The sequence below is a fragment of the Vigna umbellata genome, chromosome 2, assembly GCF_029865625.1.
Source record: "Vigna umbellata cultivar VRB3 chromosome 2, Vumbellata_1.0, whole genome shotgun sequence".
Lineage (NCBI taxonomy): Eukaryota > Viridiplantae > Streptophyta > Magnoliopsida > Fabales > Fabaceae > Vigna > Vigna umbellata.
In genome coordinates, this window is record NC_142166.1 from 31030881 (window position 1) to 31102969 (window position 72089).

General features: G+C 38.3%; 1 protein-coding gene, 1 non-coding gene and 2 pseudogenes across 2 annotated transcripts; 1 reads left to right on the plus strand and 3 right to left on the minus strand.

Moving 5' to 3' along the window:
• Positions 1-14952: 14952 nt before the first annotated feature.
• LOC148203800 (uncharacterized) lies at positions 14953-51172 on the minus strand (annotated as a pseudogene).
• LOC148203801 (small nucleolar RNA R71) lies at positions 50454-50561 on the plus strand. Its single transcript, XR_015784576.1, has one exon. It is a non-coding gene; the product is annotated as a small nucleolar RNA R71 (small nucleolar RNA).
• A 15555-nt stretch (positions 51173-66727) lies between the features above and the next one.
• LOC148203802 (uncharacterized) lies at positions 66728-67847 on the minus strand. The gene is made up of 5 exons (XM_088107540.1): positions 67762-67847; positions 67559-67669; positions 67378-67459; positions 66903-67001; positions 66728-66823 (listed from the first exon to the last, which is right to left on the minus strand). Exons 1-5 carry the CDS (start codon positions 67845-67847, stop codon positions 66728-66730), a joined length of 474 nt encoding a protein of 157 aa, XP_087963666.1.
• Positions 67848-71482: 3635 nt separating this feature from the next.
• Positions 71483-72089, minus strand: part of LOC148203803 (uncharacterized) — a 4351-nt pseudogene continuing 3744 nt past the window's right edge.

Genomic DNA, 72089 nt, shown 5'->3' on the forward strand with positions numbered 1-72089 from the left:
GCAACATCAAACATTCTTTTAGAAGACCACACGGTGATAGGAAGTAGTCCAGCAGCTCACGGGATTCAAAGAAGGGCAGTGGTGTTACGTTTTGGAAGCAACAACACGTTGGTGTGTGAGGTGCTTGTCACAGCTGGAAAGAGGCACAAGTTGTCACGGCCTGGCTGGCGGAAAAAGAGGATTCATTCATCTTTCATTTGGAGGAAGTTTGGGTTAATGGAGGAGAAAGCTGATTTGAATGCTACACTACTTTCATTTTGTGATCAAATGCTTTGGAGATTTTTTTTTTTCTTTGAGAAATGAAGAAGTGATTAGAAGAAGCGTGCATTCATTATAGCTGGCTGCTGTCACGTCTGCTGAATGGTGTTGGAATCCGTTGAGCTGGAAAGGAAGCACAATGCTAATTCCATTTGAAAAGAAGTGCGCACTCGGTGATGAAATTTTGGAGAGAAGCAGGCAGCTCAACTTTGCTTGTCACGCTGATTCATGGAAGAGGAGAGAATAGGTGGCTGCCACGTCTAGCACTTGTGATTTCATCATTCAAGCACACAAACTTACTTCCTTTTCCCAGCTTTCCCTTGTATTGAGCTTTTCTTTTCATTTTTCTTTTTCTTTTGCTTTTGCTTTTTCTTTTCAAATACTCACTGCTTAGCTCAAGGCTTTTTCTTTTTCCTTAACCAGTCTTTCTAGCAACCCCAAACTTGAACCTTTATCAATACCTCACAAATGTTCTCAACTTACTCAAGGTAAAGACTTTCACAAAGGGTTTTCCAAACATACATAGGGTTCAAGGTTCAAAGGTTAGAACAAGTTATTCTCTTTTCAGTTGACAAAATCATGTCAAGGCTAAAAAGAATGAGGGACAACAAAAGATGGCCTTGATCATATGAAACCTGCAAGCAAGTAATTTAATCACAGAAAATTTTGGCAAAATCAATCATGCTTCCAAAGCAATAGCAATTATTCACAAAAACTCTGTAGCCCAAATCTCACACAGGTAAACTCAAAGTCCCATAATTCAAAAAAACACCCTGCTCAATATCTCAATCACATTTTATCTCAAGCACCTGTTTCATACACTGTGAGTCATCACCTGTATATTTGAAAATCATGCATCATCTCAACATCAATCAACACACTAAAGCATCACAAAGCAGTACTTATCACAAAACACAGTAGTTGAACCAAAGCAGTGTAATTTATCCGAGCAGAGTACAATAACAAAACCAATAATTGAAAGGAGAAACAATAAAAACAGAAACAAAATAAAGTCTAACAATTGACGAAATAAAAACAGAAAAATAAAAGAAATCCTAGTCTATAATAGAGGTGGCACCCATCAATAGATGCCTAGTACAACTCATCACTCATCATCAGAGTCCTCATCCCCCTCAGCATCATCATCCTCATCCTCAGCATCCTTATCCATGGCTGAAGCTTCAACTACTTCAGCTCTACCACCCTCCTGTGCTGGGTTGATAAAAGTTGAAAAAAATTTATTTTTATAATTAAAATTTACTTCAATTACAACCTTTATGACTTAGAAATTAGCTTGAACTCATGATTTTGTTGAATTGTTCGAAATAATAGAGTTGGACAGGTTTTATGCTTGATTTCCTTATTTTTGAAGGTTTTTAGATGAAATTGATGAAAGAAGTGAAAAGGGATAGAGATGGAATCAGAAAAGGACACAAAAAGTACAAAAGAAGAGAAAACGCAAGTACCGCTCAACACAAATTACTATTGAGTGGCACTCTCAAAGACCCGTTGGCACTGTGATGACAAATTTATGAACACCGAAAAACGGCGCCACAAACTTGTTTAACAATCGGCAAGTGTGACCGAATCGTATCAAGTAATAAAACAAGGTAAGACCAAGTATCGTTTTCCCAAAGGACTCACGGCCTAGTTTAGCTATGTGATTTGTTGATTATTTAAGACTTAAGAACAAATTAATTGTAGGTTTCAATGCAAGAGACAGTAATTAAATATGTATGCATGAATTTGATCAATGGAGAAAAACAGAATACAAACACTTCAATGAATTAGATGGATGAGTATGTTGTTGGGGTTATCAATTTCATCTTATCCACTCTGATATACTTTTAGGAATTCATCATTCTTATCATCAATGCTAATGCCACTCTCTAAATCACCTTGCAAGAAGGCCTATCCTTAATTACGAGTTCATACAATTCCTAGCATTCCTAGTAATTAGTTCTTAAAGTGCAGGAGCTTAAAGGCAACCAATATGCTATTGGGAGAAATTCCCTGGATCTAGACTTCCCCGTACGTTCCCGTATCGACAAAATCAATAATCATGGCAATGAATGAGTTAAACAAAGCAAGCAATAAGCAAAGAGGAAAAACCCTAGCTAAAGATGAAAGAAAGCATATATCTTAATATAAGACTTTAAAACACAAATTCCATATATGAGAGTTTCACAAGACTACATTGATTCCCCAACAACAATACAAGGTTTAGTTCACCATATTCATGGTGAAACTAGATGAACAATAATGAAAGAATGAAAGATAGAACCCTAGAAAGAGAAGAAGGTAGCCTGATCATCCAAGATCTTCCTTCAAGGGGTGGAAAAGAGAGTGTTTGCTTCGTCTCTGCCAAAGATACAAACCCTAGGACGTCCTAAAGCTTATATACTATTCTAAAATTACAGAAAATTAGGCCCAAGCCCAAAAATAGTGCCGCTCAGCGGTAAACTACCGCTCAGCGGTAAACTACCGCTCAGCGGTAAGTGCGTGAGTTGTTTTCTCCCCTCAGCGGCCTTTTCACCCCTCAACGGAGCCAACGTGACTGCCTGACTGCCTGAGTGCCACTGAGCGGCAGGTCCGGCTTCTCCTTTTGCACTTTTTGATGTCTTTTCTAATTCCATCTTTCTCCTTCTTCACTTCTTTCACCAAATTCACCTTAAAACCTGCACAAAAACACTGAAATGAAGCATAAACCTGTCCAACTCTCTTATTTCTGAAAATATGAACAAAAGCATGATTTCAAGCTAGTTTCTAAGTGTTAAAGGTTGCTTTTAGTATCAATTTTAAGCATAAAAATAACAGTTTTTCAACTGTTATCACACTGCTGAGGGGAGAAAAGCCGTTGAGGGGAAGAAGTGGTCATGCATTATTACCGTTGAGCAGTATTTACTACTGAGCGGCCCTTTTCTAGGCTTGGGCCTACTTTTCTGTATTTTTTTTAGAATAATATATAAGGTTTTAGTTAACCTAGGTCAATCATCTCTGGCTAGGACGAAGCAAAAACGCACTCTTTCACCCCTTGGAGGAGGATTTTGGATGCTATGGCTCCTTTCTCAACTTTCTAGGGTTCTATCTTTCACTTTTCCATTGTATTTCATCTAGTTTCACTATGAATATGGTGAATGATACGTTGTCGTTGAAGCTATCAAATTAATACAACTTTTCAAGGCAACTTCAATATGACCAAGTAGTATCCACGAAAGTAGATAGGGATAAAGTAACCCTAAGTCGTCTCCCTACGAACACAGAATTGCTTTCGAATATCTAACTCTTATGAATGTTATGCAATGCTTATGAATAAAAGTGAGAATGTTTAAAGAAAGAGAAAACTTAGAAATAATTATGAAGAAATAGGCTAATTCCACTGCTTTCCAAGATAGATACCTCATCGGTTATTCACAAATCATTGTTCAATTGATTATTGTTCAAGTTTCAAATTAATTAAAGTACATTCTTAATTAATTTGAGGGTGATCATGCAATTAACCAAAGTAAATTCTCAATCAAATGCCAAACCTTTCTAGATTATTCACAGTAAATTCAACCAAAGTACATTTTCAATCAAATTCTATTGTGTTTAATCATGTCTATTCTTAAATCTCCTAACCAAGTGAAAAGCTAATCAATCAAAGTAAATTCTCAATTGATTATAGTTGAAATTATTACTACCAATCAAAGTACATTCTCAATTGATAGTAAAAACCATTTAATCATATGAAAGTTCCTAAATTAAATCAAAGTAGATTCTCAATTAAACCTAGAAACCTTAGAACTCATATAATCAATATGCATATAGATTTAAACACATTATGATGCAAAAATCTTTGCTTTTAATTTGATAGAGAGATGAAAGACATAGAGAGAGAACAACTTAAATCAATAATCAAAATAAACAATTGCATTAACTCAACCTAACCTGAGATTCCATAATGAAATTACAGCAGAATAGACCTAGATGCTTAGCTCTCCATGAATGGAGTTGAATATATGATGAAATAAGAGAGAGGGAAGTGGTGAATGAATGAATGAAGTGAAGTCCCTTTTCTGCCTCCCCTGGGTCTCTTTCTATAGGTCTTAATTGGGTTTGGACTCCGAATATTCAGTGGACAAAATCTTTTGTCTTATATCTTCCAAATAACTAAAAGATTTAGATAATTATAACATTATTTGGAAGATATTTTCTATTGATATTCCCAAATTAAATTAATTCAACAACTGAATTTTATCTTTTAGCTTTTTTGACTTTCCAAAATTGCACAAATGTCATAAAATTTCCTCTATCTGGACTTTAGCCCCAACTGAATTTCCCAAAATTGCAGGAAAGCCCCTCAATTGACCACCCTTTGACCAGATTCAAACAACATTGACTATTTTTTTCTCAAGACGATGCGCCAATAAGTGCCCGCCATGTGTTAATCCCCTTCCACCCAAAATTAGTGTTTGCTGGGAAAGGCTTCCCCCTACGTTTCTGCCTGCGCCGTGAATTGGTGATTGGAGAAAATTTTTTCTCCCGCTTCCACCGCTGTGGAGAAGAAGCTCGTGGTGGTGATGGAGTTTTGTTTTTTTCTACAAGTGCGCTAATAGGGGCAAGATTGGATGCGATGGAGAGGTTGCTCGCGGTGCTCCGGTGATGGGAAGGATGATGCTATTGTTTTTGGTTTTCTTGAGTGCAGGTGGTGGCCATTTTGGATGCTGGCTTGGAGGAGGTGCTCGCGGACGATGGAAGCGTTGTGTTGGTGTTGATGGTTACGTCAATGGAGGAGATAGGGTTGGATTTGGGAATTAGGGTTTCTGGGGAGAAGATGATTATGTGGCAATATGTGGTTGGTCTATTTGGTGTGCAGAGGATTAATGACGTGGCAGCTTCTTAATGGTTAGATCTGTGTGTGGAGGATTTGGATACGTGGCAGAATCTGGTGGAGTTTGACTTAGGAGGGGTAGGAATAGGAAACTTAGAGAGGTGTAGTAGAAAAGGCTTAGTGTTTGGGCTTGGTTGTTGGCCTGTTTCAGAAATAGGAGTTTATGTAGGGATTTTAGGGGGTGCAAGGGTAAAGTCTGTCTATTTGGCCCATTTGTATATTATTTTGCAAACAAAATCTGATTTTGGGCCTTCAATTGCCATTTGGACTAATAAAACTTATAATTTTAGCTGCAAAAATAAATGTAAGAATATCCAGGAATAATTTATGCAACTAAAAATCACCTTTTAAGTTCCTTTTATTTCCAAACACAATATATCCAATCATAATAAATACTCTTTAAATCACTCATTCAAGCACATGAATTCATCAAAAATTTGAATTTTAAAGTATAAATGTGGACATAAATATGCACTCATCACACCCCCACACTTATCCTTTTGCACTCCTGGGCAAAATTGATTAATTTCAAAACTTCGTTCTGGGTCATTTTATTCCATATGCGCATTCTTATTCACAAAACTAAAGCAAAAATATGAGTTCAAGCTAGTTTCTAAGTCTTAAAGGTTGCTTTTGGTATCAATTTTAAGCATAAAAATAACGGTTTTTCAACCGTTATCAGATAGCATTTACTGATGAATGCTATCATAACTAGAGCAAGACTTATGCTTTCATTTGGTTTTGTGTTCTGAACTTAATTACTGTTGTTTTAGAATAGGGTTTGATGTACTCAATTAAAAACTTTGTCTGGTATGATGGTTTGCTTATGATTGTGATTGTTTGATAAGTGATGCTTGATGATACTTTGATATGGATTGATGTTGAGATGTACATTATATGCTTATACAGATGATTCACAAGCTTTGTGAACAAATGCAAGATGTTGTGATTGTGATTATGATTCTAAGTAGGATGTTATATGTGGAATGTGAATGAGCTTATATGTGAGGTTTTGAGCTCCAGAGTTGTTATTGTTGAGTACTATTACTGTGAAAGCATGAATGACTTTGCCCAGGTTTTCTATGATTGAATTACTTGCTTGTTTGCATCATATGATCAAGGCCATTTGTTGGTAACCCTTATATTAGCCAATTTCATGATTAGCCACTAAAAGAGAACACTATGTGATTGAAAAAGTCCTTGTGATGATGCATGCTTGTGAATTTATTTGATTGTAGTTAAATGAAGGTTTAATTGCTTCCTTTGTCCCCAGTTTGGTTGAATTGTGTCAAATTCATCCTCATTTTTAAAAAAGTTTCATTGTCATCCTCACGTGGTGTAAAAGTTTCATTGTCGTCCTCACGTGGTGTAAAAGTGTCAATTGAATCCAAACATAGAAAAAATTTGTGTCAAAGTAGTCATTTTTCCTATATATCTGTGTCTTCCTTTCATACAATCAAGTACAGATATTCATTTTACCTTATCCAATTTAAGGCTTTTCATAGCTCCAGAGAAGTGACATATGAAAGGAAGACACAGAGATATAGGAAAAATGACTACTTTGACACAAATTTTTTCTATGTTTGGATTCAATTGACACTTTTATACCACGTGAGGACGACAATGAAACTTTTTTAAAAATGAGGATGAATTTGACACAATTCAACCAAACTGGGGACAAAGGAAGCAATTAAACCTTAAATGAAAGGCAAAGACAATTCATGTGACATTGTGATAGTAGAGTGAATGAGTGATTACCTCTTATACACTTGTGTTTGAGTGAAACACTTTACCTAATGAGGAAATATTCATTGAGCACATGAACATCCATGTTTAGTTGATTGATCATTCATGAAAAATAGCATTTGTTGGATATTAAGTAACTTTGTGAACACTAAGGCATGTGCACATCTTAATTGAAATCTTTGTCATGAGTTTGATTGAAGTCTTTACTTATCTTGAAAAGAAGATTTTTGAATGAGTGAACCATTATAAGAATTGGTAGAAGATTGAGTTACATCTTGTTTGCTTGGCCATTCTCAAAGTAATAGCACTAGCTTGAACTCATATTTTTGCTTTAGTTTTATGAATAAGAGAGTTGAAAGTGAATTTAATGGTTTTGTGCAAGATTCCCTTGATTTTGTAGGCTAATTGAATGATTTGAAAGAAGAATTGAAGTACCGAATGATTGGAATGCTGAAAAGTCAACCAGAAACCAGAAAAGTCAACCAGTCAACCAAAAAAGTCAACCAGTCAACCAAAATGCTGAAAAACCATCCAGAACGCAGAAAAAGTGTGACCGAGTGGCGCTGAGCGGTAAAATACTGCTGAGCGGCACTTTTCAGGTGCCAAAATCACCGCTGAGGGGCAAAAACAGCAGCTGGGGGCAAAATGGATCATGTGGTATTACCGCTCAGCGGTAAAATACCGCTGAGCGCCATTCTAAGTGGGCTTGGACCGGTTTTCTTTTGTTTTTATGGGCTTGGACTTGTTTTATGTTATTTGTATGCCCTATTTAAGGACTTGCACGTCCTAGGGTTTGTATCTTTGGCTGGGAGGAAGTAGAAACACACTTTTCACCCCTTGGGGGTAGATTGGGAGATGGTGACAGCTCTCCTCTTCTCTTTCTAGGGTTTTTCTATCTCTTTCGTTCTTCCATTATTGTTCATCTAGTTTCACCATTAATATGGTGAACTAAACCTTGTATTGTTGTTGGGGAATCAATGTAGTCTTGTGAAACTCTCATATATGGAATTTGTGTTTTAACATCTTATTTTAAGATATATGCTTTCTTTCATCTTTAGTTAGGGATTTTCCTCCTTGCTTAATGCTTGCTTTGTTTAACTCATTCATTGCCATGATTATTGATTTTGTCGATATGGGAACGTACGGGGAAATCTAGATCCGGGGAATTTCTCCCAATAGCATATTGGTTGCCTTTAAGCTTTTGCGCTTCAGAATTAATTACTAGGAATGCTAGGAATTATATGAACTCGTAATTAAGGATAGGCCTTCTTGCAAGGTGATTTTGAGAGTGGCATTAGCATTGATGAAAAGAATGATGAATTCCTAAAGTATATGAGAGTGAACAAGATGAAATTGATAACCCCAACAACATACTCATCCATTTAATTCATTAAAGTATTTGTTTTCCTCTTTTCCATTGATCAAATTCATGCATACATGTTTAATTACTGTCTTTTGCATTTAAAACCTATAATCAATTGTTCACAAGTCTTAAATAATCAACAAATCATATAGCTAACTAGGCCGTGAGTCCTTTGGGAAAACGATACTTGGTCTTACCTAATTTTATTACTTGATACGATTCAGTCACACTTGCCGATTGTTAAACAAGTTTGTGACGCCGTTTTTCGGTGTTCATAAATTTGTCATCACTATCTCAGCTCCTCATCAATCTGAGCTATCATTTGTATCCTCCTCTTCTTCCTCATCTTCCGCATCCTGAAATGCATCATCATCATCATCAGCAGCAGCATCTTCTTCATCCATCTCCATAGCTGAAGCTTCAGCTGCTCCAGCTCTACTGCCTTGTACCTGCTCTTCTGGCCAAGCTACCACATTATAAAACTCCTCCATAGTCCACCTGTGTGCTGGAGGTGTATCATACATTCCAACAATCATCTCAGCAGTGGCCACCTACCCTCTGTGGATAGATTGTAACTGTGCACCTATAAGAGACATGTCCATGTCCCTCATTTGGAAAGGTTCTGCTTCATGTGTCTCAGCAGATGCCTGATTCTGTGCTTGCCCTCTTTCCTTGGCCTTTTAAATGGTGGAGCAGAAGTATCCACCCCATCTATCTTGCAGAGGTGTGTGATTAAAGAAGGATGTCCTAAGGGTGCTTTGTTGTTTGTTGTGTTAGCGCATACCCTTATCTCATCAGCTATTACCTGTCCAATATTGACATTCAAGTTCCTGATTGCATAGTAAAGGAGGAGTGCCCTGCTAAGAGTGATGTCTGACACATGAGAACATGGGTGAATGTTGGCATGAGAGAACGCCATTCAATACTTTGCAAGAGGAGTCAAGTCAGTCCTCCTAATGTTCACAATAGAACCAGTTCTATTCCTTTGAAAATGTCCTCCAGGTACACATAGAACTCTCTCCACATCATCAAAATCAGCGCCTTCTTCCATACAAAGAGCGAACTGGCACTGTTCACCAGCCCACACAGTATCCAAGAAGTTGTTGATGGAATCAGGATCATACCTAATAGCATGGCCTCTGACATAGCCTAGGTAATTCTCAGCTGGATAATCACCAATCTTTCTTGCATTACTGTAGAATTCTTTTACCACAGCTATATTGGCAGGTGTAGGGTATGTGGCTAGCTTTCCCCAATCATTCCCTAACAATTTCTCTCCAAATTGAGGAGCAAAGTTAGGTATCATTCCAACCTTTCTTTCCATTAGGAGCCTCCTATCTTGAACCACCTTGAAATGCTTCTCATGTTTGCGAGATAGGAACCTACTAGAATGGGGTTGTTCTGGTTCCTTTTCTTTTCTTTTGGATGCCATGGTCTTAAATCTTTTGCCTGAAGAGGATGTCATTCCTACACAGATACCAAACCACAAAACATGTTAATAATTAGTAAAACACAGAAAACACCTTATTTCGAGGCTAAACCACCGCTGAGGGTCAAAAATCACCCCTCAGCGCCACCAGTGCAGCAATCCAGAACAATTTACCCCTGAGCGGTGACTCTGCAGATTTTGGAAAACTTCATTTTTACCTGTCCTAACTCCACCCACATGCAATTTTCAGTTTTTCAGATCAAAATCATTCAGTTTAATCGGTTCAAACTTCAATTAAATCATCAAATCATGCATAGAAATCAAAACCCCTAAAGATTCATGGTTTAACAATCAAATTTACATCCAAGAACCCTAGAATGAAAAATGCTTGACTTACTTGGGTGGAGATGCTAGATGAACTGAGAATGCTTTCAAGCTATGATGATCTCTTCCTACCCCAAACTTAGATGGAAAGCTAATGATAAGATGAGTGAAAGAGAGATTTTCTCAAAAGGGATGAGGGAAAAGTTGTAGAGAACCTTTGAACAAGTATGTAGGAGTGTGTGTGCAGAGAAAAATCTGAAAAGAGAAACTAAGGCGCAACTTAGGGTATAAAAATACCCTAATGGGCTCGGGTTCCGCTTAGGGGAAGCCTAAGCCCAATCTGCGACACTACCGCTCAGCGGTAGTTTGCCGCTCAGCGGCACTTTTGGGAAGTGCTCTTCTCCTTCCTAGCTTAACCTAGGTGCCTCCTACCCATGCCTCTCACTTACTCCCTGCAATAACATGTTCAGATTACTCATGCAAAATCCTATTATGCAACTACAGCAGAACAAACAAAAATATAATCAATCAATTGGGTTGCCTCCCAGGTAGCGCTTGTTTAACGTCACGAGATGGAGGTTGTGCCATATTGTACTCAGTAGATGCAGTATGCACAAAGTACTCAGCAGTGGGATGCACAGTATCCAATGGAACAGACTCAAAAACAGACTCTAAAGATAAATTTCTAAAATGCCTAGCTAACCTATGAAAAGTTCTATCAATCTCAGGATCAAAGGGTGGTATAGGCCCAGGATTTCCCCTAGTCATGCACTAAGTCCAACACCCTAAAATCATGAAACGATAGCACAAAAAATTCGAACACACAAAACAACCTAAGCAAACAAATCACACATACTCAAACATACAAGACAAAACAGATACAAACACTCAAACAACACATTAACAACACAAAAGACCTAAGACCGAACTGTTGATCCCCGACAATGGCGCCATTTTGTTGAGAGGGTCGCACCTCACACAAAAGTTGATTGCAAAATGAATGCAGTATAAACTAGGAAGTGACTCCTAGGTTGTCTCTCAAGGACCAAATTGTGGTTCGAGTCTGAAGTCAAACACGTAGTGGGGGTGGGGTTTTGAAAGTGTTTTTGTGAATGCAAGTCAACTAAATTAAAACTGAAAATTAAATATAACCAAACATAAATAAAAGCATTATAGTGAATGAAAACAGTAAACCGAACCGTCCTAAATCAAGATGATATGCTATTCAAACGAAACACTTAAGCTAAAACATTAAATGAACAATGCAGCTTGAAAACACCGTGCAGCTGGAATAATAAATTGCATCCTAGACCTAATAAATGAAGTGTTGAAGTCTTCTAGCAATACACCTCCATCACGAAACAAAAGCACAAAGTAAAGACGCGTGAACAGTAAAGACACTAGAATTTCTTTTGGGCTATCCATGTCAATTCCAATTGATTGAGACTTCAGTCGGCGTGCTTTCCAGCAAAATGAATCACGCCTCCATCAAATCACCATACTTCAAGAAAAAGACATTGAAATGCTTTTGCACACACACTGCTCCCTCCTCCGTGACAGCAGCTGAAACAAATAAAAGGAACCGAGCGCTCCTTTATTGTGACGTGACCGAGCGCTCTCTCCACGTGACCGAGCGTTCTCTCCACTCGCTCTTTGCTTCCAGCCGTGGTGGTGTGTGTCTTCATGTGAACATCACACGGTGTGTGCTTCCAGCTACCATTCTCCCAAGCGAGCCATCATATCATCTCAACTCATTCCAGCAAAATCAAAAAGACCCCTGTGCACCGCTTCTCCAGCAAAGAAAAGGAACCAGCTTGCTTCTCTTCTCAAATTGAAAGAAAACATGAATCACCAAGAAGTAAATAGCTATGTGCGTCTAGCTTATGGAACAAGTAAAAGTGCTTCTCCATTTCATCCAGCATCCCGTGTGTGCCACTTCTTAATGGAATCAGCGTTCAAGACAAAACCAGCATGATGTGAATAAATTTTTGTAACAACGTGCACAAGACAAAAGCTAAAAATAAAATTTAATCAGAGCTTCATTCTCCGAGACAGCAAACGTGCCTTTCCCTTCTCCCAATTCAAAACAGTTTACAAGGTAAAAGAAAAACGAATCAATGTGGCAAGTGGCGGCTGACCTAAAGGCCGTGTATCTCCCCTTTAATGAGGGTGGGGTCCACACAAAAGAAAAACCCTAGGGTCCAAGTCACTCATCTCTACTTTTGGGTCTAATCTAGTTTACCAAAAATTGACCCAAAATGTAAGAGTTGATTTAAAAATTCTAAACTACTGAATTACAATTTAATTAGTTCTAAAATGTCTGTGTGGAGAGTCTTGAATTTAGTTGCATTCTTCTTGATGTCCCAAAATGTATCTCCAAAATTTTTCCTGCAATCAATGATGAAAATAATTAACTCAGATAATTCAAATTAATTAAAATAAGAATTTCTGGTCAAATTAGGCACAATTAGCAAAAACGGAAAAATATCGGACATTTAAGCACAATTCCCTGATTAATTCTAGCACAATAAACTAGGTGAAGTCAAGAAAATATTGACTCATCAAAATAGACCACACTTAGTCTTTTGCACTCCTGGGCAAAATCAAGACGCGAATCAAGGAATAGTTCACAGAACATCAGGGAAGTGACACAACTCAGCACACAGAAAACAAAGACTAACAAGGACAGAAACAAAATTACACAGTTCTCAAGGAATCTGGACCAAGAAAGGAAGTAGACATTATTCAACAGAAAATCAAAGAGAAGCAGATACTCATAAAATCATCCAAGCAATTCCAAACATGACAAAATGATCAATCAGCTCAAGAGGTGAATCAAAAGTAACAAAACCTCACAGATGCACTATCAGTGTTTCTCTCAAGTGTTTAAGGTAAATCAATGTCACTCAATGCACTCAAGAAAGCAAACACAAATAGATTTGGCAAGCCTCTAATATCAACACTCAAGCACATACGCATGTTCAAATCAAAAGGTCTTTTCATGGTTGTAATGGGGCCAAGGATAAGGGAGGATATATCTGGATAAGAAGCTACAAACCATAAGGAACAGAGGAGCAATGGGGAACAAGTGTAAACACATTCAAACACACCCACAACCTCTAATTCCATGCTCTTCTTGACTCCATTATTCACAATTATTCACAATTTTTTTTTTCATTTTTTTTTTCTGTTTTTCTGCCCTCTCTTTTTTTCCATCCTGTCTCTTTTCTTTACTTCAAGAGACAAGATACCCCACATATTTACAAAAAACACGATAAGAAGAGGACTCACTAGCCAGATCCTCTGAAACTCCCAGGAGAACACACTTATTTCCAAAACAATTCCAAAGCTCCAAAATTCCCTAAGGCTAAGGTGATAATGGTTTTTCACTTAGGGCTGGTGTATGAGCTTCAAAATAAAGAAATGGGGAAAAGCATAGGCTCAAAAGGGTTATCAATGGATCAAAACAGGGTAGGCTCATCTGGCTCTAGAGGCTCAACAACAAAATGCCTTCAAACATGCGTATCAATCAAGAATCATCAAAAAGAGTCAAGGCAAGACATATGTGCAAGCAATCAAGAGACATATCACACACAAGAAAGATCATCAAATGGCTCAAATCTCACACAGGTAATATGGTCACCATCAATTCAACTCCCAAACATCATGATCATCTTCCAAGCTAAGAAAAGCAAGGAATCCAACAAATCAGAGTATCAATGAAGTGAAGGAAAAACTGACAACCTAATCGCAATCCAGAATTCACGAAAAGCATGCAAAACTGTACACAAGACACAACAAACTACATAAAAACCGAAACATGAACAAAGAAACAACCTCCCCTAATAGACCACACTTAAACGACACAATGTCCTCAGTGTGTCACAATCAGCAGATCAAACAATCAGAACAGTCATCGGATATCGACAAAGTGCAATAAAAGTGAGGAGGGAAGGAGAAAAGAAACTCCCTGAGTCAGATGGGAGGGTAGGTGGGGTGGACCAAAGACGTCTCCTCCACCACTGCATCCAACGAAGAAGGATTGCTGAGGAAAGGCTTCAGTCTATGCCCGTTCACCTTGAAGCTTTTAGCTGCAGATGGACCTTGGATCTCTACTGCACCATAAGGATAAACATTAGTCACAACAAAAGGTCCAGTCCACTTTGATCTCAACTTACCACCCATGAGGCCGAGTCTAGAGTTATACAACAAAACCTGTTGGCCAACCTCGAAGTCCTTTCTAACAATGGAGCTATCATGGAACCTCTTGGTCCTTTCCTTGTAGAACTTCGAGTTCTCATAGGCCTCTAATCGGATCTCATCCAATTCATTCAGTTGCAACTTCCTTTCCTCTCCAGCTTGGTCATTGGAGAAGATGCAAGTCTTCACAACTCAATATGCCCGATGCTCAATCTCAACTGGTAAATGACATGCCTTTCCAAAGACAACCCGATAGGGAGACATCCCAATGGGTGCTTTGTAGGCAGTCCTATGGGCCCAAAGAGCATCGTCCAACCTATTACTCCAATCTTTCCTGTTGGGCTGGACAATCTTCTCCAAAATCCTCTTAATCTCCCTGTTGGAGATTTCAGCCTGCCCATTTGTTTGGGGGTGGTAAGGTGTAGAAACTCTGTGCGTCACCCCATATTTCTTGAGCAAATCTTGCATGGATCTGTTGAAAAAATGGGTTCCCTGATCACTAACAATTGCTCGGGGTACTCCAAACCTGCAAAAGAGGTGAGATCTAACAAAATCTACAACAACCCGAGCATCGTTAGTTCTGGTGGCTCTAGCTTCCACCCATTTTGAAACATAATCCACAGCCAGGAGAATATAAGAGAAACCAAAAGAAACAGGAAAGGGACCCATGAAATCTATACCCCAGACATCAAATACCTCACAGAACAACATGGGCTGTTGAGGCATCTGTTGTTTCCATGAAAGTGATCCTCCTGCTCTCTAACATGGCTCGCAGGTGCTGCAAATCCTCTCAGCATCTTTAAAGGTGGAGGGCCAATAGAAACCACAATCTAACACCCTACGAGCCGTTCTTTGAATTCCCAAATGACCACCAGGTGAGGAAGCGTGACAAAACTGTAGGACCGAGTCAATCTCATGGTCCAGAATGCATCTTCTTGTAACCTGATCACTGCACAACTTCCACAGATATGGGTCATCCCAAATGTAATACTTAGCATCGCTCTTAATTTTAGCAATTTGAGCACGTGATGCTAAGGGAGGAAAAACAGAAGCAACCAAGTAATTAACAATATTTGCAAACCAAGGGGTAGGGTAAGAAAGTGAAACCGTCCATAAGCTTTCATCAGGAAAGTTATCCTGGATAGGCAAAACATTGGTTTCATCCTCAGCTCTCTCAATTCTGCTGAGGTAGTCAGCAACCAGATTTTGTGCTCCACTCCTGTCTTGGATTTGTAGATCAAACTCTTGGAGTAAGAGCATCCACCTAATCAATCTAGGCTTCGACTCAGCCTTCTTCAATAGAAACTTAAGAGCTGCATGGTCGGTGAAAACAGTGACAGGAGAACCAAGCAAATAAGATCTAAACTTGTCAAGAGCGAACACAATGGCTAAGAGCTCTTTCTCAGTGGTGGTGTAGTTAGCTTGGGCAGCATCCAAAGTCCTGGAAGCGTAGTAGATCACTCGAGGCAACTTATCAATCTTTTGTGTCAAGACAGCCCCCAATGCATAATTGGATGCATCACACATAAGCTCAAAAGGGGTTGTCCAATCTGGTGCCTGGATGATCGGAGTGGTGGTCAAAGCTTCCATCAGGCGGTCAAAAGCCTGTTTGCATCTGTCATCGGAGTCAAACTCAATGTCTTTCTGCAACAGTTTGGACAAGGGAAGCGCTTTCTTGCTGAAGTCCTTGATGAAGCGCCTATAAAACCCTGCATGCCAAAGAAAAGATCGAACCTCTCGCACGCAAGAGGGGTAAGGCAATTGCGAAATCACAGATATTTTTGCAGGATCTACCTCTATTCCCTTCCTTGAAATGATATGCCCTAACACTAGACCTTGTTCAACCATGAAATGGAATTTCTCAAAATTTAGAACAAGGTTGTTATCGATGCATCTTTTCAAAACCTTTTCCCAACTGTCTAAACATGTATCAAATGAGGATCCATATACAGTAAAATCATCCATGAACACCTCTATGCAATTTTCAAGAAAATCGCTAAAAATGCTAAGCATGCACCGTTGGAAGGTACCAGGGGCATTGCACAAGCCAAATGGCATCCTCCTATAGGCAAAAGTGCCAAAGGGGCAGGTGAACGTGGTTTTCTCTTGGTCCTCAGGAGCAATATTGATTTGAAAATAGCCAGAAAACCCATCAAGAAAGCAATAATGAGATTTACCTGCCAGGCGCTCGAGCATCTGATCAATGAATGACAGGGGGAAATGATCTTTCCTGGTTGCCTGATTGAGCCTCCTGTAATCAATGCAGACTCTCCAGCTGTTCGGCACTCTGGTAGGAATCAACTCATCTCTCTCATTCTTTATCACAGTGAGGCCAGTCTTCTTGGGCACAACATGGATCGGGCTCACCCATTGACTATCTGATATGGGGTAGATGATCCCAGCTTGCAGAAGCTTGGTCACCTCCTTCTTGATAACATCCATAATCACGGGGTTTTGCCTCCGTTGTGGTTGCCTAATCGGCTTTGCCCCCTCTTCTAGAAGAATTTTGTGCATACAAGTAGATGGGCTAATGCCAGGTATGTCAGCCAATGTCAAACCAATGGCCCTCTTGTGCTTCCTTAACACACTCAACAACTTCTCCTCTTGAACAACATCAAGGGAAGTGGAAATGATCACAGGTTTTTTTCTCATCATCCTCCAAGTAAGCATACTTGAGGTTATCTGGAAGCTATTTCAACTCAAGAGTAGGTGCCTGCAAGTCAGATTCATTTGTACTTCCTACAAAATGGTTAATGCATTCTGACTCCAAGGAATTCACAGGTAAAGGTGGAATACCTATCTCATCAGGCTCCAAATCCATATCCATGACAATTACATTATTAACATCATCAATATCAAGAACATCATCAACATCATTCTCAAATTCAGATTCAATGCATGTATGTAGAGAAGATAGAAAAGAATGCTCTTTCTCATGCAAAGAATCAAACTCAACAACAGTATATTTATCAATAATGTCATCCAACATGTCAATCTTAAAAACAGAATGGTCCTCAACTGGGAACTTCATTGCATCAAGAATATTAAAGTGAACCATAATATCAGCAAATTCCATGGATAAAGTTCCAGCATACACATCAATCTTGGTTCGGGCAGTTTTCAAAAAGGGTCTGCCTAAGATTATGGGAGCGGATCCATGAGAGAATCCCTCCTCCATTTCCAAAACATAAAAGTCGGCAGGAAAAATCAGCTCACCAACCCTAACCAAGACATCCTCTATGTAACCTGTTGGATGGGTGACACTCCTGTTTGCCAACTGAATGACCACACCCGTAGGTTGTAAAGGGTCAAGAGACAAGGATTTAAAAATTGAAAGAGGCATGACATTTATGGAAGCACCCAAATCAAGCATGGCATTCTCAAATTTACTATTTCCAATCATACAAGGAATGCAAAACGTACTTGGGTCCTTGCACTTTTCAGGAACGTGCGGGATCGACTTACCAATAAGCGCGGATACATTCCTGCCCATGCTGATTCTTTCATCTCCTTTCATTTTCCTCTTATGCGTGCACAGGTCCTTCAGGAATTTTGCATATCTAGGAATCTGCTTTATGGCATCAAGTAGAGGTATGTTCACCTCTACCTTCCTGAAGGTCTCCAATATTTCTTTGTCCACCTCTTCCATCTTTTTGCTAGGCATCACCTTTGGAGGGAATGGAAGAGGAATCTGGTGGGGCAAGGTGGGAGATGCACTGGTGGTGGTAGAAGAAGAAGAACCACCGGAAGAAGATGAAGGTCCACCTGCCTCGAATGTCTTGCTTGGACCAGCTTGGTCCTCTTTTATGTGGGAAGTAGCAGGTTTAAGTTTAGGAGGTTCAGGTGTCGAAGATGGCATGGTGGGCACAACAATTTGCTTCCCAGATCTGAGGGTGATGGTGATGAGTCAACATTTTCTCAATTTCACTTAGCTTATTGTGCTAGATTTAATCAGGGAATTGTGCTTAAATGTCCAGTATTTTTTCGTTTTTGATAATTGTGCTTAATTGAACTAGAAATTCTTATTTTGATTAATTTGAATTATCTGAGACTAATTATTTGCATTATTAATTGTAGGGAAATTGTTGGATAACAATTTGGGACATTTGGAAGGTTGTCACTTAATTCAAGACTCTCCATAAAAGAAGTGTGTACAAGAAAGAGGACACTATGGTGATTTTACTCTTTGGTCCTTTGAAAAGGGGGTGCATCCAGCAGCAGCACTCACGCATTTGGGCTGGAAAGAAGCACCAGGAACAACAACTTCCGTTCTTCATTCATCACGGTTTGCACCCATTTATTTCTTCATCCAACAATCTAGCACGTGGAGAAAGAAGTAGCAGCCCAGTAGCACACTCACGCTCACGGCCCAAGGGAAGGAACAACATCTTAGGAGGTGTGTGCTTGGAGAGAAAGAGGTGCACACGGTCCAGCAGCAATTGGACAACACACGGGTTTTGGGGGCCGCCACACTCATTCTGTTCTTGGCTTGGAACATGGTTTTGGGGGCTTCTATGTTTTTGAACATTTTCTTCACGCTAAGGAGGAAAAAAAGTGGGTTGGTCCACGTGAAGTCCAGCAGCTTGGGAGAAAAAGCCTTCACGCTGAGAATGGAAGCAGAGGGGGTGTCTCGGTTTTGGGGGGGGCATCCAACCGCCACTCTCTGAGTTTTGGTTTTTTAGGCTTTTGGCTTTGAACGTTTCAGGGAATGTAGGAGAAAGGGAGTCTTAGCTTGGTGCTGGAAGATGGTCTCGGCCTGGAGCAGGAGAGCAGCCGCCACTTTAGAAAAGGAGATTTTTCTTTCTTGGTTTTTTTTGGGGTTGAACCATGTTTATGCTGTTGGATTTTGGATGAATGAGAATGGAAAGTGATGGACAAATTTATGAACACCAAAATATGATGTCACAAACTTGTTTTTCAATCGGCAAGTGTGACCGAATCGTTCAAGTAATAAACTTGGTAAGACCAAGTATCGTTCTTCCCAAAGGACTCACGGCCTAGTTTAGTTGTGTGGTTTCTTGATTAGCTAAGACTTAAAGACGAAATATTTGGATTTTATATGCAAAAGACGAAAATAAACATGTATGCATGAGGTTGATCAATGGCTAAAACAAAAGACAAGCACTTTCAATGAAATATATTGATGAATATGTTGTTGGGGGTCAATTTCATCTTATCCACTCTCATATATTTTAGGAATTCAACATTCAACTCATCATTGTTAATGCCACTCTCTAAAGTACCTTTCAAGAAGGCTTCTCCCTAATCACGAGTTCATACTGATGAGAGGGTCGCACCTCTCACAAAAGTTGTGCATAAAAGAATGCAGTATAGACTAGGAAGTGACTCCTAGGTCGTCTCTCAAGGACCAAATGTGGTTCGAGTCTTAGGTCAAACACGTAGTGGGGGGGGTTTTGTGAAAATTTTGTGAATGCGAGTAAACTAAATTAAAATGCGAATGTAAACACGGAAGGAACCGAAGAATTAAAATGGTTGGTCACTAATTCAATTACGTACTTCCAATCACCGATTAATGACAATTACACACTACTCTTATCCAAATCCAAGACGAGTCACCCAACTAACTTAAATTAACATTACAACTAAAATATCACAACCGACCAAACTAGACAAAATTAAAATGAAAATTGCTTGAACCAAATTAAATTGCAACATGGAATTAAAAAGTGAAAAGCACACCGAGAATGAAGACACCAATTTAAAATGCTAATTGCACCGCTCCAAATTAAAATACTGAATGCACCGCTCCAAAGCTAAATGAATGCAAAGAAAAAGGAAATTAATCACCATGGTTTCCTCTTTTATACCCTCGGACTGCTCCCTGCCGTGCACCACTTTCCTTCACCTAATCTACTTCTCGGTGCGCTACTTGCTCCACGTTCCTGCCATCCGTAATATCCCTGCCTCCAAAGCTAATTAAAGCACCGTCCCTATTCTAAGAAAGAAAAGGAATTGAAAACATTGCTGCTGAAAAAAAAAATAAACCGAGAGCTCCCCTCCTAAATAATTCACACATGCTGCACCTCCAAAACAAATCAACTTTTCCCTTTTCTCAATGAATCATCACCGTCACCTCCAATGCACCATGTGCCTCCAAAATCAATCACCTCATGGGCCCTTATGCCTGACATATTAAAAGAAAGAAATAAAAAAAAAAAAAGCTCCCAAAGTTGAATCACCGTTCTCCCCTCTGGACGTGCTTCTGGAATGCTTCCGTGACCCTATCCCATTTCTCTAATTACCGTGCACACCATTATCTCCCAGCTCCTGTACGCCACCTTCTTCCAGCCCTTTTCCTCCATTTTTCAAAGCCTTCCAGCCGTAACACCCCAAAGCTTCCACCACATTCCAGCAGCTTGCAGGTTGCACCATTCAACACCGCTTCATTCTATGCACACCACTATTTCACCTACTTCCCTCCCTGCAAAAGATTCCATCTAACAATCACTTTAGGCCTCTCATCCAAAACAATATGTGATAACAGTTGAAAAACTGTTATTTTCATGATTAAAATTGACACTAAAAGCAACCTTCACACTTAGAAATTAGCTTGAAATCATGTTTTTCTGTATATTTTTAGAAATAAGAGAGTTGGACAGGTTTATGCTTGATTTCAGTGTTTTTGTGCAGGTTTTAAGGTGAATTTGGTAAAAGAAGTGAAGAAGGAGAGAGATGAAATCAGAAAAGACAACAAAAAGTGCAAAAGGAGAAGCCGAAGTCACCGCTCAGCGGCAGTTTACCGCTGAGCGGCACTCAGGAGTTTGCGGGAGGTCCGCTAAGGGGCAAATTGGCCGCTGAGGGGAGAAAACAAGTCACGCAATCACCGCTGAGCGGTAGTTTACCGCTGAGCGGCACTTTAATGGGCTTGGACTTGACTTTTTGTAATTTACGAATGATACATAAGCTTTAGGGTTTCCTAGGGTTAGGTATCTCTGGCTGGAACGAGGCAAACACTCTCTCTACCACCCCTTTGAAGGAGGATCTTGGATGCTGAGGCTTCCACTTCATCTTTTTAGGGTTTATTCTTTCATTCTTTCATTGTAATTCATTTAGGTTCACCATGAATATGGTGAACTAACCTCTTTATGTTTGTTGGGGAATCAATGTAGTCTTGTGAAACTCTCATATATGGAATCTGTTCTTACATCTTTTATTTAAGATCTATGCTTTCTTTCATCATTAGTTAGGGTTTTTCCTCTTTGTTTAATGCTTGCATGGTTTAACTCATTCGATGCATGATTATTGGTTTTGTCGATACGGGAACGTACGGGGAAGTCTAGATCCGGGGAATTTCTCCCAATTTTATATTGGTTGTCGTTAAGCTCCTGAACTTATGAACTAATCATTAGGAATGCTAGGAATTGTATGAACTCGTGATTAGGGAGAAGCCTTCTGGAAAGGTACATTAGAGAGTGGCATTAACAATGGTGATTTGATCGTTGAATTCCTAAAATATATGAGAGTGGATAAGATGAAATTGAACCCCAACAACATATCCATACATAAATTTCATTGAAAGTGTTTATCCTTTGCTTTTTTGCCATTGATCACAATTCATGCATACATGTTTATTTTCTGTCTTGCATTTTAAACCCCAATTAATTCGTTTGTAAGTCTTAGTTAATTAAGAAATCACATAACTAAACTAGGCCGTGAGTCCTTTGGGAAGAACGATACTTGGTCTTACCAAGTTTTATTACTTGAACGATTCGGTCATACTTGTCGATTGAAAACAAGTTTGTGACATCATAATTTGGTGTTCATAAATTTGTCCATCAAGTTTTTGGCGCCGTTGCCGGGGACTCGTGGTTTAACTGGTTAATTTGTGTGATTATTAATTATCTTTGACTTATTTTTTTATTTTATTTTTAAATTTCGAATTTTTATTTTATTTTATTTTTTCTGTTTTCTGTCTTTATTTTCTGAATCTTATATTCTTTTATATTTTTTTGTGCTAACCAAATCTTCTAGGGTTTTGTGTTCTTGTGTATGCAGGAGGCAATTCGAACTAGGAGCAAGAAGACAACAGAACCGTTGCTTGAAGGATTAGAAGACAGTAGACGGAGGAGAAGAATCAGAACATCTAGAGAATTGTTTCCTCCTCCGGAAACTCTGTTGCAACCATCACCACAAGGTTCTGACAATAGCACAGAAAACATGGAGAATAATCATATCAGAAGAACTCTTGCTGATTACACTAATGTAGCTGGACCTCAACATTTTAACAGTATAGCTAGACCTAGGGTCAATGCAGCCAATATGGAGGTCAAACCAGCATTGATCCAACTGGTGAAGAGTAATCAATTCAATGGGTTATCTCATGAAAGCCCATATGAGCACCTGACTACATTTAATGAAATTTGCAACACAGTGAAAATCAACGGGGTGCCAAACGAAGCAATCAAACTTAGTTTGTTTCCTTTCTCATTGGGAGGCAATGCTAAGCTTTGGTTGAACTCTTTTCCAGAAGGAAGTTTCACAGAGTGGGAAGCAGTGGTAACAAAGTTTTTGAACAAGTACTTTCCACAATCAAAAGTGACAAAAGGCAAGCAAGAGATATCTTCATTTAAGCAGGGCATGGAAGAATCACTGGGGCATGCATGGGATAGATACAAAAGTCTGCTAAGAAAAACACCCACGCATGGCTTTGAAGAACAGGAAGTAGTCTTAACTTTCCTTGGAGGGCTTGGTTCACAAACCAAGATGATGCTTGATGCCTCAGCAGGAGGCAATATTAAATGGAAAACTCCAGAGGAAGCTATAGAAATTATTGACAACATGGCTACTAGTGATAATGAGCTCAACAGCGAAAGAGGAGTTCCTATGCAACAAAAAGGGGTTCTCCAATTACAGACACATGATGCCTTGCTAGCTCAAAATAAAATTCTAACTCAACAGCTGGAGACTCTGACTAAAACTCTTGCACAATTACCTAAAGAGTTGAAAACTGCTGCACAGGTGCAAACTCAGTTGTGCGAATTATGTGGAGGTGATCATATCAATGGTCAATGTGCTTTTCCAGTGGAGGCCTTGGAGGATGTTAATTTCATGGCTAATCAATTTCCATACCGTCAAGGGAATTACAATCAAGGGTGGAAACCACATCCAAGCATTGGTCAAGGACAAACTGGGCAAGCAAATCAATATAATAAGCAGCAGCAACCAACCTTTTGGCAACAGTTATCTATGCTTAATGAAAAATCAACAAGGTTGGAAGAAACTCTTCAGCAATTCATACAGAAAACCGAATCTTCTCAAAAGAGCACTGAAGCTGCTATAAAGAATTTGGAGATTCAAATGGGTCAGATTACCAGGCAATTGGAAGAAAGGCCAAATAGAAATTTTGGGGCTAATACTGAGGTTAACCCTAGAGAAGAGTGCAAAGTGGTAAAGAGTGTGAATGAAGAGATAATTGAGTTAGAAGAAGAAGAAACAGAAGAAAGAAGAGAAATAGAGAGCAAAAATAATTTTCCTTTTCCAATAACTCAAGAGAAACAAATGGATTTCACAGAATTATTCAGAATGGTGGATAATAAAGCACCTTGGGAACAGATTTTACAGAAAATTGCAGTTTACACAAAATCTGATGAAGAAATTTCTACAAAGAAGAGACGTAGAGATGATGAGGCAAAAGAGTGTATAACTGTTAAGAAAGAGTCATTCCCTCCTAAAGCGTCAGATCCAGGTAGTTTTTCTATCCCTTGTACTATAGGGAAGAAAAAGGTAAAGAAAGCTCTCCTTGATTTAGGTTCAAGTGTTAACTTAATACCTTATTCTTTACTGGAGCAAATCGGCAAAGTTAAAATGAAACATGCAAAGATTAAAATAGTAATGGCCGATGGATCTTCAAAGGAGCCATGTGGGATTGTAGAGGACATTATAGTTTGTGTTGGCAAACTTCAGTTCTTGGCAGACTTTGTAGTGATGAAGATGGAGACTGAGAAGATACCTATCATACTTGGAAGACCGTTTATGAAAACGGCCAGGGCTATCATAGATGTAAATGAAGGTATAGTGGTGCTCCAGGATAGAGAGGAGAGAGTGGTGGTAGATGTTTTCAAAGATGAGATGCAAGCAAAGGAGGAAGAAGCTAGTTATAAAGCTGCATTTCGAGATGCACCCATGACTAGCTGTAAAGATGAAAATCTTGAGGTTTCAGGTAACCATTGTTTGTTGTTTCAGGTACCCAAGGTAGAAGAGATTGGAAGAGGAGAAGAAAGTCATAGAGACTGGAAGAGAAGAAGACTCCAACTTGGCACACCTGTTAGAATCAAGAACAAGTTGTGGGTTGTGAAGGGCTTTAAAGAGAAGGAGATGATAGAGATAGAGTCTCCATGTTCTAGAAGAACCAAAACAGTTCAAAGGAAACAGCTGAGGAATTGGTGGAATAACAACATCAATTACAAAGAAGATGGAACTTGAACTTTATTGGGTCAAGCTAATGACATTAAAAGAGCGCTTGCTGGGAGGCAACCCAGTGAATTTAAAAACTTTTAATTTGGTTTTGTAATTTGTAATTTTTGAACATTATTTCTGTATTTATTTTGTTGGATATAGCATCTACTGAAGGATGCTAGGTGGTTAAGTATCTACTGAAGGATACAATGGCTGTAACACCTACTAATGGGTGTTGGTGGATTTTGGGTCAGGCTCGTGACGTTAAACAAGCGCTACCTGGGAGGCAACCCAGTTGATTGAATATTTCTGTTTGTTTGTTTTAGTTAGGGTTTGCATAAGCATTTTGAACATTGAATTGCAGGGAGCCAGTGAGGGGCATGTCTAGGAGGCACGTAGGTTAAGAAAAGAAGGAGAAGAGCACTTCACGAAAGTGCCGCTGAGCGGTACTTTACCGCTGAGCGGTACTCTCGCAGAATAGGGTTTTTGTTCCCCTTAGCGGGACCCGAGCCCATTAGGGTATTTTTAAACCCTAAGCTGCGCATTCTTTCATATTTTCAGACTTTTCTTTGCACAAACACTCCCACATACCTTCTCCAAGGTTTTCCACATCTTTTCACTCTTCCCTCTTAAGAAAATTTCTCTTCCACTCACTTTTTCACTAGTGTGCCATCAAAGTTTGGGGTTGGGAGAGAGCATTCTAGCTTGGAAGCATTCTCATTGCATCTAGTATCTCCACCCAAGTAAGTAAAATGCATTTTGTTCATTCTAGGGTTTTTGATTTTGAATATGATTGTCAAAGCATGAAGATTTAGGGGTTTTGATTTCTTTGCATGATTTGATGATATATTTGATGTTTGAACCGATTAAACTGCATGATTATGAACTGGAAAACTGAAAATTGCATTTGGGTGGAGTTAGGAAAGCTTTAAAATAGATTTTTCAAAAATCTGCAGAGTTACCGCTGAGGGGTAAACTGCCGCTGAGCGGCACTCTGCCAGATTTGATTTTTTTGGTTTTGTGTGATCTGGAATGTGGTACTGGTGGCGCTGAGGGGAAATTCTGGCCCTCAGCGGTGGTTTAGCTTCGAAAGGAGTTGTGTTCTGTGTTTTACTAATGATTAACATCATGTTCTGTGGTTTGGTTTTGTGTTTTGAATGTAGGAATGGCATCCTCATCCGGAAAAAGATTGAAAACCATGGCAAACAAGAGAAAGGAAAAGGAACCAGAGCAACCCCATTCTAGCAGGTTCCTCTCTAGGAAACATGAGAAGCACTTTAAAGTGGTTCAGGACAGGAGACTTCTGATGGAGAGAAAGGTTGGAATGATACCTAACCTTGCTCCTCAATTTGGAGAGCAAGTTTTAGGGAATGACTGGGGAAAGCTAGCCACTTATCCTGCACCTGCCAACATAGCTGTGGTTAAGGAATTTTACACCAATGCAAAGAAGATTGGTGATTATCCAGCTGAGAATTATTTGGGCTATGTTAGAGGCCATGCTATCAGGTATGATCCTGATTCAATTAATAACTTTCTGGACACTGTATGGGCTGGTGAGCAGTGCCAGTTTGCTCTTTGCATGGAGGAAGGTGCTGATTATGAGGATGTGGAGAGAGTACTGTGTATACCTGGAGGACACTTCCAAAGGAATAGATCTGGCTCAGTGGTTAACATTAGGAGGACGGATTTGACTCCTCTTGCAAAGTATTGGATGGCGTTTTCTCATGCCAACATTCAGCCATGTTCACATGTGTCAGATATTACTCTCAGCAGGGCATTCTTCATCTACTGTGCTATCAGAAACTTGAATGTTAATGTTAGGCAGGTGATAGCTGATGAGATTAGTGTGTGCGCTAATACATCAAACAACAAAGCACCACTAGGACATCCTTCTTTGATCACGCACCTTTGCAAGATAGCTGGGGTGGACACTTCTGCTCCACCTTTTGAGAGGCCAAGAAAAGCTATTGATGAGGCCTACTATAGACAGTACTGTGGAGGTGATGATGAAGCTCAGCCAGTTCCATCACGCCGTGCTCGTAGAGAGAGAGGGCCAGCACAGAGCCAGACATCTGCTGAGACGCATGAAGCAGAGCCATTCCAGATGAGGGACATGTATATGTCTCTTATAGGGGCTCAGTTGCAGTCCATTCACAGAGGGCAGGTGGCCACTGCTGAGATGATTGTGGGGATGTATGATACACCTCCAGCCCACAGGTGGACTATGGATGAATTCCATAATGTGGTAGCTTGGCCAGAGGAGCCAGTGCATGGAGGAGGAGCTGGAGCAGCTGAAGCTTCAGCTAGAGATATGGAAGAAGATGAAGCTGATGAGGATGATGCATTTGAAGATGATGCGGATGAGGAGGAAGAGGAAGATACAGAGGATAGCTCAGATTGATGAGGAGCTGAGATAGCATTTACTGATGAATGCTATCATGTGTTTATGCTTTGTGGTTTAAGTTTTCTGAACTTATTTATTTTCTGTTTTTAGATTAGGGCTGATGTACTCTATTTGAAACCTGGTTTCTTGTGATGGTTTGCTATTAACTGTGATGTTGTGATAAGTAATTATGAATGATGCTTATGATTAACTGATGTTGAGATGATGTGCACATTAAAATGCTTATACAGGTGATTCACAAGCTTTGTGAACAAATGCATGATATCATGATTGTGATTGTGAAATTAAGCAGGATGTGTATGTCAAATGTGAATGAGCTTATATGTGAGGTTTTGAGCTCCAGAGTTATTATTGTTGAATGCTATTACTTTGAAAGCATGAATGATTTTGCCCAGGTTTTCTATGATTGAATCAATTGCTTGTTTTGCATCACATGATCAAGGCCATTTGTTGAAAACCTTTTTATTGGCCAAATTTGTAAAAAATTAGCCCACTAAAAGAGAACACTTTGTGTTCAATCCTTTTGAACCCTTAGCCTTGAATATACACTAAAAACCCTTGATTGAAAATCTTTACCTTGAGTTAAGTAGAAGATCTTGTGTGGTATTGTTAAATGTGCAAGTTTGGGGTTGTTGGGAAAACATGAAAAGCATTGAGCTAAGAGCTAAAAAGTAAGAATATGCAAAGAAAAAGAAAAGAAAAGAAAAAGAAGCAAAGCTCAATGCAAAGGCAAAAGAAAGTTGGGAATGAATAAGATGATTGTGTTGTTATGATTCTATTAACTCAAGGATTTTGTGATCCAGGAAAACCAATTTTCTTGTTAGCCCAGCCACATTATAAGCCATTGAAAAGTCCTTGTGATGGTGCATGCTTGTGAATGTTTTTGATTGTGGTAAAATGAAAGGCAAAGTTGATTCATGTAACATTGTGATAGTAGAGTGAATGAGTGATCATCTCTTATACACTTGAGTGTGAGTGAAACACTTGACTTAGTGAGGAAATATCACATGAACACATGAACATCCATGTTTAATTGATTGATCATTCATGAAAATAGCATTTGTTGGAATTTAAATGACTTTGTGAACACTAAAGCATGTGCACATCTTGATTGAACTCTTGGTCATAAGTTTGAGTGAAGTTTTTGCTTATCTTGAAAAGAAGATTTTTGAATGAAGTGAATCATCATATGAATTGGTTGAAGATAGAGTTACATCTTATTTTCTTGAGGACAAGCAAAGTTTTAAGTTTGGGGTTGTGATAACAGTTGAAAAACTGTTATTTTCATGATTAAAATTGACACTAAAAGCAACCTTCACACTTAGAAATTAGCTTGAAATCATGTTTTTCTGTATATTTTTAGAAATAAGAGAGTTGGACAGGTTTATGCTTGATTTCAGTGTTTTTGTGCAGGTTTTAAGGTGAATTTGGTAAAAGAAGTGAAGAAGGAGAGAGATGAAATCAGAAAAGACAACAAAAAGTGCAAAAGGAGAAGCCGAAGTCACCGCTCAGCGGCAGTTTACCGCTGAGCGGCACTCAGGAGTTTGCGGGAGGTCCGCTGAGGGGCAAATTGGCCGCTGAGGGGAGAAAACAAGTCACGCACTCACCGCTGAGCGGTATTTTACCGCTGAGCGGTACTCTGGAAGTCACGGGAGATCCGCTGAGGGGCAAAATGGCCGCTGAGGGGAGAAAACAAGTCACGCAATCACCGCTGAGCGGTAGTTTACCGCTGAGCGGCACTTTAATGGGCTTGGACTTGACTTTTTGTAATTTACGAATGATACATAAGCTTTAGGGTTTCCTAGGGTTAGGTATCTCTGGCTGGAACGAGGCAAACACTCTCTCTACCACCCCTTTGAAGGAGGATCTTGGATGCTGAGGCTTCCACTTCATCTTTTTAGGGTTTATTCTTTCATTCTTTCATTGTAATTCATTTAGGTTCACCATGAATATGGTGAACTAACCTCTTTATGTTTGTTGGGGAATCAATGTAGTCTTGTGAAACTCTCATATATGGAATCTGTTCTTACATCTTTTATTTAAGATCTATGCTTTCTTTCATCATTAGTTAGGGTTTTTCCTCTTTGTTTAATGCTTGCATGGTTTAACTCATTCGATGCATGATTATTGGTTTTGTCGATACGGGAACGTACGGGGAAGTCTAGATCCGGGGAATTTCTCCCAATTTTATATTGGTTGTCGTTAAGCTCCTGAACTTATGAACTAATCATTAGGAATGCTAGGAATTGTATGAACTCGTGATTAGGGAGAAGCCTTCTGGAAAGGTACATTAGAGAGTGGCATTAACAATGGTGATTTGATCGTTGAATTCCTAAAATATATGAGAGTGGATAAGATGAAATTGAACCCCAACAACATATCCATACATAAATTTCATTGAAAGTGTTTATCCTTTGCTTTTTTGCCATTGATCACAATTCATGCATACATGTTTATTTTCTGTCTTGCATTTTAAACCCCAATTAATTCGTTTGTAAGTCTTAGTTAATTAAGAAATCACATAACTAAACTAGGCCGTGAGTCCTTTGGGAAGAACGATACTTGGTCTTACCAAGTTTTATTACTTGAACGATTCGGTCATACTTGCCGATTGAAAACAAGTTTGTGACATCATAATTTGGTGTTCATAAATTTGTCCATCAATATGCAACAGTGCAAGTAACCGAATCGAAGTTGCCAGTTCCAGTGGAAGAAGAGATGTGAGCGTTAGAGTTTTCGGTGACAAAGTCGTGATTCTTCGCCGGAAGAGTACCCTTTTTCCTTGCCATTCTTCATGACGAAAATCAAATAAACATTCTCATGAATCCAGGGCTTGCAAAAAGGAAATGGAAAAAATTCAAAATGTGCTTTTCATTCATGATTCGTAAATAGTGTTTCCAGCTAAAGAAAAATTCCAAAGCAAAATCCTAAAATCCTCTGACAAAAACCGGGAGACCAAAACCAAAAAAAAACCTCAAGTGGCGGCTAGGTTCTTTTCTTAAGGGCCGTGTATCCTCCATTTTTTTAGGGTAGGGCCCACACAATAAAACCCTAGGGTGCCAAGTCACTAACTTCTAATTTTGGGTCTAATCTAATTTACCAAAATTTGTCCCAAAATATAAAAGTTGATACAGAAATTCTAAACTACTGAGTTACAATTTAATTAATTCAAAAATGTCTGTCCGGAGAGTCTTGGATTTGTTTGGCACTCTTCCTGATGTCCCAAAATGTATTTTTGAAATTTTCCTGCACTTCAAAAATGCACTTAATCAGCTCAGAAAACCCAAATTAGCACAATTACAATTTTTCGACCGAATTAAGCAGAATTCGGAAAACGGGGAAATAACACAAAACTAGAAACAAAGACAGAGACAGAGACGCGAATCAAACACAAGAACAGAATAAAATCAAACAACTCAAAAATGGAAGAAAACTCAGAACAGACGAACCGAGATACTTACCTTCGAAGCGTGTTCGACCTTGCTCTGTGATGAGTCAATATTTTCTCAATTTCACTTAGCTTATTGTACCGAATTTAATTAGAGAATTGTGCTTAAATGTCCAGTATTTTCCCATTTTTCCTAATTGTGCTTAATTTGATCAGAAATTCTTATTTTAATTAATTTGAATTATTTGAGCTAATTATTTGCATTATTAATTGTAGGGAAATTGTTGGATAAATTTTGGAACATTTGGAGGTCAAAAGAAAATACCACATCAAATATACTTTAAACTAAAATGAGTGAGGAGGTGTGGATTTAAATTATGGGAGTGCACATGGAGATGGGCTTGATTGGAGAAGCTAAGAAGTGGTGCTGGAAGAAAAAAAAGAAGTATCACGGCCAACACAATTTTCGGTCCAGCGTTCCAGTGGCTTGGGAGTCAGCACGTTGGGCTTCATTTTCCTGCAGCCTCCTTGGCTTTTGGTCCAGCAGCATGGATTTGAGCAGGTGTGTTTGGAGAGAATGGGAGGTGCAGCAAAAGGAGACAGCAGGCCTTCCAGTGGAGTCCAGCAAAGCAGCAGCAGGCTTGGAAGCTCTCGGTTTTTCCAGCTTGAGCAAAGGACTTCACGTGGCATCCAGCAAGAAGCAGCTGGCCCAACTATCTTCATTCTGGAAACAGCTGCCACGTCCACACAGCACATCCAGCGGGTGTGCATGAAGTAGTCCACGCGTCCACTAAGTCCAGGAGGAGTAGGGCAGCAAGTGAAGGGGGACACGGCCTTAAAGATTGGAGGACAGCCGTCACTTGGGGGGAGCACTTTTTACTCTCTCGGTTTTTGGCTTGGACATTTTTTTTTTAAGGGGAGGAATTTAAGGGAAGCACACGTCGTGCAGCAGAACCATAGAAGGAGAAGTTTTTATTTTTTTTGGTTTGAGAGAATGTAGACGCCACACTCTTTTGAGTGAGTTGCATGCTGCTGGAATGAAGCTGGAGGTGGTACACAAGCATATCTAGCTGGAACCGTGAGGAGGACACATTGAATTTCTTGTGAAGAAAAAGGCGGACACACACATGGCGAGAAGAGAGATGCACGGTGACGTTCAACTATGAGTGGGAGAATGGTAGCAAGAAGCACACAGTGATTGTCATTTTGGGTTCTTGGCTTTTAATTTTTTGAAGTTGCACACGGTCTAGGGAAGATGTGTGCACGGGATTAAGTGGAAGCATGATTTACCTTGGAAGCAGGCTGGATGGTGAAGAAGGGCTGTCACGGCTGCAGTCAAGACTTTGCTGGAGTGGAAAGAGTATGATATTTTTATTTATTGCTTTTAGGAGGAATTTTGCTAGAATGAATATTAGCACGGTGACGTGATGGATGGAGAGAAAGCCACGGTCACATCCAGCTGCAACATGCCTTCTTTCTTTATTAGTTTAAGTATTGGATTTCATGTTATCCTATTATTTTGTTATTTATTTTTAGTATTACAATTTGCACTCACTTTGAGCATTTAATTTTAATTCCAAGCCACATTGGGTATTTAATGTTTTAGTTTAAGTGTTAGGTTTGATTGGCATATCATGTGTTTTTTTTATTTTCTACATTCTAATTAGTTCACACATTTTGTTTTAGGACAATTTACTGTTTCCATTCACTATGTTGTCCATTCGATTTTGTTCGGCTTCTTTATTTTTTTTTTTTTTTGCATTTCCAATTTCCTCACTTGTTTTAGAAATCGTTCGGTTACAATGTAGGATCGTTTGGTCATCATGCTTTGTTCATTTATTTCAGTGTTTTCAATTATGTTCGGTTGAATTTAATTTCCAGTTTTAATTTAGTTTATTTACAATCACAAAAACACTTTCAAAACCCCCCCCACTACGTGTTTGATCTGAGACTGAACCTAAATTGGTCCTTGAGAGACGACCTAGGAGTCACTTCCTAGCTCTATACTGCATTAATTTTATGCACAACTTTTGTTGGGAGGTGCGACCCTCCCATCAAAATGGCGCCGCTGCCGGGGACCAACGGTTCGGTCTTAGGTCTTTTGTTGTGTTAGTGTGTGTTGTGTTTTGTCTTGTCTTGTGATGTGATGTTTTGTTTTGTGTGTACGTGTCGCATGTTCAATTGTGTTGTGTTTTGTTTGTTTCGTAATTTTTAGCATTCCCTTTCTACCTTTCCCCTTCTCTTTCCATGTCTACCTATTTTGATTTTGTGAATACTGCTTATTCTGCCAGTGCCTCTGATTATGATTCTCCTTCTGCATGTTACTTTGATTGTGATTCATATTCTGCTGATTTGTATGTTGAGAGCAATATGGCTCATCCTCCGACTTCTGAGAGTTCTCTTTGGGAACCGGTTCCACCTACTGAGGATGATGTTCATTGCGTTCTCAAGACTGGACTGATACATTTGTTGCCTAAGTTTCATGGTTTTGCAGGTGAATGCCCACTCAGACATTTGGAGGAATTCCACAGCATTTGCTCTTCAATGAAGCCTCCACATGTACCGGTTGATCACATGTTCTTAAGGGCATTCCCACATTCATTACAAGAAGCAGCAAGGGATTGGCTATATTGTCTTCCTCCAGGATCTATCACTTCTTGGGAAGATCTTAAGCATATGTTCTTGGATGAATTCTTCCCCGCTCAGTATGGTTACAGCAACGATCCTGGATGGAATGACCCTAGTTTGGGATGGTATGATGCTCCACAGCAATATCAGGAAGCACCATCTCAGAATGCTTGTATGCCTCCGCTAGTCCAGCAACAACAACAGCTGCAACTTTATGAGTCTGCCCAGATAGCTCCTCAACCTTCTACTTCTGAGCTTACATTGCAGGAATTGTTGGAGTAGATGACCATGCAGAACCTTCAGTTTCAGCAAGAGAACAGAGCACACCTTCAATGTTTGAGCAATCAGATAGGGCAGATGACCACTCAACTCAATCAGGAACAGTCTCAAGATTTAGAGGAATCACCATTTCAGACTATTCTAATTCCTGATGATGATAGTGGCATCAACATAGAAGATGGGGAGAAGAGTCATGAGCTTGTTGTTGCGCCATCTACTTTCCCATCATCCTATGTCCCTACCCTTGCACCTGAGGAGAGTGATGAATATTTTGAGGAGCAGGCAGAAATAAGCAGTAATCCTGAACCAGGTAGACCACCTTCATCTTCCCACACTTTAGCAATCTTCAAGGAAGAGGAGGTAAGCATACCTCAATTTGATTATGTTGATGATTATGTGGTTGAGAGGTATGCTGATGATTATATTGTTGTTGAGTCTGATTTTAATTTTCCCTCTCTGCATGATGAGAAACCACTTTTGCCATCATATCTGAATACTTCTTATCCATGCACCGAACATGAATCTAAGTCTGTGGTTGATAATGTTTCTGAAATTGAAATTGATTCATGTTCTGAGGATGTATCTAAGGTTCAGCCAGTTACAATAGGATTGGGTGTTATACGCCTGCATGAAATTTCTGTAGAGACACATTGCACTAACCATGATGCAGGAGGTACACATGTATTTAATCAACAAGCACCCACAATTGATGACAAAGGTGCTAGCCTGAAAAACGGTTTGAAGATCAATTGGCACCTGCTGAGCCCGCTCATCAACAATTACTACTTAGATCCAGCTGTGGAAGACATTTCCCTGCTAGATCAAATCTGGAGGATGAAGCAATTCTTCCTCACAACTTCCTTGCTGGATCCAATGGTGGAAGATATCTCCCTTCAAGTCCAAAATTGGCAACTGCCACCATGATAAGGGGAGTTTTCTTTCTCTCTTCTCCCCCTTTCCCTACTTTTGTTGCACTTGTCCATGATCTGTTCATTGTTTTGATTTATGATCTTATGCTTAGAACACATTGAGGACACTGTGTAGTTTAAGTGTGGTCTATTGGGGGAGATTTTTATTTTTCTTCGTTAGTTTTTGTTTTCTTGGTTAAATTTTTTTTTTCTTTTCTAGGTAGTTTTTGTTTTGTCTTGTATACAATTTTACATGTTTCTCTTGATTTCTGGACTTTGTTTGGGTTGTAGACTTATCATTTCCTTCACTTGATTGATACTTATTTGTTTGAAATCCTTGCTTTTCTCTGCTTGGAAGATGATTATGATTTTTGAGAGTTGAATTGATTGTGACAGAATTACCCTGTGTGAGATTTGAGCCACTTTATGTTCTTTCTTGTGTGTGATATGTCTCCTGATTGCTTGCACATATGCCTTGGCTTGACTCTTGTTGATAATTCTTGATTGATATGCATGTTTGGAAGTGATAAAGGCACTTTTGTTTTTGAGCCTCTCTAGCCAAATAAGCTTACCTTGTTCTGATTCTTTGAAAACCCTTTTGAGCCTATACTTTCCTCATTTCTTTGTTTTGAAGCTCATACACTAGCTCTAAGTGAAAAACCATGATTACCTTAACCTTAGGAAATTTTGGAGCTTTGGAAGTGTTTTGGGAACAAGTGTGGTCTCCTTAGGGATTTTTATGAGTTGGCTAGTTGGTTCCTCTTCTTGTTTTGTGTTCAGAAATATGATTTATATCTCATCTCTTATAGAATGTGTTTTGAAAAGAGAAGAAAAGAAAAGAGACAGGAAAAAAAAAAAAAAAAAAGAGAGCAGAAAAATAGAAAAAAAATGTGAATAATTGTGAATAATGGAGTCAAGAAGAGGATGGAATTAGAGGTTGTGGGTGTGTTTGAATGTGTTTACACTTGTTCCCCATTGCTCCTCTGTTCCTTATGGTTTGTAGCTTCTTATCCAGATATATCCTCCCTTGTCCTTGGCCCCATTACAACCATGAAAAGACCTTTTGATTTGAACATGCGTATGTGCTGGAGTGTTGATATTAGAGGCTTGCCAAGTCTATTTGTGATTGCTTTCTTGAGTGCATTGAGTGACATTGATTTACCTTATACACTTGAGAGAAACACTGATAGTGCATCTGTGAGGTTTTGTTTCTTTTGATTCACCTCTTGAACTGATTGATCATTTTGCCATGTTTTGAATTGCTTGGATGAATTTCATGAGTATCTGCTTTCTCTGATTCATTCTGTGTTGGAATTGTCTACTTCTTTTCTCTGTCCAGATTTCTTGAGGACTGTGTAAATTCTGTTTGTTTCCTTGTGAGTCTTTGTTTTCTGTGTGCTAAGTTTGTGTCACTTCCTGATTTCCTTTGAACTATTCCTTGAGCTGCGTCTTGATTTTGCCCAGGAGTGCAAAAGACTAAGTGTGGTCTATTTTGATGAGTCAATATTTTCTCAATTTCACTTAGCTTATTGTACCGAATTTAATTAGAGAATTGTGCTTAAATGTCCAGTATTTTCCCATTTTTCCTAATTGTGCTTAATTTGATCAGAAATTCTTATTTTAATTAATTTGAATTATTTGAGCTAATTATTTGCATTATTAATTGTAGGGAAATTGTTGGATAAATTTTGGAACATTTGGAGGTCAAAAGAAAATACCACATCAAATATACTTTAAACTAAAATGAGTGAGGAGGTGTGGATTTAAATTATGGGAGTGCACATGGAGATGGGCTTGATTGGAGAAGCTAAGAAGTGGTGCTGGAAGAAAAAAAAGAAGTATCACGGCCAACACAATTTTCGGTCCAGCGTTCCAGCAGCTTGGGAGTCAGCACGTTGGGCTTCATTTTCCTGCAGCCTCCTTGGCTTTTGGTCCAGCAGCATGGATTTGAGCAGGTGTGTTTGGAGAGAATGGGAGGTGCAGCAAAAGGAGACAGCAGGCCTTCCAGTGGAGTCCAGCAAAGCAGCAGCAGGCTTGGAAGCTCTCGGTTTTTCCAGCTTGAGCAAAGGACTTCACGTGGCATCCAGCAAGAAGCAGCTGGCCCAACTATCTTCATTCTGGAAACAGCTGCCACGTCCACACAGCACATCCAGCGGGTGTGCATGAAGTAGTCCACGCGTCCACTAAGTCCAGGAGGAGTAGGGCAGCAAGTGAAGGGGGACACGGCCTTAAAGATTGGAGGACAGCCGTCACTTGGGGGGAGCACTTTTTACTCTCTCGGTTTTTGGCTTGGACATTTTTTTTTTAAGGGGAGGAATTTAAGGGAAGCACACGTCGTGCAGCAGAACCATAGAAGGAGAAGTTTTTATTTTTTTTGGTTTGAGAGAATGTAGACGCCACACTCTTTTGAGTGAGTTGCATGCTGCTGGAATGAAGCTGGAGGTGGTACACAAGCATATCTAGCTGGAACCGTGAGGAGGACACATTGAATTTCTTGTGAAGAAAAAGGCGGACACACACATGGCGAGAAGAGAGATGCACGGTGACGTTCAACTATGAGTGGGAGAATGGTAGCAAGAAGCACACAGTGATTGTCATTTTGGGTTCTTGGCTTTTAATTTTTTGAAGTTGCACACGGTCTAGGGAAGATGTGTGCACGGGATTAAGTGGAAGCATGATTTACCTTGGAAGCAGGCTGGATGGTGAAGAAGGGCTGTCACGGCTGCAGTCAAGACTTTGCTGGAGTGGAAAGAGTATGATATTTTTATTTATTGCTTTTAGGAGGAATTTTGCTAGAATGAATATTAGCACGGTGACGTGATGGATGGAGAGAAAGCCACGGTCACATCCAGCTGCAACATGCCTTCTTTCTTTATTAGTTTAAGTATTGGATTTCATGTTATCCTATTATTTTGTTATTTATTTTTAGTATTACAATTTGCACTCACTTTGAGCATTTAATTTTAATTCCAAGCCACATTGGGTATTTAATGTTTTAGTTTAAGTGTTAGGTTTGATTGGCATATCATGTGTTTTTTTTATTTTCTACATTCTAATTAGTTCACACATTTTGTTTTAGGACAATTTACTGTTTCCATTCACTATGTTGTCCATTCGATTTTGTTCGGCTTCTTTATTTTTTTTTTTTTTTGCATTTCCAATTTCCTCACTTGTTTTAGAAATCGTTCGGTTACAATGTAGGATCGTTTGGTCATCATGCTTTGTTCATTTATTTCAGTGTTTTCAATTATGTTCGGTTGAATTTAATTTCCAGTTTTAATTTAGTTTATTTACAATCACAAAAACACTTTCAAAACCCCCCCCCCACTACGTGTTTGATCTGAGACTGAACCTAAATTGGTCCTTGAGAGACGACCTAGGAGTCACTTCCTAGCTCTATACTGCATTAATTTTATGCACAACTTTTGTTGGGAGGTGCGACCCTCCCATCACTCTGAATACCACTTGATGGACGAGTGACTCCGAGAAGTGACCAAAGGCGCGACGCGGACTCCTCGAAGCTTCTCCGACGAGTGAAGACGCAGCGGAATGGAGAGGGAGCTCTAAATCGAAGAATGACTCTCAGGAAATCTAAGGAAACTGAGAGTGCACACAACGAAACTCTAGACCTAGGTTTAAACGGTGGAAAATGAATTTTAAACGGTGACAAAAGGTGTTTAATCGGTGGAACATGATAAACAAGGTGAGGAGAGGTTTTTAATCGATCCAGAAGCTAGATCAAACGGTGAAAATGAAGAAATGGTGAAAAGGATGTGAATCTGTGAAGAGAATAAGGTTTATAGTTGATGAAGAGGTGAATCTGTGAAGAGAGAAATGGAACCCTAGCAGATGCGTTTCAGAGGAAGAAACCCTAGCAGATGCGTGAGTGGAAAAATGGAAAATGATGCGTTGAAGATGATCTGACATAAAATGCGTGGCTGAAGGAACTTTGACGCGTGCCGGCAGCAGATTGGAGGAGAAGTGATTATGCGTGGATGATGAGAGAGAAACACCGTGAAAGTTGGAAAATGAAAGTGAGAGAGGTGCTTGGAAGGTGGCTAGAGGGAGTCTTTGGACTCTCTAGCCTATGACTTTCAAGAGAGAATTATTCTGATTTCAGAAATATAATTCTCATTCAGCTCAAAAGTCCCAATACAAGAGAGGAGTTGGGTATTTATAGTAACCCATACTCCTTAAGAGCTAAGCTAGGAAAAGTAAAAATACAAAAGGAAGACTAAGCCAAGTAGGATTCCATCATGCCCTCCCTCTTAAGAAAAGATTTGTCCTCAAATCTGGCAATCGCCTTATGAATAAGCTCCACACAATCTTTGGGAGCATGGCCATCTTGGAGTGGCCTTATTCTTTTAGATCTAGTTTTCTTCCTCCTGGATCAAACACGAATCTGCAATACATATCAAATATATCTTCGGTTAATATCAATCCAAGAAAGAATTTTTCTTTAAAAACAAGAGAATAAGAACTTCTAATACTTTGATTAGTAATCTTTGAAAATCTTAGAAGTCCAAATTCAATTTTATCTTGAGTTAATTGTTTTCTTAAAGATAACAATAACTCAAGATTTGAATTGTCATATTTTGAAAATGTTTTCATGACAATTGGTTTGAAAGAGAAGTCAAAAATTGAAAAGTAATCAATTATTGGAAAAGAAGTAAAGATTTGGAACACATTCTTTGAAAGAATAGGATTTGTCATCAGTAACAATTTCTCCTTTTCTTTCTTCTCTTCTTCTTGCCTTTCTTTCTTTTCTTCTTCTTTTCTCTCTTCTCTTCTTAATTCCTCTCTTTTTCTCTTTTCTCTTTTCTCTATTTCTTCTCTCTCTCTCTTCTCTTCTTTTTTTCTTTCTTCCTTTTCTTTTCTCTCAATCTCTCTTTCTCTTTTCTTATCCTTGATCTCCTTTAGTCTTGCCCCAAATTCTAATTCTCTACGAAGAAACCCATGATCCTTTGAACTCTCAAGAAAAAGTTTTCCATCATCAATGCAATCCTTAATTAATTCTAGGTTTCTTTTAATGCTTGAAGGCACAAACTTTCTTCTCATGCAAGCTTTTAAATCATGCCAATCACGTATGGAAGACTTCCTACCTTTCCTAACATGATATTGTCTTTCATCCCACCACTCACTTGCATTTTCTTCTAACTTAGAGAGATATATGCTAAGGACATAAGATTCACTCTCTTCATAAAACCAAGGATTTATTTTATCAATTTCTTTCTCCCAAGCTAGGTATGTTAATGCACCTATGTCTTTACCAAATGATGGAAGATTCCTAGCTTGTTTAAACATTTCATCAACTTTATCTAACCTAGAAGACCTATATGAACCATAAGAAGACATCTTTGTTTTTAAAAGTTTTCTTAATCTAAAGGGTTCAAAACTTTCACTTAGACAAGTCCCAGGTAAGAGAGGTGAGCTAAAGAGCTGCTTAAGTACCAAGTCTTGCCTTGCCAGAAATGTCTTAGGCTACTAACTAATTACCCCTTAAACTAAAATCACCTTTAGAAACAAAGTACAAAACTCAAACAATTAAGCACAAATAAAAGACTAGACTCTCGAACTCTAATGTGAAAAGGCTTAGAGTTTAATCCCTTTTAGCCTAAATCAACCCTAAACGTAAAACTCAAAACAAATCAATATAAACAAAACACTAAGAATCCAGCGGACTCTAATGACCCCTACGATAAACACAATTCAAATCAATATTAAAGTCTACCCCTATGGTGAAGCTTGTAGCTTTGGCTAACAAGACACATTCACCTGTCTAGCTATGCTAAAAATAAAAGCAAATAAAGTTGCCAAGAGTTTGAAAGAGCACCAAGGACTCTTCCAAAGAACTTGGACTTTATAAAAGGCCCTTTTACACAACAAAAATGAAACTAACAGTAGGCTAACACAAGCCTATTACAAACAAATTAAAGGAAAACAATTACAAAAGAAAATAACTATACTAGGCTGCTACGGTCTTGGTACTGGTCCACTTCATGCTCAACTTTGTTGTTCCACTTTGTGCTTCGGCTATCAATTCTCTTGGTCTTTCCTGATCAGTTTCCTACAAAGTAAATGCACGGATCTTCAATCAAAATTTGCTTATCCAAAACAGATTACACAAGGTAATGTGTATGGCAGTAAGCACTTCCCTTTTCTCGGTCTTGTGCCCTTGATGCAGTTACAAAGAAATTGTCTTTTGCTCTCTAGGAATAAACTGCAAGAAAATCACACCCAATTCAGCAAGATGATGTAATTCACAATGAGCAATTTAAATCCAAAACAGTTTAAACATTCAGAAGCAATTAAACTAGATAACTCCCTTTAGTTCAGATAGCTTTCACATGAAGTGCTTAGGTTGCTGTTTTCTCAGTAATTTCCTGCTCAAACTAAACTATCAACAAATCAGTTCCAGTCTAATCAAAATCAGATTAATCCAATGCAATGCAGAACAATTCCAATTCAGAATTCAGATGGGCTAATCCTAGTGTACAAAAACTGTCATACCAGATTCAACATTATAGCAAGAATATTTCAACCAAAACAAAAGCAATTTAAGGTGAAAGAAACTCCCTTCAGTTCAACACTCCCACGTGAATTGCTTCTGCTTCTGGTTGCTCATTCTAAACTAATATCAACTCCTATTGGACACCCTGCACTGGTTCATTTCTGCATACAAAATCAAACCCCAATCCAGCAAATACAAATAGGAATGGACATTAACCAGATGCAATGGATGTAATTCAATCAATCTGAACAAAACTGAAATCTGCATGTGATTAATACCAGAAAAATATTTTCTATATGCATTTGGAAAAATGATCTCAACAAAGAAAGAATGATGGTGCTAATAAGAACTCAACAGATTTCAACAATTGTAAGCAAACCATGAAATCAGTAATCACAGTTTATAAGCCAAAATGAATGCAATGTCAGTTTAAGCAAATCACAACTGCTCCAATCTACTTGATCCAATTTCTTTTCAAAAACTCACAACACTCAGGCTTCTTTTTAAAAGCTTAAAGCACTCAAAATGGAAAGGTTTGGAAGGAAATTCTCCCTTGGCAGTACACAGCTGGAGAGTATTCCAGACCACCACCACCTAAAATGCTACCAAGCACACAAACCTCCTTTCAAATTCCAGAAATCCAGAGTGAAAAAGCTTCTCAAATAATAAAGAAATGGCTAGGCAAAGATCAAAGTAATGGACAGAGAGGTATAACAGAACAGGACAGCCACAAATAAGGACAACACAACAGATCTATTGCTTAAGATAACTCTAGATCAGATTATGAAAGCAAGAAAAGCTCAATTATGAACAGCAGATCAGAGTTTACACTTGCATTGAGACAAAACCAGGAAAGTCAATCAAGACAAACAAGAAACAAGGTAATGAATAATGTGAGCACTCAAACAGGATCCTAAGATCAGTTCTAAAGTAGATGTTAAAAGCAATAAAAAAACACCAAACAAGTTGCATTTGCACCAAATTCAAATTCAGTTCAGAATTGGTTGAAACTGTTCCATAAAATGCCTAAGAGAAAAGGCTTTTCTAATGCATCAGCTTTCATAAAAGTCAATTGCACTGGTCTGTCAGCTTTTTAGAACTATATAAATTTTTCTTTTGAATTGTTTTACATGTAAACAGAATGACCATGCTTTTTGCTGCAATGACAACTCAATTTGAAATGCACCAGTTCCACAAATTTCAGAAAAGGCAAACACTTAGCAACTTGTGAATGAAAAATGCCAAAAATTTGGTGGTTTAAAGAGTGAAAATGCTTAGGGCAGCTATAACTCGTGGTTTCTTTGCATCATCAATTTCAAATATCTTAAACAAACTTGTTTGTAAAGCAACTGGATGCAGAAACACACTATCTCAAAATTTGACTTAGTCAGCCCCCAAATTGTTCAATGTAAGCAACTTAACCACTCAAATTTTGACTCAAAGATTCAAATAGCTTTTTATCAACTAGCTAAAGTCAAAGACATCAATTAAAATTCAAACAAGACACTAAGAAGTTAATGCAAGATGTCCAGCAAGGATCTAATGCTAAACCAGATTAAGAAACGCAAAGGACATAGACACAAACAAAGTTATGCAGATCGGCCAACTGCAAGTGAGACTCTATTGGAGTTTTCTCAGTGCAACCAAGCTTTGCCAAAGCAATTCATTGCTTATATGGTATGCACATGGTACTGGCTCAATCAATTAGATGCATCTCAATGTTAAATTCAAAACAGCTTATACTTCAATCAGCCAGTCAGATCTGAGATTAATATCACTTTTGCATGCACCCGAGCTCACAATGACTGTATCATAGCTCATATGGTGTACAGCCACTGATCATATAATCCAGAATCTCAGGAAAAAAAATCAAATACAGCTTTGAACACATAATTTATGACATTTTAAGCAATTAAACATAACTGTAAACATGACAGAATATGATTCATCAATGAAAATGACTCAAATGAACAAATGGACCGATTAAAATGAGGAAAAGACTCAAAAATAATGACTCAAGCACAGGATACACAACCTTATCAGAATTTGGAAACCTAAACACATAAATTGAACAAACGCGAAATCAACACAAGACATTCAATGAAGATAATGAACAATGCGAAAAATTGAAGCACAAACTCAGAATCAAGACAGAATCAAAACACAAAACTAGAAACAAAGACAGAGACAGAGACGCGAATCAAACACAAGAACAGAATAAAATCAAACAACTCAAAAATGGAAGAAAACTCAGAACAGACGAACCGAGATACTTACCTTCGAAGCGTGTTCGACCTTGCTCTGAATACCACTTGATGGACGAGTGACTCCGAGAAGTGACCAAAGGCGCGACGCGGACTCCTCGAAGCTTCTCCGACGAGTGAAGACGCAGCGGAATGGAGAGGGAGCTCTAAATCGAAGAATGACTCTCAGGAAATCTAAGGAAACTGAGAGTGCACACAACGAAACTCTAGACCTAGGTTTAAATGGTGGAAAATGAATTTTAAACGGTGACAAAAGGTGTTTAATCGGTGGAACATGATAAACAAGGTGAGGAGAGGTTTTTAATCGATCCAGAAGCTAGATCAAACGGTGAAAATGAAGAAATGGTGAAAAGGATGTGAATCTGTGAAGAGAATAAGGTTTATAGTTGATGAAGAGGTGAATCTGTGAAGAGAGAAATGGAACCCTAGCAGATGCGTTTCAGAGGAAGAAACCCTAGCAGATGCGTGAGTGGAAAAATGGAAAATGATGCGTTGAAGATGATCTGACATAAAACGCGTGGCTGAAGGAACTTTGACGCGTGCCGGCAGCAGATTGGAGGAGAAGTGATTATGCGTGGATGATGAGAGAGAAACACCGTGAAAGTTGGAAAATGAAAGTGAGAGAGGTGCTTGGAAGGTGGCTAGAGGGAGTCTTTGGACTCTCTAGCCTATGACTTTCAAGAGAGAATTATTCTGATTTCAGAAATATAATTCTCATTCAGCTCAAAAGTCCCAATACAAGAGAGGAGTTGGGTATTTATAGTAACCCATACTCCTTAAGAGCTAAGCTAGGAAAAGTAAAAATACAAAAGGAAGACTAAGCCAAGTAGGATTCCATCAATTGAATCACACACATGGTCACGGTTTTTAACTAAGGGGCTTATGATTGATTGATTTTTGGGAGAAACTTTTACAGTAAAAGAGGTAGAATGTTGATTCATGGTAGCAAGTGGTCATTAGAAAAGCATACGGTACATTAAATCCTAAGGAGAAAGAAATGGTGTCACAAAAGGGGTTTTATGTTTCCTTACTCATTCAAGCATTTAATGATAAATGTTCTCATTCAATTCAATTGCCGCCACTCTCAGGTTGCATTAAAATTGTTCAGCTCTTTGTTGCATGTTTAATTTGTTCTAAGCAATTTTCATTTTATTGTTTTCAGTCGTATTAGGTTGGGTTTGATTTCAAATTTTAATTTTATCCGCAACCAAAAACACTACAAACCCCCCCACTACGTGTTTGACCTAAGACTCGAACCACATTTGGTCCTTGAGAGACGACCTAGGAGTCACTTCCTAGTAACTATACTGCATTAATTTTGCAATCAACTTTTGTGTGAGGTGCGACCCTCTCATCAAAATGGCGCCGTTGCCGGGGACCAACGGTTCGGTCTTAGGTCTTTTGTAGTGTTAGTGTGTGTTGTGTTTTGTCTTGTGTTGTGATGTTCTGTTTTCTGTGTGCGTGTTGCATGTATAAATGTGTTGTGTTTTATTTGTTTCGTAATTTTTAGTATTTTTCTTTTTCCATGTCTACCTATTCTGGTTATTCTGGTTATGTGAATAGTGCTTATTCTGTGAGTGCCTCTGATTATGATTCTCCTTCTGAGTACAGTCCTCATGTTTATTCTGCTGATTTTTATGCTGAGAACAATATGGCTCATCCTCAAACTTCTGAGAGCTCTCTTTGGGAGCTGGTTTCACTTAATGAGGATGATGTTCATTGCATTCTCACCACTGGACTGATACATCTGCTGCCTAAGTTTCATGGTTTTGCAGGAGAATGCCCACATAGACATTTGGAGGAGTTCCACATCATGTGCTCTTCACTGAAGCCTCCACATGTCCCTCTTGATCACATTTTCTTGGGGGCATTTCCGCATTCATTACAAGGAGCAGCTAAGGATTGGAAAGATTCTCTTCCTCTAAGATCCGTTACCGATTGGGGATATCTTGAGCATCAGTTTCTGAGCAAATTCTCCCCTGTGCAGTATGGTTACAGCAATGATCCTGGAGGGAATGATCCTAACCTGGGATGGCATAGTACTCCACAACATCATTATCAAGAACCACCATTCCAGAGTACTTTTATGCCTCCACTAGTCCAGCAATACCAGAGTCAGCAATATGATGCTCCTGCCCAAATAGCTCCTCAGCCTTCTACCTCTGAGCCTACATTGAAGGAGTTACTGAGGCAGATGGCCATGCAGAACATTGAGTTCATGCAAGAGACCAGAGCATCCATTCATAGTTTGAATGATCAGATAGGGCAGATGGCCACTCAACTCACTGAGGAACAGTCTCAAGATTCAGAGTTACCATTTCAGACTGTTCAGATTCCAGATGATGTTAGTGTCATCCGCATAGGAGATGGGGAGCAGAGTCATGAGCTTACTATTGCGCCACCTACTTTCCCATCGCCCTATGTCCCCAATCTTGCACCTGAGGAGACTGTTGAAGATCTTGAGGACCAGGAAGGTATAAGCAGTAATTTTGAATCAGGTAGACAATTTTCATCTTCCACCACTTTTCCAATCTTTAGGGAAGTGGAGGAAAACATACCTAAAATTGATTATTTCTTTGATGAATGTGCTATTCATGATTATGTTGTTGATAGGTATGTTGATGATTATATTGTTGATGAGCATGTTTTTAATTATCCCTCTCTGCATGATGAGAACCAATTTTTGCAATCACATCCGAATGTTTATTCTCCATGCACTGAACTTGAATCTGAGTTTGTGGTTGATGTTGTTTCTAAATTTGAAAGTGATTGATGTTCTGAGAGTATATCTGAGGTTCAGCCTGTTACACTAGGATTGGGTGTTATACCCCTGCATATCATTTCTTTGGAGACACATCGCACTAACCATGTTGCAGGAGGTACACATGAATTTGATAGACAAACACCCATAGTGGAAGAAAAAGGTGCTTACATACACAACAGTTTCAACATCAATAGGAACCAGCTGAACCCGCTCATCAACAATCACTTCTTAGATCCAGCTGTGGAAGACATTTCCCTGCTCGATCAAATTTGGAGGATAAAGCAGTTCTTCCTCAAAACTTCCATGCTGGATCATGTAGTGGAAGACATCTCCCTAATAGTCCAAAATTGGCAGCTTCCACCATAACCCAGGGGAGTTTTCTTTTTCTTTCTTCCCCGCTTTCCTACTTTTATTGCACTTGTCCATGATCTGTTTACTGGTTTTAATTGCCGATCTTATGCTTAAAACACATTGAGGACACTATGTAGTTTAAGTGTGGTCTATTAGGGGAGATTCTGATTTTTCTTTGTTAGTTTTTGTTTTCCGTGTTAAATTTTTTCTTTTCTAGGTAGTTTTTTTTTTGTTTTGTGTACAGTTTTGCATTATTCTCTTCATTTCTGGACTTTGTTTCTGTTGTAGACTTATCATTTCTTTCACTTCATTGATACTTGGCTTGAAATCTTTGCTTTTCTTTGCTTGGAAGATGATTATGATGTTTGAGAGGTTGATTGGATTGTGACAATTACCCTATGTGAGATTTCAGCCACTTTATGTTCTTTCTTGTGTGATATGACTCTTGATTGCTTGCGCATATGCTTTGGCTTGACTCTTGTTGGTAATTCTTGATTGATATGCATGTTTGGAAGTGATAAAGGCAGTTTTGTTTTTGAGCCTCTCTAGCCAAATAAGCTTACCTTGTTCTGATCCTTTGATAACCCCTTTTGAGCCTAAACATTCCTCATTTCTTTGTTTTGAAGCTCATACACTAGCCCTAAGTGAAAAACCATGATTACCTTAACCTTAGGGAATTTTGGAGCTTTGGAAGTGTTTTGAGAACAAGTGTGGTCTCCTTGGGGATTCTGATGAATTGGCTAGTTAGTTCCTCTTCTTGTTTTGTTGTTGTAAATATATGTGTATCTTGTCTCTTGAAATTGTGTGCTGAATAGAGAAAAGAAAAATAGACAAGATGAGAAAAGAAAAAAAAATTTATAGAAAAATGAAAAAAAAATTGTGAATAATGGAGTCAAGAAGAGGATTGAATTAGAGGTTTTGGATGTGAGTTGGCTGTGTTTACACTTGTTCCCCATTGCTCCTCTATTTCTTTTGGTTTGTAGCTTCTCATCCATATGTTATCCTCCCTTGTCCTTGGCCCCATTACAACCAGGAAAGGATCTTTTGATTTGAACATGCATATATTTTGAGTGTTGATATTAGAGGCTTGCCAAGTCTGTTGTTGCTTGCTTTCTTGAGTACATTGAGTTGAAACTGTTTATCCTAGACACTTGAGAGAAACACTGATAGTGCATCTGTGAGGTTTTGTTGCTTCTGATTCACCTCTTGAACTGATTGATTATTTTGCCATGCTTTGAAGTGCTTGGATAATTTCAAGAGTATCTGTTTTCTTTGATTTTGTGTTGGATATCGTCTACTTCTTTTCTTTGTCTAGATTCCTTGAGGACTGTGTAATTCTGTTTGTTTTCTCGTGAGCCTTTGTTTTATGTGCGCTGATGTTTGTGTCACTTCCCTGATGTCCTTTGAACTATTCCTTGATCTGTGTCTTGATTTTGCCCAGGAGTGCAAAAGACTAAGTGTGGTCTATTTTGATGAGTCAACATTTTCTCAATTTCACTTAGCTTATTGTGCTAGATTTAATCAGGGAATTGTGCTTAAATGTCCAGTATTTTTCCGTTTTTGATAATTGTGCTTAATTAAACTAGAAATTCTTATTTTGATTAATTTGAATTATCTGAGACTAATTATTTGCATTATTAATTGTAGGGAAATTGTTGGATAACAATTTGGGACATTTGGAAGGTTGTCACTTAATTCAAGACTCTCCATAAAAGAAGTGTGTACAAGAAAGAGGACACTATGGTGATTTTACTCTTTGGTCCTTTGAAAAGGGGGTGCATCCAGCAGCAGCACTCACGCATTTGGGCTGGAAAGAAGCACCAGGAACAACAACTTCCGTTCTTCATTCATCACGGTTTGCACCCATTTATTTCTTCATCCTACAATCTAGCACGTGGAGAAAGAAGTAGCAGCCCAGTAGCACACTCACGCTCACGGCCCAAGGGAAGGAACAACATCTTAGGAGGTGTGTTCTTGGAGAGAAAGAGGTGCACACGGTCCAGCAGCAATTGGACAGCACACGGGTTTTGGGGGCCGCCACACTCATTCTGTTCTTGGCTTGGAACGTGGTTTTGGGGGCTTCTATGTTTTTGAACATTTTCTTCACGCTGAGGAGGAAAAAAAGTGGGCTGGTCCACGTGAAGTCCAGCAGCTTAGGAGAAAAAGCCTTCACACTAAGAATGGAAGCAGAGGGGGTGTCTCGGTTTTGGGGGGGGCATCCAGCCGCCACTCTCTGTGTTTTGGTTTTCTAGGCTTTTGGCTTTGAACATTTTAGGGAATGTAGGAGAAAGGGAGTCTTAGCTTGGTGCTGGAAGAAGGTCTCGGCCTGGAGCAGGAGAGCAGCCGCCACTTTAGAAAAGGAGATTTTTCTTTCTTGGCTTTTTTTGGGGTTGAACCATGTTTATGCTGTTGGATTTTGGATGAATGAGAATGGAAAGCTCCACGTTAATTTCATTTTACTGATTTTACACATTGTTTTTTTTATTTGGTTCATGCATTTTTTTATTGAAGTTTGAGTCTATCAATGTAATGAGCATTTTTGCTGTGCACGGTTACTCATGAATCAAGAGTCTCGGTTTTTGTTCCAGCAAGAGAAATGAGTGTTTCTTTCCTTTAGAAAAGTGGTGCACGGTGTTTTATTGTCTATGAAAGTAAGGTTTTCATTTTCATTGAATGGGGGCTGGAATGATGAGCTCATGGTGCAGCACGTTAATAGGTAAGGTTTCATTTGTTTATTCTATTTCTTTCTTTAGTGGATGTAAAGCTTGTTGATTTGATGGGAGAATGGTAGCTGGAAGTAAAAAGCCGTATAGAATTGCACATGAAAATGCAACATTGATTTTGCATTAGAATAGAATTTTTAATTTGGCTTCATGCAGAGAATGAATTGGAGGTGAACGGTTGAATGTGTTAGGTGATATGGTGTGCATGGTTACGTGTTGGAAGCTTGAGTTGTCACGGTTGGGAGCATTGAATCACACACATGGTCACGATTTTTAACTAAGGGGCTTATGATCCATTGATTTTTGGGAGACACTTTTACAGTAAAAGAGGTAGAATGTTGATTCATGGTAGCAAGTGGTCATTAGAAAAGCATACGGTACATTAAATCCTAAGGAGAAAAGAAATGGTGTCACGAAAGGGGTTTTATGTTTCCTTACTCATTCAAGCATTTAATGATAAATGTTCTCATTCAATTCAATTGCCGCCACTCTCAAGTTGCATTAAAATTGTTCAGCTCTTTGTTGCATGTTTAATTTGTTCTAAGCAATTTTCATTTTAATGTTTTCAGTCGTAATAGGTTGTGTTTGATTTCAAATTTTAATTTTATCCGCAACCAAAAACACTACAAACCCCTCCCACTACGTGTTTGACCTAAGACTCGAACCACATTTGGTCCTTGAGAGACGACCTAGGAGTCACTTCGTAGTAACTATACTGCATTAATTCTGCAATCAACTTTTGTGTGAGGTGCGACCCTCTCATCAGATGGCACTAAAATTCTTAGGATTCTGCACAGTCTGGGATGGCAATTTATCTGAATTCTGAGACTGTGCCTGATTCAGCTGTGTAGCCATCTGCCCCATCTGATTCGTCAAGCTCTGGATGGAAGCTTTTGTCTCCTGCTGAAATTGCATGTTTTGAATAGTCATCTGATTCACCAACTCCTCCAAGGTAAGCTCAGAAGAAGAAGTGGAAGGTTGGGCAGGAATCTCTTGCTGCTGTTGTTGTTGTTGCCTCTGGTGTTGTTGCATAGGTGGAGGCACATATCTGTTAGGTGCTCCGGCATTCTGGAAAGGTGGCGCCTGCTGCTGATGCTGTGGCGCATTGTTCCATCTAAGATTGGGGTGATTCCTCCACCCTGGGTGGTACCTGTTGCTGGACAAGTCATGATTTTGCTGTTGTGGCTGCCTGTTGGTGTAGATGTTCGTAGCATAAGCCTGAGGCGCATCAGAGGCAGCAGAGTGCTGCAAAGAAGGACATGCATCTGTATAGTGGTCACTGGAAGGACAAATAGCACATAGTCGTGCAACAGATGCAGATGGAGCTGCAGATCTCTGGTTGGTAGTCAACTGTGTCACCAACTTCGTAAGAGAGTCAATCTTGCCTTCCAACTTGCTTTCAACAGCTGATAAAGACTGGGCAACAACATCATGTACGCCCCTCACCACAATGGCATCGTTCTTGGTGCTAAATTGCTGGGAGTTGGAGGCCATCTTCTCAATCAATTGCCTGGCCTCAGCAGGTGTGGTGTCTCCAAGAGCTCCACCACTGGCAGCATCAATCATACCTCGATCCATGTTGTTCAAACCCTCATAGAAATACTGGATAAGGAGTTGTTCAAGTATCTGATGGTGGGGGCAGCTAGCACAAAGTGTCTTGAATCTCTCCCAATACTCATACAAGTTCTCTCCACCAAGCTGCCTAATCCCAGTTATGTCTTTTCTGATAGCTGTGGTCCGGGATGCTGGGAAAAATTTATCCAAGAACAACCTCTTCAGATCATCCCAGCTAGTGACGGATCTAGGCGCCAAACCATACAACCAATCCTTAGCAACATTTTCCAATGAATGAGGGAATGCTTTCAAGAAGATATGCTCTTCAGGAACATCATGTGGTTTCATACTGGAACAGACAATGTGGAATTCCTTCAAATGCTTATGAGGACTCTCACCTGCAAGACCATGAAACTTGGGCAACAAATGGATCAGTCCAATCTTGAGAACAAATGGAACGTCCTCATTAGGATATTGGATGCACAAGCTTTCAATATCGAAATCAGGTGCAGCCATCTCCCTAAAAGTCCTCTCACGAGGTGGAGGTTGTGCCATATTGTTCTCAGTGTGAAAAACAACAGAATCAGAATCAGAATCAAGTACAGATGCAACAGATGCAGTAGATGCAGTATGCACAAAGTACTCAGTAGTGGGATGCACAGTATCCAATGGAACAGACTCAAAAACAGACTCTAAAGATAAATTTCTAGAATGCCTAGCTAACCTATGAAAAGTTTTATCAATCTCAGGATCAAAGGGTGGTATAGGCCCAGGATTTCCCCTAGTCATGCATTAAGTCCCAACACCCTAAAATCATGAAACGATAGCACAAAAAATTCGAACACACAAAACAACCTAAGCAAACAAATCACACATACTCAAACATACAAGACAAAACAGATACAAACACTCAAACAACACATTAACAACACAAAAGACCTAAGACCGAACCGTTGATCCCCGGCAACGGCGCCATTTTTTTGAGAGGGTCGCACCTCACACAAAAGTTGATTGCAAAATTAATGCAGTATAAACTAGGAAGTGATTCCTAGGTCGTCTTTCAAGGACCAAATTGTGGTTCGAGTCTGAAGTCAAACACATAGTGGGGGTGGGGTTTTGAAAGTGTTTTTGTGAATGCAAGTCAACTAAATTAAAACTGAAAATTAAATATAACCAAACATAAATAAAAGCATTATAGTGAATGAAAACAGTAAACTGAACCGTCCTAAATCAAGATGTGTGCACTAATCAGAATGTAGAAAATAATAAAGAAACACATGATATGCTATTCAAACGAAATACTTAAGCTAAAACATTAAATGAACAATGCAGCTTGAAAACACCGTGCAGCTGGAATAATAAATTGCATCCTAGACCTAATAAATGAAGTGTTGAAGTCTTCTAGCAATACACCTCCATCACGAAAAAAAGCACAAAGTAAAGACGCGTGAACAGTAAAGACACCAGAATTTCTTTTGGGCTATCCATGTCAATTCCAATTGATTGAGACTTCAGTCGGCGTGCTTTCCAGCAAAATGAATCACGCCTCCATCAAATCACCATGCTTCAAGAAAAAGAAAATGAAATGCTTCTGCACACACTGCTCCCTCCTCCGTGACAGCAGTTGAAACAAATAAAAGGAACCGAGCGCTCCTTTATTGTGACGTGACCGAGCGCTCTCTCCACTTGACCGAGCGTTCTCTCCACTTGCTCTTTGCTTCCAGCCGTGGTGGTGTGTGTCTTCACGTGAACATCACACGGTGTGTGCTTCCAGCTACCATTCTCCCAAGCGAGCCATCATATCATCTCAACTCATTCCAGCAAAATCAAAAAGACCCTTGTGCACCGCTTCTCCAGCAAAGAAAAGGAACCAGCTTGCTTCTCTTCTTAAATTGAAAGAAAACATGAATCACCAAGAAGTAAATAGCTATGTGCGTCTAGCTTATGGAACAAGTAAAAGTGCTTCTCCATTTCATCCAGCATCCCGTGTGTGCCACTTCTTAATGGAATCAGCGTTCAAGACAAAACCAGCATGAATGTAAATAAATTTTTGTAACAACGTGCACAAGACAAAAGCTAAAAATAAAATTTAATCAGAGCTTCATTCTCCGAGACTACAACTGTGCCTTTCCATTCTCCCAATTCAAAACAGCGTACAAGGTAAAAGAAAAACGAATCAATGTGGCAAGTGGCGGCTGACCTAAAGGCCGTGTGTCTCCCCTTTAATGAGGGTGGGGTCCACACAAAAGAAAAACCCTAGGGTCCAAGTCACTCATCTTTACTTTTGGGTCTAATCTAGTTTACCAAAAATTGACCCAAAATGTAAGAGTTGATTCAAAAATTCTAAACTACTGAATTACAATTTAATTAATTCTAAAATGTCTGTGTGGAGAGTCTTGAATTTAGTTGCATTCTTCTTGATGTCCCAAAATGTATCTCCAAAATTTTTCCTGCAATCAATAATGAAAATAATTAACTCAGATAATTCAAATTAATTAAAATAAGAATTTCTGGTCAAATTAGGCACAATTAGCAAAAACGGAAAAATATCGGACATTTAAGCACAATTCCCTGATTAATTCTAGCACAATAAACTAGGTGAAGTCAAGAAAATATTGACTCATCACCCCTAAAGATTCATGGTTTAACAATCAAATTTACATTCAAGAACCCTAGAATGAAAAATGCTTGACTTACTTGGGTGGAGATGCTAGATGAACTGAGAATGCTTTCAAGCTATGATGATCTCTCTTCCTACCCCAAACTTAGATCGAAAGCTAATGATAAAATGAGTGAAAGAGAGATTTTCTCAAAAGGGATGAGGGAAAAGTTGTAGAGAACCTTTGAAAAAGTATGTAGGAGTGTGTGTGTAGAGAAAAATCTGAAAAGAGAAACTAAGGCGCAGCTTAGGGTATAAAAATACCCTAATGGGCTCGGGTTCCGCTTAGGGGCAGCCTAAGCCCAGTCTGCAACACTACCGCTCAGCGGTAGTTTGCCACTCATCGGCACTTTCGGGAAGTGCTCTTCTCCTTCCTAACTTAACCTAGGTGCCTCCTACCCATGCCTCTCACTTACGCCCTGCAATAACATGTTCAGATTACTCATGCAAAATCCTATTATGCAACTATAGCAGAACAAACAAAAATATAATCAATCAACTGGGTTGCCTCCCAGGTAGCGCTTGTTTAACGTCACGAGCCTGACCCAAAATCCACCAACACCCATCAGTAGGTGCAAAACCTTCTTACCAACACCCATCAGTAGATGTAACAAACCTAGTATCCTTCAGTGGATACTTAACCACCTAGCATCCTTCAGTAGATGCTATATCCCAACAAAATATTTATAGAAATAATGTCCAAAAGTTCAAAATTACATCACCAAACCAAAAATTAAAAGTTCTTAAATCACTGGGTTGCCTCCCAGCAAGCGCTCTTTTAACGTCATTAGCTTGACCCAATAAAGTTCAAGTTCCTTTTTCCTGGTTGATGTCCATATTCCACCAACTCCTCAACTGCTTCCGGTGTACTGTTTTGACTCTTCTAGAATATGGAGACTCTATCTCTATCATCTCCTTTTCTTTATAGCCTTTCACAACCCACAATTTGTTTTTGACTCTCACAGGTGTACCCAGTTGGAGTTGTTCTTTCATCCAGTCATCAGGAACTTTCCTTCCTCTTCCAATCTTTTCTTTTTCCGGTACCTGAAACAATAAATAATGTTTACCTTTAACCTTGGGCTTTTCATCTTGAGAGCTAGTCATGAGTACATCTTGAAATGCAGCTTTATGACTAGCTTCTTCCTCCTGCATCTGCCTCTCATCTTTGAAGACATCTACAACAACTCTCTCTTCTCTGTCTTGGAGCACCACTATACCTTCGTTCACATCAATGATAGCTTTGGCCGTTTTCATAAACGGTCTTCCAAGAATAATGGGTATCTTTTCAGTCTCCATCTTCATCACCACAAAGTCTACCAAGAACTGGAGTTTGCCCACACAAACTATAATATCTTCTGCTATTCCACAGGGTTCCTTTGAAGATCCATCTGCCATTACTAAGTTAACCTTTACAGGCTTCACATCAACATCACCGATCTGCTCCAGTAAAGAATAAGGTATGAAGTTAACACTTGATCCTAAATCAAGTAATGCCTTGTTTATCCTTTTCTTCCCTATTGTGCATGGAATGGAGAAACCTCCTGGATCTTTTGCCTTTAGCGGGAATGGCTCCTTTTTAACAGCTTTATACCTCTTTGTATCATCATCTCTACGTCTTTTCCTTGTAGAGACTTCTTCTTAAGGTTTAGTATAAACTGCAATTTGTTGTAGTATCTGATTCCAAGGTACATCATTGTCCACCATCTTGAATAATTCTGTAAAATTAAATTGCTTCTCTTGATTTATTGGAAAAGGAAAATTACTTTCTATCTCTCTTCTCTCTCCTTTCTCTTTTCTCTCTTTTTCTTTTTCTCTCTCTTCTTTTTCTTTTTCTCTCTTTTCTCTCTCTTTTTTTTCTTTTTCTCTCTTTTCTCTCTCTTCTTTTTCTTGCTCTCCTTCTTCTAACTCAACTCTCTCATCATTTGTACTCTCCACCACTTTGGATTCTTCCTTGGGGTTAACCTCAGTATTAGCCCCAAAATTTTTGTTTGGCCTCTCTTCCAACTACTTGGTAATCTGACCCATTTGAGTCTCCCAATTCTTAATAAAAGCCTCAGTGCTCTTTTGGGTAGACTCAGTTTTCTGTATGAACTGATTGAGAGTTTCTTCCATCCTTATTGACCTTTCATTTAGTATAGCAATCTGTTGCCATAAGGTTGGTTGTTGTTGTTGCTTATTGAATTGCCCAGTTTGTCCAGCTTGCCCAGTTTGTTCGTGACCAATGCTTGGGTGTGGTTTCCACCCTTGATTAAAATTCCCTTGACGGTATTGATTGGCCATGAATTTTACATCCTCTAATGCTTCTACTGGAAAAGCGCATTGACCATTGATATGGTCACCTCCACATAATTCACACAACTGTGATTGAGCCTGTGCAACAGTCTTTAACTCTTTTGGTAGTTGTGCAAGTGTTTTCGTAAGAGTCTCCAGTTGTTGAGTTAGTATCTTATTTTGTGCTAGCAAGGCATCATGGGTTTGTAACTGTAGAACTCCTTTTTGTTGTATAGGAGCTCCTCTTTCACTGTTGAGCTCATTGTCACTAGTAGCCATATTGTCAATGATTTCTGTAGCTTCCTCTGGAGTTTTCCATTTGATATTTCCTCCTGCTGAGGCGTCAAGCATCATCTTGGTTTGTGAACCAAGACCTCCAAAGAAGGTTAGGACTACTTGCACATCATCAAAGCCATGCGTGGGTGTCTTCCTTAATAAGCTTTTATACCTGTCCCATGCATGCCCTAGTGATTCCTCCATGCCTTGCCTAAATGATGAAATCTCTTGCTTTCCTTTATTTACTTTTGATTGTGGAAAGTATTTGTTTAGGAACTTGGTCACCACTGCTTCCCATTATGTAAAGCTTTCTTCTGGAAAAGAATTTAACCAAAGCTTAGCATTGCCTCCTAGTTGTGAGGTGCTCATATGGGCTTTCGTGAGACAACCCATTGAATTGATTACTCTTCACCAGTTGAATTAATGCTGGCTTAACCTCCATGTTGACTGCATTGACCCTTGGTCTTGCTATGCTGTTAAAGTGTTGAGGTCCAGCTATATTTGTGTAATCTGCAAGAGTTCTTCTGACATTATTATTCTCCATACTTTCAGCGCTATGGTTAGAACCTTATGGTGATGGTTGTAACAGAGTTTCCGGAGGAGGAAAAAGTTCTCTAGGTGTACGAATTCTTCTCCTCCGTCTACTCTCGTCTAAACCTTCAAGAAGAGGTTCTGCAGTTTTCTTGCTCCTAGTTCGGATTGCTTCCTGCATACACAAGAAAACAAAACCCTAGAAAAATTGGTTAGCACAAAAAGATATAAAAGAAGATATAAGATAAGAGATAAGAAGATAAAATAAAAAAAGAAAATAAAATAAAATAAAATAAAATAAAATAAAAACAGAAAAAATAAAAACAGAAATTCAAAATTCAAAATTCAAAATTCAAGTCAAAGATAATCAATAATCACACAAATGAACTAGTTAAACCACGAGTCCCCGGCAACGGCGCCAAAAACTTGATGACAAATTTATGAACACCGAAAAACGGCGCCACAAACTTGTTTAACAATCGGCAAGTGTGACCGAATCGTATCAAGTAATAAAACAAGGTAAGACCAAGTATCGTTTTCCCAAAGGACTCACGGCCTAGTTTAGCTATGTGATTTGTTGATTATTTAAGACTTAAGAACAAATTAATTGTAGGTTTCAATGCAAGAGACAGTAATTAAATATGTATGCATGAATTTGATCAATGGAGAAAAACACAATACAAACACTTCAATGAATTAGATGGATGAGTATGTTGTTGGGGTTATCAATTTCATCTTATCCACTCTTATATACTTTTAGGAATTCATCATTCTTATCATCAATGCTAATGCCACTCTCTAAATCACCTTGCAAGAAGGCCTATCCTTAATTACGAGTTCATACAATTCCTAGCATTCCTAGTAATTAGTTCTTAAAGTGCAGGAGCTTAAAGGCAACCAATATGCTATTGGGAGAAATTCCCCGGATCTAGACTTCCCCATACGTTCCCGTATCGACAAAATCAATAATCATGGCAATGAATGAGTTAAACAAAGCAAGCAATAAGCAAAGAGGAAAAACCCTAGCTAAAGATGAAAGAAAGCATATATCTTAATATAAGACTTTAAAACACAAATTCCATATATGAGAGCTTCACAAGACTACATTGATTCCCCAAAAACAATACAAGGTTTAGGTGACCATATTCATCGTGAAACTAGATGAACAATAATGAAAGAATGAAAGATAGAACCCTAGAAAGAGAAGAAGGTAGCCTGAGCATCCAAGATCTTCCTTCAAGGGGTGGAAAAGAGAGTGTTTGCTTCGTCTCTGCCAAAGATATAAACCCTAGGACGTCCTAAAGCTTATATACTATTCTAAAATTACAGAAAATTAGGCCCAAGCCCAAAAATAGTGCCGCTCAGCGGTAAACTACCGCTCAGCGGTAAGTGCGTGAGTTGTTTTCTCCCCTCAGCGGCCTTTTCACCCCTCAGCGGAGCCAACGTGACTGCCTGAGTGCCGCTCAGCGGTAAACTGCCACTGAGCGGCAGTTGCGGCTTCTCCTTTTGCACTTTTTGATGTCTTTTCTGATTCCATCTCTATCCTTATTCACTTCTTTCACCAAATTCACCTTAAAACCTACATAAAAACACTGAAATCAAGCATAAACCTGTCCAGCTCTCTTATTTCTAAAAATATGACCAAAAGCATGATTTCAAGCTAGTTTCTAAGTGTTAAAGATTGCTTTTAGTATCAATTTTAAGCATGATAATAACAGTTTTTGAACTGTTATCAGTCGTCTCCTTACGAACACGGAATTGCTTTCGAATATCTAACTCTTATGAATGTTATGCAATGCTTATGAATAAAAGTGAGAATGTTTAAAGAAAGAGACAACTTAGAAATAATTATGAAGAAATAGGCTAATTCCACTGCTTTCCAAGATAGATACCTCATCGGTTATTCACAAATCATTGTTCAATTGATTATTGTTCAAGTTTCAAATTAATTAAAGTACATTCTTAATTAATTTGAGGGTGATCATGCAATTAACCAAAGTAAATTCTCAATCAAATGCCAAACCTTTCTAGATTATTCACAGTAAATTCAACCAAAGTACATTTTCAATCAAATTCTATTGTGTTTAATCATGTCTATTCTTAAATCTCCTAACCAAGTGAAAAGCTAATCAATCAAAGTAAATTCTCAATTGATTATAGTTGAAATTATTACTACCAATCAAAGTACATTCTCAATTGATAGTAAAAACCATTTAATCATATGAAAGTTCCTAAATTAAATCAAAGTAGATTCTCAATTAAACCTAGAAACCTTAGAACTCATATAATCAATATGCATATAGATTTAAACACATTATTATGCAAAAATCTTTGCTTTTAATTTGATAGAGAGATGAAAGACATAGAGAGAGAACAACTTAAATAATTAATCAAAATAAACAATTGCATTAACTCAACCTAACCTCAGAATCCATAATGAAATTACAGCAGAATAACCCTAGATGCTTAGCTCTCCATGAATGGAGTTGAATACATGATGAAATAAGATAAAGAGAAGTGGTGAATGAATGAATGAAGTTGATGAGAGGGTCGCACCTCTCACAAAAGTTGTGCATAAAATTAATGCAGTATAAGCTAGGAAGTGACTCCTAGGTCGTCTCTCAAGGACCAAATTTGGTTCAAGTCTCAGGTCAAACACGCAGAGGGGGTTTGTGAAAAGTTTGTGAATGCGGATGAACTAAATTAAAACACAAATATAAACGTGAAGGTAAACACATAATTAAAATGGTTGGTCATTAAAAATAACATTACAACTAAATTAAATGAAAACACTAAAATAAAACATTCAATGTCAAATTGCGTGAACTAAGTGCAATGCAATAAATAAATAAGAAAACTCATTCAATGCTCTTAAATACACATTAATAAAGCTTGGAAATTGTAAAACAAAATCACCACCGATTCAAGCATCAACACAATATAAAGAGAAAACCTTTTGGAACTTTCTTTCCCTCCCTGGACATAACCGAATGCCCATTCCAATTGAATAAAAGTTCACCCGTGTGCTGGAAATAAGTAAAAGAAGCCGAGAGCTTCTTCCCGTGTCACCGCTTCACACTTGCAGCTTGGAGCTCTCCAACAAGCAGAGCAACGCACGTCCTCTCCAAAAACAAGTGGCAAGTGGCCGCTCCAACACGTCCCAACTCTCGTCCCTTTTCCGTGTAGCGTCTCATCCAGGAGAAAGAAAATTTTTTGCGCGCACACCAACTCTTCTCAATATCCGTGTGCTTCTTTTCTTCACCGTGCAGCTTCCATCTCATTCTCCTATTAAAATAAAATAAACTTAGCTAAAAGCGTTAAAGGTGCTGCACCATGGACTCATCATTCCAGCCCCCATCCAGACCACTTCTTCCTTCTTAATCTCCGTGCTCACCACACGCCTTCTCCAGCTCCTTCTTTAATCAACCTTCCAGCAGCTTGCACCGTGCACACCATTCTCCTACTACATTCAACAACATGCCCTGCTGCCAGCTGCTTCCGTGGCCTTCCTACTTAGACGGTGCTGTGCTCCCTTTCAACACCGCTTCATTCATTTAAAACATCAATCAACAGTTCAATAAAAAATGAAAATGCAATGAGGATTCAGCCGAAAATGAATAAAACATCATTTCTTCCTTTTCTCCATTGAAAAACAGCATTCTCGGATAACAAAACAAGGTCCCGAAAAAATGAAAAAGTCCGTGCTTTTTTTCAAGTGGCGGCTGCCCTTTTGTCTTAAGGCCGTGTGTCCCTTTTTTAGGGTAGGGTCCACACACTAAAATCCTAGGGTGCCAATTCACTAACTTCTAATTTTTGGGTCTAATCTAATTTACCAAAAATTGACCCAAAATATAAGAGTTGATACAAAAATTCTAAACTACTGAATTACAATTTAATTAATTCAAAAATGTCTGTCTGGAGAGTCTTGAATTTATTTGGCATTCTTCCTGATGTCCCAAATTGTATTTCCGAAATTTTCCTGCACTTCAAAAATGCACTTAATCAGCTCAGAAAACCCAAATTAGCACAATTACAAATTTCCGACCAAATTAAGCAAAATTCGGAAAACGGGGAAATAACAAACAATTAAACACAATTCCCTGGTTTATTCAAGTGCAATAAACTAAATATAATTCAAGAATTAACGACTCATCAAAATAGACCACACTTAGTCTTTTGCACTCCTGGGCAAAACCAAGACGAAAACTAGGGAACTACTCAAACATCAGGGAGCTGACACAGACTCGACAGATAGACAACAAAGACTCAACAAAGACAGAAACAGAATTACACAGTTCTCCAAGAATCTGGACCAAGAAAACAAGTAGACAATTCCAACACAGAATGAATCAGAGAAAGCAGATACTCATGAAATCATCCAAGCAATTCAAGACATGGCAAAATGATTAATCAGCTCAAGAGGTGAATCAAAAACAACAGAACCTCACAGATGCACACAATCAGTGTTTCTCTCAAGTGTTTAAGGTAAATCAATGTCACTCAATGCACTCAAGAAAGCAAACACAAATAGACTTGGCAAGCCTCTAATATCAACACTCAAAATACATGCATGTTCAAATCAAAAGGTCTTTCATGGATGTAATGGGGCCAAGGACAAGGGAGGATAAATATGGATGAGAAGTTACAAACCAAAAGAAATAGAGGAGCAATGGGGAACAAGTGTAAACATAGTCAACTCACACCCGAAACCTCTAATTCAATCCTCTTCTTGACTCCATTATTCACAAATTTTTTTTTTTATTTTTCTCATTTTTCTCTACTTTTTTTTTTCCCTATCTCTTTTCTTTTCTCTCTTTAGCACACAACTATAAGAGACAAGATATAAATCATATTTCTAAAAACAAAACAAGAAGAGGAACCAATTAGCCAATTTATCAGAATCCCCAAAGAGACCACACTTGTTCCCAAGACACTTCCAAAGCTCCAAAATTCCCTAAGGTTAAGGTAATCATGGTTTTTCACTTAGGGCTAGTGTATGAGCATTCAAAACAAAGAAATGGGGGAAAGTATAGGCTCAAAAAGGGTTTTCAAAGGATTAGAACAAGGTAAGCTTATTTGGCTAGAGAGGCTCAAGAACAAAACTGCCTTTATCACTTCCAAACATGCATATCAATCAAGAATTATCAACAAGAGTCAAGCCAAGGCATATGTGCAAGCAGTCAAGAGACATATCACACACAAGAAAGAACATAAAGTGGCTCAAATCTCACACAGGGTAATTTATGTCACAATCAAATCAACCTCTCAAACATCATAATCATCTTCCCAAGCAGAGAAAAGCAAGGATTTCAAACAAATCAGAGTATCAATGAAGTGAAAGATACATCTACAACCTAAACAAAGTCCAGAAATCAAGAGAAACATGTAAAACTGTACACAAGACACGACAAAAATAACCTAGAAAAGAAAAAAAAAAAATTAACCAAGAAAATAAAAACTAACGAAGAAAATTAAAAATCTCCCCCAATAGACCACACTTAAACTACACAGTGTCCTCAATGTGTCATAAGCATAAGATCAGAAATCATAACAGTCAACAGATCATGGACAAGTGCAATAAAAGTAGGGAAAAGGGGGAGAAGAGAGAAAGAAAACTCCCCTGATCATGGTGGCAGTTGCCAATTTTGGACTTTCAGGGAGATGTCTTCCACCACAGTATCCAACAAGAAGGTTTTGAGGACGAACTGCTTCATCCTCCAAATTTGATCTAGCAGGGAGATATCATCCACAGCTGGATCTAAGAAGAAGTGATTGTTGATGAATGGGTTCAGCAGGTGCCTATTGATCTTGAAGCTTTTGTCAGTGTCAGCACCTTTGTTGTCCATTGTGGGTGTTTGTTGATCAAATTCATTTGTACCTCCTGCAATAGGGTTAGTGCAATGTGGTTCCAAAGAAATGACATGCAGGGGTATAACACCCAATCCCAGTGTAACAGGCTGAACAATAGATAAACTCTCAGAACATGAATCAATTTCAAATTCAGAAACAATATCAACCACAGATTCAGATTCATGTTCAGTGCATGGAGAATAAACATACGAATTTGATATCAAAAATTGATTCTCATCATGCAGAGAGGAAGAATTAAAAACAGACTCATCAACAATACAATCACCAACATACCTATCAACAGCATAATCATCGACAGCATAGTCAAAATTAGGTATGTTTTCCTCCACTTCCCTAAAGATTGGAAAAGTGGTGGAAGATGAAAATTGTCTACCTGATTCAAAATTACTGCTTATACTTGCTTGGTCCTCAAGATCTTCAGCAGTCTCCTCAGGTGCAAGAGTAAGGACATCTGAAGGTGGGAAAGTAGGTTGCACAGTGGTAAGCTCATAACTCTGCTCCCCATCTCCTATGTGGATGCCACCATCATCATCTGGAATCCAAACAGTCTGAAATGATGACTCTGAATCTTGAGACTGTTCCTCAGTGAGTTGAGTGGCCATCTGCCCTATCTGATCAGTCATACTCTGAATGGCAGCTCCTATTTCTTGCTGGAACTGCATGTTCTCTTGCTGAAACTGAAGGTTCTGCATGTTCATCTGCTCCAACAACTCCTGCAATGTAGGCTCAGAAGTAGAAGGCTGAGGAGCTATTTGGGCAGGAGCATCATATTGCTGACTTTGGTATTGCTGGACTGGTGGAGGCATGAAAGTACTCTGGAATGGTGGTTCTTGATAATGATGCTGTGGAGCATTATACCATTCCAAGGTAGGGTCATTCCATCCAAGACCGTTGCTGTAACCATACTGCACAAGGGAGAATTTGCTCAGAAACTGATGCTCAAGATATCCCCAATCGGTAACGGATCTCAGAGGGAGAGAGTCTTTCCAATCCTTAGCTGCTCCTTGTAATGAATGCGGAAATGCGCTCAGGAAAATGTAATCAAGAGGGACATCTGGAGGTTTCATTGAAGAGCACATGATGTGGAGCTCCTCCAAATGTCTGTGTGGGCATTCTCCTGCAAAACCATGAAACTTAGGCAGCAAATGTATCAGTCCAGGGGTGAGATCGCAATGAAGATCATCCTCCTTAAGTGAAACCGGCTCACAAAGAGCACTCTCATAAATTAGAGGATGAGTCATATTGTTCTCAACATAGAAATCAGCAGAATATGAATTACAATCAGAGTAACATGCAGAAGGAGAATCATAATCAGAGGCACTAGCAAAACAAGCAGTATTCACGAAATCAAAATAGGTAGACATGGAAAACGAATAATACTAAAAATCACGAAACAAATAAAACACAACACATTTATACATGCAACACACACACACAACAGAACATCACATCACATCACATCACAACACAAGACAAAACACAACACACACAAACACAACAAAAACCTAAGACTGAACCATTGGTCCCCGGCAGCGGCGCCATTTTGATGAGAGGGTCGCACCTCTCACAAAAGTTGTGCATAAAATTAATGCAGTATAAGCTAGGAAGTGACTCCTAGGTCGTCTCTCAAGGACCAAATTTGGTTCAAGTCTCAGGTCAAACACGCAGAGGGGGTTTGTGAAAAGTTTGTGAATGCGGATGAACTAAATTAAAACACAAATATAAACGTGAAGGTAAACACATAATTAAAATGGTTGGTCATTAAAAATAACATTACAACTAAATTAAATGAAAACACTAAAATAAAACATTCAATGTCAAATTGCGTGAACTAAGTGCAATGCAATAAATAAATAAGAAAACTCATTCAATGCTCTTAAATACACATTAATAAAGCTTGGAAATTGTAAAACAAAATCACCACCGATTCAAGCATCAACACAATATAAAGAGAAAACCTTTTGGAACTTTCTTTCCCTCCCTGGACATAACCGAATGCCCATTCCAATTGAATAAAAGTTCACCCGTGTGCTGGAAATAAGTAAAAGAAGCCGAGAGCTTCTTCCCGTGTCACCGCTTCACACTTGCAGCTTGGAGCTCTCCAACAAGCAGAGCAACGCACGTCCTCTCCAAAAACAAGTGGCAAGTGGCCGCTCCAACACGTCCCAACTCTCGTCCCTTTTCCGTGTAGCGTCTCATCCAGGAGAAAGAAAATTTTTTGCGCGCACACCAACTCTTCTCAATATCCGTGTGCTTCTTTTCTTCACCGTGCAGCTTCCATCTCATTCTCCTATTAAAATAAAATAAACTTAGCTAAAAGCGTTAAAGGTGCTGCACCATGGACTCATCATTCCAGCCCCCATCCAGACCACTTCTTCCTTCTTAATCTCCGTGCTCACCACACGCCTTCTCCAGCTCCTTCTTTAATCAACCTTCCAGCAGCTTGCACCGTGCACACCATTCTCCTACTACATTCAACAACATGCCCTGCTGCCAGCTGCTTCCGTGGCCTTCCTACTTAGACGGTGCTGTGCTCCCTTTCAACACCGCTTCATTCATTTAAAACATCAATCAACAGTTCAATAAAAAATGAAAATGCAATGAGGATTCAGCCGAAAATGAATAAAACATCATTTCTTCCTTTTCTCCATTGAAAAACAGCATTCTCGGATAACAAAACAAGGTCCCGAAAAAATGAAAAAGTCCGTGCTTTTTTTCAAGTGGCGGCTGCCCTTTTGTCTTAAGGCCGTGTGTCCCTTTTTTAGGGTAGGGTCCACACACTAAAATCCTAGGGTGCCAATTCACTAACTTCTAATTTTTGGGTCTAATCTAATTTACCAAAAATTGACCCAAAATATAAGAGTTGATACAAAAATTCTAAACTACTGAATTACAATTTAATTAATTCAAAAATGTCTGTCTGGAGAGTCTTGAATTTATTTGGCATTCTTCCTGATGTCCCAAATTGTATTTCCGAAATTTTCCTGCACTTCAAAAATGCACTTAATCAGCTTAGAAAACCCAAATTAGCACAATTACAAATTTCCGACCAAATTAAGCAAAATTCGGAAAACGGGGAAATAACAAACAATTAAACACAATTCCCTGGTTTATTCAAGTGCAATAAACTAAATATAATTCAAGAATTAACGACTCATCAGAAGTGAAGTCCCCTTTCTGCCTCCCTGGGTTTATTTTTATAGGGCTTAGTTGGGCTTGGACTCTAAATATTCAGTTGACAAAATCTTTTATCTTCTATCTTCCAAATAACTAAAAGATTTAGATAATTATAACATTATTTAGAAGATATTTTCTGTTGATATTCCCAAATTAAATTAATTCAACAACTGAATTTTATCTTTTAGCTTTTCTCACTTTCCAAAATTGGACAAATGTCCTAAAATTTCCTTTATCTGCACTTTAGCCCCAACTGAATTTCCCAAAATTGCAGGAAAGCCCCTCAGTTGACCACCCTTTGACTAGATTCAAACAGCATTGACTATTTTTTACTTAAGACGATGCGCCAATGAGTGCCCGCTATGTGTCAATTCCCTTCCACCCAAAATTAGTGTTTGTTGGGAAAGGCTTCCCCCTAAGTTTTTGCCTGCGCCGCAAATTGGAGATTGGAAAAAATTCTTGCTCCCGCTTCCGCCGCTATGGAGAAGAAGCTAGCAGTGGTGATGGAGTTTTGTTTTTTTCTACAAGTGCGTTAATAGCGGCAAGATTGGATGCGATGGAGAGGCTGCTCACGGTGTTCCGGTGATGGGAAGGATGATGCTACTGTTTTTGGTTTTCTTGAGTGCAGGTGGTGGCCGTTTTGGATGCTAGCTTGGAGGAGGTGCTCGCGGACGATGGAAGCGCTGTGTTGGTGTTGATGGTTGCGTCAATGGAGGAGATAGGATTGGATTTGTGAATTAGGGTTTCTGGGGAGAAGATGATGATGTGGCAGCATGTGGTTGGTCTATTTGGTGTGTAGAGGATTAAGGACGTGGCAACTTCTTAATGGTTAGATCTGTGTGTGGAGGATTTGGATACATGGCAGAATCTGGTGGAGTTTGGCTTAGGAGGGGTAGGAATAGGAAACTTAGAGAGGTGTAGTAGAAAAGGCTTAATTTTTGGGCTTGGTTGTTGGCCTGTTTCAGAAATAGGAGTGTATGTAGGGATTTTAGGGGGTGCAAGCACTACTACAAAAAAGTGCATAGATAACGCCTTTTTTTATCATAGATAGCGCTTTTTAAGCGCTATCTATGCGTGCGCTATCTATTAATAGATAGCGCTTCTAAAAAAAGCGCTATCTATTCTCAGCAATAATAGATAGCGCTTCTTTAAAAAAGCGCTATCTATTATCAGTCACCAATAGATAGCGCTTCTTTAAACAAGCGCTATCTATTGGTGGCTGTCAATAGATAGTGCTTCTTTAAAGAAGCGTTATCTATTATTGCTGACAATAGATAGCACTTCTTTAAAGAAGCGCTATCTATACGTTCAAAATTTTTTTTAAAAAAATATTAAATTTTAGAATAAAATATAAAATATTAGTTCTATTATGGTATTATATACAAAAAAAATATAAAATATTGAGAAAAATATGACAAATATCTCAAAAAGAATGTTCATTAATATAAATACAAATTATTGGTACACTAATATTTCAAAAGTTAATCGTTAAGTCGTCTATTACGTGTCATAACATATATATCCTATCAATACTTATAATCACATCACCTTAACATAACCTATAAGCATGTACTAATTACATGTATACACCAATTTTCTCTAACTTCAATGATTTGACTTTCATGATATTGTTGACATCTGCAACTAGAAAAATACTGCAAGAAAGAGAAAATAATATAGAATTAGTTAATTAAATATTACTACAAATTAAATATGACGATCAAGATAACTTACATCAGTTGGAATTGTTCCTCCTTCACAATATGTAATAATTTCCTTCATATATTGGCACACGTAATACCCACAATCATTGCCGTTGGGTTGTCTTGGGCACTAGAATTTCAAAATTAAAAAGCATTTTTATAATTTGAACATAAAAAGATTCAAAACTCTAGTATACTCCAAACATGTTCAGTGCAAATAACAAATAACTATATACCATATACAAGTTTAAACTATTAATAAAAGGTTATGCTTTCATAACAACCATATACTCCTCTAACCAGTTTCACAATAATACATGTTATTTAACTAACCATTACTATGCAACAAGGAAATAAGTCTTCAATAATTCAAGAATACAAGTTATTCACCTAACCAGTACAATACAAGCAGCCATAATGTGAATTAAAAGTTCACATGAGGTCATTCAACAATTTAATTATCACAATCAAGACTATACTACACAAAACATACTAGAGTAATGTACCTTAATTGTTGTCCAATTGATAATATTTGACTTAGATTTTGAAACCATGTTTCCTGTTTGAGCTCGATAGGTTTGTATAACCCTAGTGAATAAATAAAATTAAAGCATGTATAAGTAACAACAATACAACTAAAAGTATACGAATATGTTAAGTAAAAGTATACAACACATATATTCTTACATGTCAAACAATTTCTTCAAATCTTGCCTCATATTAATGTCTACCGCTACTGGGTCAAGATAATGAATTATCTCCAGTTTAAGATTGATTCCTAGCAAAACCCAATGTTGGCTGCAATTTGAAATGAATCAACAAAATTAGAATTCGTACATCTAACTTTGAAAATAATACATTGTTGATAAAGTTGTAAAGTAAAGTATTACCCGGTATTAATAGGTGCAAGAACAAACTTATCAATCACCCCATTATCAAGAAAAAGAGTAACTATTTTTTGCATTCTGTCTTTCATTGGTAGCTCATGTGTTGTGATTTGGGGTGATAAAAAAAAGAACGCCTTATCATTTGGCTTAACAAAGTTTTGATATAGGTACCTTATAAAAGAAAAATATAAGAATGTATTAGCAATATGATAAGGTGTCAATCTAATAATGAAGTTAATGATAAACTGTAGTATATGTTTTACCCGATATATATAGAAATTGTAGTTGCACCTAGCCATGCATAGTTAGTAACTTCTCCAATAATTTCTGCATTAACAATTTCTTTATGATTATCTAGTCCAAATATGTTTTTGTCCATTTGTATTGGAGGAAGTGACTCTGATGGCTTTAGTTTCATGTATGAAGAGAGACAATTGCACCATTCAGAAATATTGGGATGAAACAGTTTACGAGGAGTATGTTGAAAGGGCATTTTCCCTTGACATTTCTTTTTAGGTGCAATACATTCATTTGTATTATTCATGTTTTTCTTTTTAGGTTGAGTAGAATCCTAAAACATCATCAATTAAACAAGTTAGGCAATAGGTGAAATATGTTCATAAATATGAATGAATACAATTGTATAAACATACCTCATCACTAATCTGTATGAAATTCATTGGCCATGCCACAAATGTACCTATTGCTTGTCCTATTGTCATCATGTCATCATCATCAATTGGTATAGGCAAGGATACATTTGGCTCCAAAGCAATATCTATATTAACTTTAACATGTCCCTTAGGTAGAGGTCTACCATGTAGTGTATCACTTTTAAAATTATGCAATTTTCCATGGGCAACCAAGCAAAGTGATGGTGATAATCTAAACAATTTACAACTTGAGACCCCCTACATTATAAAACATAATTATAAGACAATCTTCAATGTGATTCCTATGAAAGTTTAAAGTAAGAAAATTAAAATAGTAATGAAAGTAATGTAGATAAGTTAGTTACCTCGGGAAAACTATTTGATGACAATGTGCAACTCCCTTGGGCACTATTATTATTAGCTTCTTCAGTAATATTTAGTGTGTCATTTTTTCGAAGCATCTCATTTTCCATTCATGCAATTCTTTCCGACATGTCTTTCAATTGAGCAGTTAATTTATCATGCTCAAGTTGCGTATGACACTTTTTGGACGGGAAATAATCTCTATGACCGACTCCAAATCCCATTTCCCTAACAAGACCTGGATACTCTGGGAGACATAAAGCTTGACTCAAAATGTCAGAGTGATCATTATTCATCTCTTCTGGATTAGTTTGTGACAATTGAACCTAAACAAGAACCAAACATATCACATTTATTCTCATTCCACACACAAATATAATATGAAAACATATTACTTACACATTTGTCCCAAACTTGTTGAGTTTCTTCATTTTCAATTGCCCCGCTTTTGTTCACACGACCATGCTTCCATAATTCTTGACGGGGAATGTTATTAACATTTGATCCCAATTCCTTTATCTAATTATTGTAGAAAAGATCAAATTAGTTAGAAAGTTGCAAGAGAATCAACATTTGATCCCATATTCATTTAATTCATTTTCAAGAGCATTAAAAGCATTCCATGTATAGATTGGAAAGAGAATGAACATAAAGTTTCCACAGTAAAAAGACTACCATAATCTTATAATTTTCCAATTAATCCCACACTCCAATGAACCATTCAAAATTACTATCAGATAAATAGATAAATTATTATATAAGATAAGTTTTCCTACATCCAACGAAAATCAAGATATCCTCAAATTCGTCATACATTAAAACAATAAAATTAAGATAAGCTTCACATGCATATGACACTTAATTTTAATTATACATATTCAATTATCTCCAACCTTTCTCATGGATATCATCATAATTGAATTCCAATTAATCAAATTATTGCCAAGTGTAATAGACCATAACCCCGGCCTACTCCTAATCACGCTTTGACATTCTAACACAACCACCAACCCAATAAATATAATTAACCACTCTGCACTATAGTTACACGACCTCTACAATATAAAACAAAGCCAATAATAAGTTCTCGTCATAACAAACATAACACATATATAGTATACTCAGTATTCTAAATATAAAAGTGTATAACAACTTTCTAACATATATTACGTTATAATATTTTATATTCAAATCCCAAACAAATAAAAAAATGATTTTAGCATGCTGTATAATATATAATATATAAAATATAATATATTATAACCTAGTGTACCAATCATGGCCAACATAAAATAATAAACTTTATGCCCTGCACACTTAACCAATTAATACACCCAATTATATTTCTACCATTCAAACACTTATAAAACACCAATAATTACTTTAAGCATAAAATTTGCCACTGCATACACCATTTTCCAAATTCCACTCTCCACACCATGCGTCATTTTTCCATAACTTGTATGCACTAAAATATTATTACCAATTTATAAAAAAACAACATCATAACCATATATCCATTTTCTGTGTCAACTTCTAAAACATGTGCAAGGGGCTTAAACATATTAACGCATATTAGTCAATTACATACCCATATAATCATATATCCATCATTCATACAGTTTTCCATAATCTTATTACACCCATTTCCACTTAGGTTACTAACAGAACCAATTCATCATTATATTCTCAATCAGAAAATATACCCAACTCGAAAACAGAAAAGTTTACGCTTTGTACCATCATTGAATCAATTTAATCAATCAAACAAAATACTCCCCATATCTGAAATGATAAACTAACTTACCATATCTTGTTCTATGCGGGCATACTCCTTACGAGAGCCCCTATAAGGGTACTTGGAGCTTGATGCTCTTTTCTTATTTTGTATGCTTTTTTCCTAAAAAGAAAGATAGTAAACAAATCATATGCTCAAGAATTAAGGAATAAATATACTATATATAGATAGTATACATTACCTTGAAAGTTTTTTCCATACGTTTTGCAATAAATGGTCTCCAAATGTCCTCACTAATAATGGATGCATACTTCTCAGGAGGTTGATTAGGAGGATTCTCTAAATAATCTCCATTGTCATCCTTTAGATATTTATGGGCCAAGGAAGTCCTAAAACTCCTAAGCAACAACCCTGCCTTCCTTAATACAAATGTCTTGCGACATGTATCTACATTGAAAGTTAGTTGTCCAAAAAAATACTTAGAAAAAAACAGTTTGGAAATCATAACACAAATATTTAAAATAAGTAGTAAACATTACTTGTATATTATTCCAAATGATCTCTTTATAGGCATCCAAACTTGAATCTTTCCAATCATCATAAGTTATAGGCACATTTGCTCGAACAATGGATCCAAGATAACTGATGAACTTTGTGCCACTAGGTTCAATGGGTTGACCTTTTGCATTCCATGAAACCTAATATTATGAATAAGTACATATTGAACAATAATTAGGAAAGTAACATATCTAATATACCAAAAAATATACAATGTCCATTACCTCTAATTTTTTTCCCTCACTTCTAGCTTGAACGATCTTCTTCATAATCACTACACCTTTCTTCCCTTTAGCTTGGTTGGGAGAAGGAATATCATCTTCAGTAGGAGTTGTCATTTACCTGTAATAAAAGTGATTCAGATAAAAAAGGGATAACATCAGTAAAAAGGGATAAACATAAGAATAAAAATTTATAAATCCAACCTTTTCTTCTTTGATATGAAGTTTAAAGACTTAGGTTTCTTATGGACATAAAATGATGGATTTATCCAAATTCCTTCATTATGATCCTCTCTCCTATACAAGATATCATCTGTTATTGGATCGTCATCATATGATATTTGATACAAAGGATCATCTTCAATATTTGTATATTCATCTTCTATATCATCATTGGAAGGATCGTTTATTTTATTGGTCAACAACACAATTGACCAATTGACATCAACCGGATCAGTAACATAAAATATTTGTTGAGCTTGTGATGCTAAAATAAATGGCTCATCTTTGTACCCCACTTTATTAAAATTCACTTGCATAAATCCTGTTTCATCTTTTCGAACTCCATTATTATTATCAACCCACTTGCAACCAAATATAGGTACCCGGAATGTGGTGTAATCCAACTCCCATATATGTTCAATTACCCCAAAATACGACATATTTGCATATATAGGACTTCTATCTTTAGCACATGAGATGTGTATAGATTCAGCCACCAAAGTTACACCACTATTTTGCATAGTACTTTGATTATCTCGGTCTTTAGTGTAAAATGTGCACCCATTAATCATATAA

Coding starts and splice junctions, on each gene's coding strand:
- LOC148203802 (XM_088107540.1), bottom strand. CDS start 67,847: ATGAAAGACAGAATGCAAAAAATAGTTACTCTTTTTCTTGATAATGGG. Junction 67,460..67,558: donor TTGAAGAAATTGTTTGACAT/GTAAGAATATAT, acceptor TTTATTCACTAG/GGTTATACAAACCTATCGAG. Junction 67,002..67,377: donor TCAATTGGACAACAATTAAG/GTACATTACTCT, acceptor TTGAAATTCTAG/TGCCCAAGACAACCCAACGG.